General features: G+C 40.8%; 3 protein-coding genes across 7 annotated transcripts in view; all 3 read left to right on the top strand.

Moving 5' to 3' along the window:
- Window positions 1–1,244, top strand: part of LOC147301547 (uncharacterized) — a 7,816-nt gene extending 6,572 nt beyond the window's left edge. For all 3 annotated transcript variants that reach the window (XM_086284688.1, XM_086284690.1, XM_086284689.1), the window contains 2 exons: window positions 543–635; window positions 908–1,244. In XM_086284688.1, the coding sequence (XP_086140814.1) occupies window positions 543–635; window positions 908–1,219 (405 nt within the window). In that variant the 3' untranslated portion in view covers window positions 1,220–1,244. The remainder of the gene's footprint in view (window positions 1–542; window positions 636–907) is intronic.
- Window positions 1,245–14,738: 13,494 nt separating this feature from the next.
- LOC147301546 (pinopsin-like) lies at window positions 14,739–26,536 on the top strand. Of its 3 annotated transcripts, XM_086284673.1 has the most exons (6): window positions 14,739–14,818; window positions 16,619–17,151; window positions 17,567–17,686; window positions 23,088–23,413; window positions 23,820–24,053; window positions 25,905–26,536. In XM_086284673.1, the coding sequence occupies exons 2-6, from the start codon at window positions 16,776–16,778 to the stop codon at window positions 26,154–26,156; spliced, it is 1,308 nt and encodes a 435-aa protein (XP_086140799.1). In that variant the 5' UTR covers window positions 14,739–14,818; window positions 16,619–16,775; the 3' UTR covers window positions 26,157–26,536. The 3 variants fall into 3 exon arrangements, with proteins under 3 accessions (XP_086140799.1, XP_086140798.1, XP_086140800.1); XM_086284672.1 differs by lacking the exon at window positions 14,739–14,818 and having other exon boundaries at window positions 16,602–17,151; XM_086284674.1 differs by lacking the exons at window positions 14,739–14,818; window positions 17,567–17,686 and having other exon boundaries at window positions 16,602–17,151.
- An 11,949-nt stretch (window positions 26,537–38,485) lies between these two features.
- On the top strand, window positions 38,486–52,284 carry LOC147301545 (NACHT, LRR and PYD domains-containing protein 3-like). Its single transcript, XM_086284695.1, has 12 exons — window positions 38,486–38,720; window positions 38,872–38,913; window positions 41,253–43,047; window positions 43,709–43,882; window positions 43,992–44,159; window positions 44,428–44,601; window positions 45,022–45,195; window positions 45,424–45,597; window positions 45,818–45,991; window positions 46,252–46,407; window positions 50,859–50,905; window positions 51,073–52,284. The coding sequence occupies exons 1-12, from the start codon at window positions 38,486–38,488 to the stop codon at window positions 51,600–51,602; spliced, it is 3,843 nt and encodes a 1,280-aa protein (XP_086140821.1). The 3' UTR covers window positions 51,603–52,284.
- The last annotated feature ends 19,805 nt before the right edge of the window (window positions 52,285–72,089 follow it).

The raw sequence follows: 72,089 nt of genomic DNA, 5'->3' as shown, positions 1-72,089 counted from the left end.
GTGGTAGAGCAGGTCAGCTACTAATCAGAAGCTTGGCGGGTTGGTCCCAAGCTCCTCCAGTGTGCATGCCAAATATCCTTGGGTAAGATACTAACCCCAAGTTGCTCACCGATGCATTCATCGGAGTGTGAATGTGTATGAATGTTAGACAGTAAGCACTAAACCCGGTGGCGCCAGTGTTCGACAGCCTCGACCTCTGTCAGTGCGCCCCAGGGTGGCTGTGGCTACAATGTAGCTTACCATCACCAGTGTGTGAATGTGTGTGTGAATGGGTGGATGACTGGATATGTAAAGCGCTTTGGGGTCCTTAGGGACTAGTAAAGTGCTATATAAATACAGGCCATTTAAACAGTTTAGAAAAAGTGATTGGGTGAATGAATTGTTGTATAAAGGCAGCTTTGAGTGCTCTGAGTAGAAAAACGCTATATAAGAACCAGTCTATTTACCATGTGGCCTTTTGGACTCTTCCAAACTAAGTATTCCTTTTTCAAACTGCTGCCTAAAAGTTAAATATTGTCATTATGGATTCCCTTTTTTCTTAGGATGACACAATACATACAAGACGAGCATGCATCCTGAAGTCCTTGTGTGTCTACCTGAATGAAGACCATGAGAAACTTGTGAAGGAATATACGGTCAGTTATATTCACAAGTTGTTCTGTGTTATGTAATTTGCTCCAGGAGTTATGGGTAATTTCGATATATGAAATGGTAAAATGTGACACCACGTGTGAATAAAAGATATTGCAATTGGTCCTTGTTTTGTTTCATGTCAAATTTCTGAGGTGTGAAACCAGAGACATAGAATTTAGTAAATATATCAGCATATTCACGCTGATTGCTGAATTCCTTTTTTTTTTTTCATATGTAGACTCAAACAAATGTATTATTATATTTTACGTCACAGAACACTGAGGCCAACACTGAAGCCATGGAACAAACTGTGATGGGAGTGTATGTCATACATCAGGAGGGTGCGGAGCCTGGAGATGACCCAGAGAACATCGGTGTCCTGATTGAAGGCGTGGAGGTTCTCACTGGTTTGAGGAGCATTGCAATTGCTTGTGCTCTGTTATTTGGACTGATATACTGTCTGAACCTAAGCTACCCACCGGAGCTCAAATGCACTTTTGAAGTCTTGCAAAAGATTATCATGAAGCTGGATGGACAGAGGTTGTCATCCAAGGCACAGTTCCTAAAAAACAAGCTAATGGGGTGAATGAGCTTGAAACGGACTCATGCAAGCCAGATATTTTTTTTTTCAAGGTTTCTGCAATGCAAATATGTGTTTACTGTTTTAAAGTTTAAAATTGTGAGTTATAAAATGTTCATATAAACTATGTGGTTTGCTCTGTGGCTATTACACAAAGATTGTTCGTCCATAACTTAAAGTCTTATACACTTGAAGTGTAAACACTGATTTTTGCCAGATGGCAATTGTTACAAAGGCAAATGCACACTGGTTTTCACAAATTGTTTGAGTGGAGCAGTTATGCTCAAAATTGAATGTTTTCTCCACACGTTAAATAGCATAAAGTCACTATTAATGGATACAGCCTGATTAAATGGAGGACTAATGTATGCAAGCAACATAGTAATGTTGTAATATTATAGTAATGTTGAATGTTATGTCTGAGCTTTAAATTGTGTTAAAATTCATATTGTTGTTTGCAATGCATATTTTACTACATTTTACGAAAGTTGCTTTGGGGATAATATTTTTTGTCTGCAAACTATTCAACAGACTTATTTCATTTTTATTATTAGGGTTAGGGTTATTTTATTGTATTTTTTCTTTCAGTCAGCATGTCTTGATCTGGAAGTTCTGTGGTCTTGGTATGAGATCGTTAAAGGGGAGAAAGCTAGGCTGAACTGGGATCCTGCCAACTGTTTTAAGAATGTTCAAGCAAAATAAAAGATGGTTTTGCAAGTTATCATTTATGTATGTTTCATTAATTTAATTAAAAGTAATGTTTACATAAGCAATACAAACACTAACTGAAACATGATTGGTGTAAGTACTACAGACATAAATTACATTTGTTCATTCAACAAGATTAACATTGGTGTAACAAACAAATATTTTACTAGTTCATGTAACAAGACTGACTTTTGATGTGCCAAGGTGTTTAAACAATATAGCATGAATTTAAATTAATTTAATTAGACTAACTTGGTACAAACATGTTAACTGAATAAAAATCAAATTAACTGAATGTTAATGTTTAAATTATGTTACACTTACAAACATATTTAGTGTTGAAACAACACAATCAAGATGGATTGATTTAACATGATTTGTTTAGATGGAATATAGGTGGCAAGATGAAATTAAGTTCATCCAATGAATTATTTTTTTGAGTGCAACTGTGGTTTAAACAGTTCACTACTTACTCATTTGCATTTTCACACTCACACACACCGTCTAAAAATAGCAGCAGGCAGTCAGTGCATTGCTGACTCGACACACAGCCTCCTATTTTATATTACAAAGACGTCTTATATTTACAACTACTGCCAGATCTGTCAGCTTTAGCGCCTACACAATTTCGACAAATTTAAGTTAACGGTCCCACCGAAAAAGTCCAACTTTTTTGTAATCAATTAACCAGTATCTGTCCAACAGTTTCTGGCCTCATCTCTAAAGTCCCTAACTCAATTTAAAAGCGTCAACCAACCCAAACTTTGCCTGAAGCTCTATTTTTTGGCGTTTCACAGCCAAGGCTTACCCCGAAGTGTTAAGTTAAAGTTATACGCCCGAAGTCCAACTTCTTCTGTCCAAAAAAGCGCAGACTACCATTCCAAACGGTAGAGTGGTCCAACCACTAGCTTATTCCAGGATGCCCTGTACCCCACAGTTACGCCAAACTGAACTAACCCTGTTCGCCGACAGGTCAATGTCGCGCGTCCACGACAAGGAGGGAGCGTAACCTCCGGGCTCTGCGCTTCTTACCAGTCCAACTGGCGTTCTTGAGTAATTTATAATACTTTGGAACAACAGTAAAACACCCAACAAAGTGTAAGACTGAAGCAGGTCCAACCTTATAACCAAAAAATAACCAAATTCCCTAACATACTAAAATCATTGAGCAGTCCAACTGCTTTCCACGGTCCAACCGTATTAAATCCTTTTAGCGGTCCAACCGCATTCAATCATTACCAGCAGTCCAACTGCTTTTTACGGTCCACCCGTATTAAATCATTTCCAGCAGTCCAACTGCTTTTAAATCCTCAGTACTGTCATGAGATTCTCATCAAAATCAAAGCAGACATTTACCGGCAACTTTTACTGAATAGACATTTAATTTTATCATCCAATTCAGCACACTTCGGATAAAATCAACAGGCCTGTGCCTACCTCTTTTTAAAGGCGCCTGTCCCCTCAGTTTGGTTGCCGGGTCACGCCTGCCTGTCTGACCACAACGGACCACCAAATTTCACCATCTACACCTCCAATCCTCCCTCCTCAATTACCGGACGAAGCCCCCAAATGTTAAGGTTCAAAAATTGAGGAAGGAGATTACAAACCACCCATTGGTCCAGAAGATCTTGGTCAAACAATGATTCTAATGACTACACACGTGTGGGAAGAACACTCTGTACGCAGACAGCAAGTGATCTCCGACTTCCTCAAAGCATACACAGATTTTTATAGCATCAGGGTTTGATTTAATGACGCCCCTTCATGCGTCACAGACAGGATATATACATACGTCAATATCAAAACCACAACGACTTTTGACACAATTTGAAAGAACAATTGTCTTCTATCTTCATAACAGGTGCTTCCTGTCACTGCCGGATGCTCGCTTGTCATCTTGACACCTCAGCAGCAGTTCTGCGACAAACTGCTCTTTTTTGCAACCCCAAGCAAAACATAATTAAACTTTTACCTATAAATGATTCTCTCTAACTGAGTGTGTGTGTGTCTGTGTGCTAACCACAATTGCACCCTGTTTCACCTCGCTGACTAGCTCCTGACCTCTAGACAGAGAGACAGAAGCCACTCTGTAATAACCGAACTGAAACTATAGATATGTGTCATCTACTAAATAAATGTTTTAATCAAGAACCCCTACTAAAAGCTTAATACAAGAATATGAACATATAAAAGATATTAAAATGAACTGTTGTGTAAGCATGTATTGCAATTCCTTCTATGTTCTAGTTTTCCCTCAGCATGGATCATCTAGACACTCTCACTAGTGAAGCTTTAGACCATTAATGAACCTGAACATCAACTCAAATAAGCACAGATATGCATTGTGTATAAAATAGTTATAACTGCACCTGGAATACAAAGTTAATTTAATACCTGTATGCATAAAACCTTAAAGCCTTCTTAAAGCTATCTGTTACATTGTTAAAGCAATGATCAATTTGAATAACCTAGTAATTCAAATGGCCTCGTCTGGCCTGCTGCTCAAAATAACCTAAGACTGGTTTCACTTCTGCAAACTTTCTGCAAGCCTGTTTCCTGTCAGCCTGTGACTTTTAGCCTTTTCTGAAAGACACACTGTTCAACCTCTGAATGCAATATAAACTACAGATTATATTATTAATGCAATGGTAATAATGATGATTATTTAACAATAGCAGTAAAATAATTTCCCTGCTCCACAGAGATATATAGATATCTTCTTCCTCTACCCCCCCCCCCCACAATTTTTGCACACGTCAAGGAGCGTGTCAGGCTACATTTCACTGTGTGTTATACTTGTATAACTATGCACGTGACAAATAAAGAACCTTGAATTTAGTGTTTGTGTTATTACGAGTGCTAAACAAGAAGAGTTCCCAGATGGCACAGTGGACACATGTGTGACTGCTGTGATTAAAGCATCTTTCTTTCAGCTTAATGAGTGAACCGTCAGCTCGTTCATACACACGTTAAAGTCCGTTTGGCTCAACACCACTGAACAGAGGCAGCAATATAACATAGCTAACATTAACAGTGCTTTGAATCCTGCTTTTGCCGTGATATTCAGGACTGCCAACCGAGCAGAATCACTGACTTTCAGCTTGTTGTGTTTGTGGATATATGACTGACTTTACTTATCCATAAAATTATCACATTCTCTGTAGGATTAAGGTCGACTATTGAACGGCGTATATTTTAAAGTAAAGGCTTTAAAACAAGGTTACCGCTGAAAGTACAAACATCACTAATGTCACATAACTCTGCCGACATGTGGCCAACAGTAATGTTTTAATGTTCTTCATTATTAAACATTTGCACATAAATAAGTGACATAATATTCAGTACTTACTTTTAAATGTTTACCTTTCGGCTGCCCTGCTTCAGCCATCTGCCGTTTTTTTTTTTTTTTTTTTTTGAAAAAAATATCCACACCCACCGCCGCACTATGAATTCTGGGATATGTTGGGCCACGAATGATATAGCTGACCCATCCTTAAAATTCGGGGAAATGAAGGACGGTTTTTCGGCCGCATTTGAAGCAGCCTTTGAATTTGGACAGCCTTCGTCATGTTGCTGTGACGTATTCGGCCTTCAAATGCAGCTTTGAAGGATGCAGACCCTGAATTTGGACACGCCATATATCAGGGGTGTCAAACTCCAGCCCTGGAGGGCTGGTGTCCTGAAACTTTAACTTTTACCCTGCCGCAACACACCTGAATAAAATTAGTAGGTCATTAGCAAGAGTACAGAACTTGACTGCATGCTGAGGTGACAACCCCCAACTCTACTCAAGCAAATTTAAGTAAATGAAAGTGTTTGGAAAAATATACTCCTAAAAGTATTTTATTCTATGATGTTCATTAAATCATGAGCTGCTGTAACACAAATCAAATGGCTGAATTGCCACCTCAGCGTGCACTCAAGTCTTGCTAATGACCTACTAATTGTATTCAGGTGTGCTGCAACAGGGACCCATTTAAAAGTTTCAGGACACCGGCCCTCCAGGATAGGAGGTTGCACACCTTTATATAGAGCAGGGGTGCCATTCTTTTTATGCAGCGTCTCTTCCTCAGGCAAAATGGGACAAAAAAAGAGATTTAAAGGACTCTGAAAAGTCAAAAATTGTAAAAAGTCTTTCAGAGGGATGCAGCACTCTTGAAATTGCTAAGATATTTGGGTGTGACCACAAAACCATCAAACGTTTTGTTGCAAATAGTGAACAGGGTCACAAGAAACGTATTGAGAAAAAAAGACGCAAATTAACTGAGAAGAATCAAATGTGAAGCTACCAGGAACCGATTATCCTCCAGTGCTGCCATATTCCAGAACTGCAACCTACTCGGAGTGTCCAGAAGTACAAGGTTTTCAGTGCTTAGAGACATGGCCAAGGTAAGGTAGGCTGAAACCCGGCCACCTCTGAACAAAACGCACAAGTTGAATTGTCAAGACTGGGACAAGAAATATCTGAAGACAGATTTTTCAAAGGTTTTATGGACTGATGAGATGAGAGTGACTCTTGATGGACCAGATGGATGGGCCTGTGGCTGTATCAGTAACGGACATAGAGCTCCACTTGGACTCAGACGCCAGCAAGGTAGAGGTGGAGTACTGGTATGGGCTGGTGTTAGTAAAGATGAACTAGTTGGACCTTTTGGGGTTGAAGATGGCCACAAAATCAACTCTGAAACCTGCTGCCAGTTTTTAGAAGACACTTTCTTCAAGCAGTGGTACAGGAAAATCTTTCAAGAAGAAGAACATTCAAGATCATGATTTTTATGCAGGATAATTCTCCATCACATGCATCAAAGTACTCCACTGCATGGCTAGCCAGTAAAGGCCTTAAGGATGAAAAAAAATAACGACATGGCCCCCTTCCTCACCTGATCTAAATCCTATTGAGAACCTGTGGACCCTGCTTAAATGGGATATTTACAGTGAAGGAAAACGGTACACCACTCTGAACAGTGTTTGGGAGGCTGTGTTTGCTGCTGCACAAAAAGTTGATCATCAACAGATCAAGACACTGACAGATGAATGGAAGGCTTGTGACAGTTATTGAAAAGAAGGGTGGCTATATTGGTCACTGATTTTTTTTTTTTTTTTTTTTTTTTTGACATGCCAGAAATGTTTATGACTTTCTTAAACATTCAGGTTTAGGTTCATTAACATTTTGGATTGACTGAGAGCACTGTAGTTGTTCAATAATAAAATTAATCCTCAAAAATACAACTTGCCTAATAATTGTGCACACAGTGTACAGCTGAGGATGGAGGACTTCCCCAGAGCGAACACTCACTCAAACCAATGGCACAGAGACAATAATAACCACCATTGATGCTATCAGCAAAGTGCCAGTCCAATTTATTTTGAGAGGTATATGTCTATCTTCTCATGTTTTCATATTTTTTTAATATTTCAATCTTTTACAATATCAACCATATGCTCTGAATTTAAATTATAGTTTATATTCGGGGTGATCTTCACAGTGAGTGAAAATATTGTCTGTCCAAAGTTGCATCACTAGTTTGAACTGTGTCATGGCTCACCTCCAACATAGACACTGAAAAAAGGAATTCAAGCCTCAACAGATTTATTAAAAACACAAAGCTGGGAGTTGACGGTAAGGGGATGGTTTAGGTTACCTGATATGGCAAGCTGGTGAATGTTTCTGTACTGCCTCTGCTATGATTGGGCAGTCAGCTAAAATCTGCCTACAGTTTAGGCTCCATGAAGACTCTGATGGCAGGATTTTTGGTTCACAGGTTTAATGACCCTGGGAAAGGTGAAACTGCAACATACAGTACAAGGAATAATCACTTCTACTGGTTCACCATGTATAGTTATAACAATTGAAAAACCTACATCAATTCCCTTTCTAACTCAAATATAAATATGAAATTTTGATTCTAACATCTCTTGCTGTGATGAATTGCTTGCACATTTAATATGTGTGACTCAGTGATTGAGTGCTAGCATAAATCATAGGATATTGTTTTTATCATTAATTTTGCAGAAAATCTTTCTTCAAAATAAATGATCCATATGCACAAAAAAATAAAACAAATCTGTACAAAATCACAGTGCTAACTAGCTTAGATCACCATTGCACAAGCCTTGTCCTCAATTCTTTAACTGACTTCCTGTTTACTGATGACATCTTTCCTGTTACATACTACACTGATTTTAAGGTGGTTGTGAGTTAAAAATAACATATTTAACATCTAAGAAATCTAAAACAACATTCTACCTTAAACTGATGTTACTTTTGATATCAGAAAACTCCCCGCCTGGCATGATTACAGCCACCACACTTACAGTTCAACACCTGACATCTGGAGGGAGAACAAGAACTATTCCTGTAAGAGGTTTCACAAACATTGTTTCTCCTCTGGGCTTGAAGTTTCTTCGTTGTGGTCGCGTTGGAACATTGGGCAATATGTTTCAGGATCCAGGGTCCTTCACTCATATCCACGGTGGAGATCCTGGATGTAGAGCTGTGTTGTGTCTCTCACTTTTGCACTCAGAACGCTGCCCTTGACCTTGAAATTCTTCTTCTAAGTGTGTTGATGCTAAACAGATTTTATTAATAATAATAATGAATTGGATTTATATAGCACTTTTCAAGGCACCCAAAGCGCTTTACAATGTCACTATTCATTCACTCTCACATTCACAAACTGGTGGAGGCAAGCTACAGTTGTAGCCACAGCTGCCCTAGGGCAGACTGACAGAAGCGAGGCTGCCATATCGCGCCATCGGCCCCTCTGGCCAACACCAGTAGGCGGTAGGGTAAAATGTCTTGCCCAAGGACACAACGACCAGGACAGAGAGCCCAGGAATCGAACCTTCCGGTTACAGATGCGCTTCCCAACCCCCTGAGCCACGGTCGCCCATTTTAGTTAATTATTCATTTGTTTAGGGGTTTGTTTGTTTTTTTTTCTGGCACAAAATATCTTCAACAGAAACAGATGTTAGACTTTGACTGTTAGACACTGAAATTTTAGAATATTTTCAGTCTATTCATGGATTTTAAAAAAAGTTATTTTAGCCTAAAAAAAAAAAAAAAACAAAAGAAAAAAGTTGGAAGTTAGAAGTTATGGAAGCTTGTTTCAGGAACTGAAGACTTTTTTTTCTTCTTTTATTGTCCATAAGTCAGTTTTGGGTATCTCAAAATTTGGACTGAGAAAAAAATGGAAATTTCTAAATAGTTTGTAAGTTAAAATAATGATATAACTTGAAATTCCAACTTGGTTTTCCTTGACAATTTTTCTTTAAATTCTTATTATAAATTTTAAAGGTGGAAATGAGCTTTCCTTCAACAACAGTGCTGTATGTAAGAAATATGTATGTAATCTGGAGGAAGAGCAACAGAGGTAAAGGGTGAAGGAGACTTGATTGTCTGCAGGGAAACTTTTCACACCAGAGAGGAATAAAAATGTCCTGCTGACAAACAGCTGATGTCCAGCTGATTATTAATAAAACAGCAGCTGACCTCCATACACGACCCCTTTTTCAGGACATGCAGTGGTTTTACAAACTCAGTCTGTTTTTAGTTGTCTGTACTGAAGATCCGAGGAAAAATATTACATTTGTAAAAGCATTTAAAAAACAGCATTCATTAAAAAAAATAACGTCAATAAATGATACCAAATAAAAACATGAATGGAAATAATGTATAAGCAGCACAACTTAAACATCAAAAAAGAGAAATGCCTTTAATTTTGCGAAAAACATAAAATGAAATTAAAAAAGCCTGACCAATTTATTTTCATACAATAAATTAGAAAACTATTAATACAATATACCTGAAATGTTTATTTATAGAATACAAATAAAACATATTAAAAAAATAAATTAATAATATTCAAATTGGTTAAAGGATTTTGCTAAATGTGCTTTAGAAACAACCCAATAATGTTTTTTAATGCTCTGTAAATATTTGAATATTAATATTAAATATATAATATTCTTTTAATTTTTTTTTGAAGTGCTATGAAACTGATGTAAAAAAATAATTTTAAAAAAAGTTGTGAAAATATTGATAAGTCATCCAAATTATTTTAGAATAAACAAAATAAATTCTTGACAATTGTTAAAAAAATTCTTAATAAAATATATTTAAAAGAATCTGTTAAACAAATGTTGATTTAAGTCAAAGTTCTAAATAATAAAATGTATTCTATGGGTATCACTAAAATCTAAAATATGAAATAACTGTCAGAGAATATGTGAAATACAACTCTATACAAACGTAATGTAAAAAATAAGAAGCTCTCTGTGTTGTTTAAATATTTGGTCATGTTTCTTCTGCAGCAGGATTTTCTTATTTTTTCAAACTGAAGAAACAAAGTCGAGTGAAAGTCGACACGTCTGCAGCCCGCAGGAACATCATGCCGCTGTGGACGTTTTCACACTTCCTGTTTGGGAGTGACGGTGACGAGCAGTGCCTCAGCTGCCGGACAAACAAAACATCTGTATTTAGATCCACAGCTGCTGCTGCTGCTGATGATGATGATGATGATGAAGCCCTTGCGGAAGCTGCTGTCCTCCTGACCTTCACACCAACTCTTACTGCGACTCTTATTGTGTAAAGCAGACAAAAATAATTTATCTGTTTATAATTCAGACTTATTCATTTATTCATTTGTACCTTTTCTGTACCTTTTTAATTAGATCAGAGTGTTTTCATGGCTGAACGTCATCCTCCTCTGAGACACTGAGTTTTAATGAAGAGTTAGATTTATTATTTACATCTTTAATTTTAAATGGGTCACCAAAATAAATCGGTATCACAGGTATTCTTCTGAGAACATGCCAACATCAGCCACCAATATTATTCATCAGTTACAAGCATTACTGCTGAAATAGGCTATTTCATTAGGGCATGTTATGTTCACTAACAGATGGTTCATCTGAACCTGATGGAAAAACCTAATAACTCTGATGAGAACATGTTTACCTTGACCTGAGTAGCATCGAAAGGAGATGACAGAACACACATCTGTGAATTTATCACTAGTCCTACCCGACCCAGCTCTTTAGAACAATACTATTAAGTAAATGATCAATTTGTGTTTGAGAAAACAGTAAATAAGCACATTTCACATGCTAAGAAAAAGAACAACCACCAGTCTTCACTAAAACTTCAAAACCATGCACTTCCTCTAATGTCCACTTGAGCCTCCCAAAATGAGTCAGTCCCCATAGTCTCACATGTTAAAACCACTAGTTTCCCCCTCATCTTAACAACAGAAGGGGGAGTGAGTTTCTAGCACATCAGGCTGAAGAACCAATCAGCTTATACGACGATGAGGTGTCCGCCATTTGGGAGTCCTGATATTGCTGTGATTATTATTTCTTATATTGAGATGATGAATGTTATTCTCTCACTGACAACTTAAAAAAACTTAGCCTGAAATCCACAGGAGGAATCAGTGGTGCTGAACAGACCAATCAGAGAAGTTGCGGGCTATTTTACAATCAGGACATGTCTTTGATTTCAATTCCATTTTATGTATATAGTGCTAAATCAAAACAACAGTTGCCTCAAGGTGATTTATATTCTAAGGTAAAGACACTACAGTAATACAAAGAAAACAGAAAACCCCATCATATGACCCTTTATGCGCAAGCACTCTGGCGACATTGGGAAGGAAAAACTCCCTTTTTAACAGGAAGAAACCTCCAGCAGAACCAGGCTCAGGGAGGGGTGACTGGTTAGGGGCTTCAAACACATCAAGCAGTACAGTAAACTTAACAAGCATTAAAATGCACACTAACACCAAAGTAATAACAATAATCAAGTCATCCTGATAATTTTAGAAACTTTTTTGTGGATAACAAGGTTAAAATAGATGTTGTATTGTTCTTAATTTCTCAGAGTCATGCAGCTGAGAATCTTTTACACCCTCTGATTTGAGGGACTGTACAGCGCAACACTCCCAAGTGTTTATTTAAGCCTGACAGTTGTGGATCGGTTATTGACTGAATCCTAGGAAGATTTTAAGAAAACAGCCTTGAGCCTGGAAAATAATTCTGCAACGTTAGAAACCTACTTTATTATCCAAACATTTTACGAGGTCAGGATTAGAAACTTCTGCATGGCTGCTCTCTGTGACTCTTTGCTTCTTAAATGTCATTAACAGTAGCCCTGCAGCGCTCTAGTGGCTCTGGATGTCTGAATCTCCCAAGGCACAAACATTTGTGTCCTTTCCAACATCTGGATCAAATCACAGCTGCAAACGTTATGTTCTCAGTTTGTCTTCAGGGAAAAAAGATGAAAAATTAAGAATTCAGCTGACAGCTTCCTGAAGGAAATGCCGCTGTGGATCACATGACCCTGTGGTTTGACCTTCAGGAGGCGATATCAAAGGAAAGCTGATCTTCAGGATGTTTTTCTGTCATTGTGATATCACAGAGAGATTCAGTAGCCTCCTGAAACCCAACACTCTGCTATTATCATGCAGGAAGAAGAATACTCCCACTCAAGAAGGACATTTGTGTTGGAAGGACAATTCTCCATAACCCTTAGCACTAAAACTAAAGAGCATCTCTTTAAAACAAGCAGGTGGACACGTTGGATCCACAGGTCCATATCAGACCTTTAGAGTGATTTTGACTGTTAAAACAGTGTTAACAATTGTAGAGTTCAGGGTGAAACCAGCCCCACCAGATCCAGTCTTTTTGCAGCCTTGCCTAGTGGACTCTGTAAAGTCTTTCCAATTCCTGGTAATCATCATCTCCAGAGACCTAAAGCAGCAACTAAACATGAGCTCCTTCATGAAGAAGCAACTGCAGAGCATGTACTTTCTGCAGCAGCTGAAGAAATTCAACCCGCTGAAGTCAATGATGCTGCACTTCTACACTTCTACTCGTTCATCACAGAATCTCTACCCACCTCCTTCATCACCATCTCGGATATTTAGATTACTTAGCCTATACATCTCTGTGCACCACCAGAGACTGAGTCTAACATTCCTCAACTTGACTTCAGGATTTTAATGTTCCCTGCAAACATGAAAATGGGTTCAATATGTGCCCACTGGTTTGGTTCTGCTTTGGACTTGGCCTGCTACCAGTACTTGTGTCCTGCTTTTCGTGTTTCATAAAGGATCAGAACAATGGTCTTCTCAGGGTAAGTCCACCTCAGTGGAAACATGGAACTGTTTAAACTGTGTTGATTGGCAGGTTGAATCGATTTCTTCTCTCTTCATATTGATCAGAAAACCTTACATTTCGCCCAGCTACTTCATAGTTAATATCAGCATTTAGAGATGGAAAAAGACTTCAAGCTTCTTTACAGTTGGTCAGTTTGCAGGAGGATCTGGTTCAAAAATCTAATTCTTCCTCAGCCTCTGGTCAATTTTTAAAAGAACCAAATAAAAAGTCAGTAGTAGTAAATGAGGGGTTGTAGGAGTTGTGTTTGCACACATGAAAAAGACATTTGATGCAGTCAGCCTGACTGCAAAGAAAATACTGTTCAAGACTTAAAGGAGAACCATTAATTCTTGAGAGTTCAAGTGGTGTCCCGCAAGGTTCAATATAAGGCCGTTTTTTTTTTAAAGCTCTTTTGTTTTTAATTATTGATGGTGTTTTCATGTTGTTTGATACTGCTTGTTGCTTCACCGGACATTTTCTCATGTCGCCATCAGACAGCTTCATCAGGAGCCACACAGAAGAAGCAGCAGCAGCTCGATTTCAGGTGAGAATGAAGACAAACGAGAGTTCCTGTCCTTTTTCCTCCAGCTGATCTGACTTGCAGGCACAACATAAAAATAACCTGATTAGTCGAGTTGGTGTGAAAATAAATGTCAGTGTTTGATGGCTGGCAGCTGTGGACTCTTCCCTTCCCGCCTCGTCTTTCTCCTTCTCTACTTGTTTGAATCATGATTTAGGAGAGATGAATATAATGGAGTCTACAGTGACCGTCATCTATTTCTGCTCTTTCACTCTCTGCGTGATTCAGCTAAGAGTTTGATGCCTTGCTCTGCAGCTCCTCAGCGGACCGCCTCTTTCTATCAGCGTTTCCAATCCGAATGTCTTCCAGCTATCAGCCTTCATCAGGTTAGAAGATTGGATGCTGGAGGTGCTGACAGCTGTGCTCCCCAGATGGAACTGCTTGGGGAGCTCGGCCATGTTGTTTTCTCCTTCATTGAATTCTCAGAAACGGGATGGATACTTCAGGGAAATGAGGCTCAGTTGGGCATTTGAGTTACTTCTCTGCAGTTCTGGATTCCTCAGACCTGACAAAAACATCCTCTGCCAAGGCCAACATCCTTGGTTATATTTTTAAAGAAAATGATGGGTATTTGGACTTCCTGCTTTTGTGATCCACCTCATCTGAGTAAAATTAGACTGACAGTCACTAAAAACCAAGTTCAATGCATTACAGTGTTTAAAGACCGAGTCAGTCTGGAGGTGGTTTTTTTAAGCTTTTTTTTTGGGGGGGGGCAACTGCATGTTTATCTCAAGCTTCACAAGTTTATCTCAGTTTATATCTTTTGAAATGCTTATTAAAAGACAAGCAGTTTTTTTAACACGATTTTACAGTTTGTGTTGTTATTTTACTTTTATTGTGAAAGATTCCAATGTCATAGTTTTTACACAGTCAGTTGTATTTCTAAATAAGCAGCTTTTACATAGTGACTCATGTCTGCCAATCTTTAAAAATGAACAAGAGTTCAGTTTTGCTTTTGGATACAGAGGTCAGGCACACACTGACGTCAGGTCTGCTCCTGCCCATGTTATGTGACCAATATAGGTTACCATGGTGATTTATCCAGGTAAAAAGAGAGCCAGTTTGGTGACACAGAAACTTAACTTTAAGCCTGACATGGCTCGCTACTCCACGAACCTGGCTTCATAGTACACTCCTCTGGACCCTCTATCAATTTTCAGGTGAGTTAAACATCGGCTCATACCTACGCATCACACAAAGTGGACGAGTTCTGATTTCAGAAATCTGAACTGAACCATTTTAAAAACATGGAAAATAAGATTTTAGGATAAAACCTGAAGAAGGAGATTTCCCCTTCATCATCAGCTTGTCTTCTTCAGAGACCACGTGAGTTCTGAGGGACCTGACACGCTTTCCTTTTCATCCTGGGTGATGGCAGAGGACAGAAGAATGTCATCAATCACATGTTTCTCCAGTTTATTGCAATACCAAAACTAGCACATACACCCTTAGTATTATTATTTATTTATTTTTATAAAGCCACATAAGACATTTGAAAATTCAAAATGGCTGTTTATTCTGAAGAAAAGAAAGACGTCCTGAAAACCAACCAGAAGATTCCTTTTTAAATGACTGAAGCGTCAACTTTTATACCTGACAGTAGAGAAGTTGATTGAAAAGGGTTTTCACATGATTTATTTTTTAACTGCAAGTCTGCATGTCAAAGAGCACAAGAACCTCAAAGGGAACTGCCGCTGATGCACCTGTCAGAGTGTGAGAGTTAAAAAGTGTTTAATGTACAGCAAGTTTAACTGTTGTTCTATGAAAACTAACACATTTTACAAGAGAAGTGTTTTAGAGACAGCACACTGCTGAACTCCAGAGCGAGAGAGGAGAGATCTGTTTACAGTCTTAACTTTTATTTCTCAGGACAAAAAAGGAGGGATTTACAGCTAAATAAAAACTGACACGTAACACCAAAAAACAAACTTTAGTTTTAATTTAAGCTGAAAGAAGTTGGGAAGCCAAACCTTCCGAACATCAGGGTGAATACTAATGTCAAACTGGTTACTTACAAACATCAAAGTCATTTAAATCATGCAGCAGATTATGAAATGCTGCTGTCTTCGCTAGTCGGACCATAAAATCTTCATCAGTAAAACTAAGTATTGTTTTTATTTTCATGTATGACACTGGGACTGGGACTCAGTCTGACACTCTCAGTGAGCTTTGGCCCTGCCATACTTGCAGGCAAACACTGCTGCATCTTTATATCTGCGAACACTTTATAGTTTATTTTAGTCCATTTTTAATTCTGTGCTTTAATATTTTTTTCCTTTTGTCAATTTTGTGTTCTGGTTGATATTTTTAGACCCTGTAACACGGCACATACACCGAGCATAAAGTTTTATTTGGTATTCATTACTGCACTGTCATGACATCCTTACATGTTTGACCTGGTAGTTGAACTGTGCGGTGAATCTAAAAAATTAAAGTCATTCAAACCTATTTTGTACCTACATTATAATCAGTCCAGTCCTTTTTGGTTACTTAAATGATCCTGTTAGAGCTGTGATGTCACATGTGTTTCCTGTTGGTCAGCTCTCTCTTGATAAAGACATTTTTACTTTTCTTACATTTTGTTTTTGTTGCTTTTTCCTTTTTATCCTTCATAAATGAAGGATATTCAACAGTCACTCTGCCAAAAACAGATCGCAGTTTCTACCCTGACATGTCCTCTCTCAAAATGAGCTGATATCACTCATGAGAGAAATGTTTGACATGTGTTTAATAGATTATAGACCAACGAGTCATTTACAATGTTTAAATAAGGGCAAAAATGAATTTTTGGCACAACGCCTGCTCTGAGGCAGCTGTTCTCAGGTGTTCTGCCTCCTGTCATTTGAAACACAGTTTCCTCACTCTCTCTCTGTGTGTCGTCACTCCTCTCTCTCCCCTCTGTATTTAAAGTGTGTTTCGCTGTGCTCGGAGCTGTGAGGAGTATTTCTGCTCTTCCTCAGCGGGTCCTCGGACTCCTCCCTGCCCGGGGATTATCAAACAGCCTGATCCGAGCGGGGGTCTTCAGCAGGAGGATGGCGCAGAGCGCAGCGCGGAGGCGCCATGAGAAGCTGAGCTGACTTGGATCCACTCAGAGGAGAGCAGGAGGAGCACAAGGACATGTTCTCGGAGCTGAGCGGCTTCAACCTGACCTCTAACCTCAGCGAGCCTTCCACCGCTCCGGGTCAGGAAGGGGACGAGGAGTGGAGAGACGCACCGCTGGAGCGGCTGTCACGCGGAGGTCACGTGGTGGTGTCGGTGTGCCTCGGCTCCATCATGGTGTTCGGCTTCCTCAACAACCTGCTGGTGCTGGTGCTGTTCTGCCGCTTCAAGAGCCTGCGGACGCCCGTCAACATGATGCTGCTCAACATCAGCGTCAGCGACATGCTGGTGTGCGCGTGCGGCACCACCCTCAGCTTCGCCTCCAGCCTGCAGCGCCGCTGGCTGTACGGCCGCCGCGGCTGCATGTGGTACGGCTTCGTCAACTCGTGCTTCGGTAAGTGTATGTACCCCTGGAGCCTCAGAGCCCGAGAGGCTCTGTCAGGTTACCGGTCTGAGCTGACCAATCACTGGCTTCATTTAAGAGCAACTTAAAAAAAAGTTTTTCTGTTGAAACAAACAGTTAAACTTAATTTTAAACTTTATTTATAAACAGCAAAAGTGAAAAGATTATGTCAACGTTTCTGCGCTTTATTTTGAAAAGTCTCCAACCAGACTCCCTGCAGCTTTCAGAGGTTTAAGAAGCGGTCCTCTATTTTTTCATGCTGCCGATTTTATTCAGTGTTTACTTACTTTACAGCTTTATTTATTCCATATTTTCTGTGGATCCAGCTGCACTTTATTCGCTTTACATTTGAGCAGTGCACAGGTTTGATCCTGATGTTTTCTTCTCCCACCTGTTGAGTTCTCAGGGGTCACGTGGGCCATGTTTCGTGAAGTGGGTGGAGATGCAGATAAAGTGCAGCTGCCTGCTGCAGATAACAAACCTCTGTCCGAACACGGGACCTCAGGGGACCCACACATGAGCTCTGGTAATGTGATCAGAATCAGCTCTGGGTGGTTTTATTAAATGTAGCACACAACAGAAAATAATCAGACCACAGGAAGTGGACTGTTACCTGCTCTGTTCTCACCTGGGCTCAGTTTGAGCTACATGGAGCTGCAGCTTCAAGACTTGTATAGGCTCAGTTTCACAGACATGGATCAAGGCCAGTCTGGCTGGTTAGTAACTAGGGCTGGGCAAGGCTGGACTGGGACAAAAAATCGGCCCGGGCATTTTGACTAGAGACCGGCCCACCAGGATAAAGATTGAAAATGTGACGTCATTCAGGGGTAAAACCGCAAAGGATTCTGGGAACTTGTGGCAAGAGGTACTAGCGCACGCAGGCTTTCAATTGAACTCAGTTACACAGCGATAAAAAGAAACCCAAAAAATGTCAAGAAGCTGTTGTATTATTAACTGCAATAGCCGGTCGCATGACAGCCACGGAAAGCCGACGGGTAAACAGATCGTTTTTTTTTTTTATCGGATTACGTCGTTGAAGAGAAATTTTTTAAGCCATGTTTCCGAAGTAAGAGCCGACGGATGGTCTGGATATACCAAATATAACGTCTCAGAACACTCCAGCTCACAGGTTAGTCTGCTCCAAGCATTCCCACAAAGGTCAGAGTTTTGTAGTAGTTAATACGTCGTTTTTCTTAACATAATTGGTGATATAGGTTACAAGCAAGTCTGGCGCTGAACAGAAATTGTCGCGCTATGCTCCTTTATTTATTGTGCATTAATAGTGAATTGTCCTGACACAATATTGCGTTTCGCTTCTGTTATCACCATGGTACATTGACAAAAAACATATACTTTTATTCACAGGGTAAAACAGTTGTTTTGTATCACTAATTGTCCATTGCGATTACAACATACAATATTATTGTCACTGCTACATTTCTGTAATGCTACCAGAAATTATTTCCACTACTAATTAATTACCGTTGAGCTCAAAGGTTATATTAATAAACGGTTAACGAATGTGTATTTATGACGATGATTTGTGAGACTGGTAAACTTACCTCTGTTCGTACGATGGTCTTTCGTTCTACACGGTGCGTTTCAAGGTCCTGCACCCATCCGTCGGTAAACTGTACCTGGGCTTGTTGCAGTGACCTGAAGTTACTAAAAACTTCATGAGTGTATGCACTCACTCCCAGAAACGTATAATTATAAATCTGAGCGTGGTGAAAGTTGGGCAGCACGCTAACGTCTTTTGTCCACTCTGTGTGCTCGTAAAGGTCTGACCCTTTCACTCCGTTGATTTTTTCCTCGTATCTTTTCTTTGTCTTTTCATCGAGTCTGTCTTTGTACGGACCGGCATTGTCCTCCTTTTGTTTTGTACATTCCTTTTTTGTGCGGCAAAGAAAAAACAAGAAGGTATTGGAACCGGAGATTGAACGTTTTGCGGTGCTGCAAATGCTTGCATTTGATGCGGTACTTTGATTGTTTTGCCACTAGTTCCCGGCATGCAATGCGCGAAAATCACGTGATTGCTAAACAAGGGGGCGGGTGCATCCGGCCTCCTCGGCTGTAATTGGTCCAGCCCAGAGTCGATCATGACCAACTGGCCAATCCAACACCTTTCATTATATATACCCTTCCTAAAAAAAAAAAAAAAAATACATCGGCCCATAAAAACAAAAAATCACCAGCGGCCCACCGGGCAAATGCCCGGTATGCCCGATGGCCAGTCCAGCTATGGGGCTGGGTATCGTCACTGATTTCTAGAATCGATTCGATTCCGATTCACAAGGTCCGATTTGATCCACGATTCGATTCGATTTAAATCTGAGAAATTTTGCCTCAGACAGTCAGAAATATTATAATTCAGATCAGTACATTTACATATTTTTGTATCTATAAAAAGGAAGCTGACACTCGCAAGACTCTATCAAAAGTGTGAGCATCACAGTAGATGCCTTTGTGTCAAAGTAGCTGAAGATAAAACACAGAAAAACATGAAGGTGATTTTCCTGGCCTGGGATTTTATAAAAATATTCTGCAGTACATCAAAAACGAAAGAAAACCATTAATCAACATATGAACATTACCTCTGAAGTTACAGCGGTTTTATTACAGACACAGCTAAGCGTTTTGCATTTTGTATAATTTTAAAAAGTTTACATTTGTTCAGAAGCCTATTGAACAGCAGAAATGAGTCTTTCTTTTCAGAAGTAAGTAAAAGGGCAAAAAAAACAGCGGCCGACAGCGCTGTAAACAACAGTAGACTTGTGCGTAACAAGCAAGTGAATAATGCAGAAAACAGATTTTTAGACGGGAAACTGTTCTTGAAGTATATAGAGAAAGCGAGAGAGAGCGAGAGAGAGCTGTGAATGAAGTGTGATTTTATCATGGTGCAAGCAAAACAGCAAAAGTCAGAGGGAATTCATGACGATGTTTATGTGAAGTGTAGTTTGGATCTTCTTTTGCTGCTGGTTCGGTCAATAATGTTTGGAGAGAGATAAAACCAACAGCTTTAGAATCAGTGTAAAAAGGGCGTAAACACAAAGCGCGGACCCGCCGAAACATTGGAATCAGCGAGCTGTCGGCTTTCAACCCCGACCGTGTCCGTGCCGTCGGGTGAGAAAGGCGACATCTCACTGATTCTGATCCGTCGGCGGGTCCGAGCTTTGCGTTTACATCTTTGTGCAGAATCTGTGTACCTGCTCTCATTTACTGTTTTAGCTTTTCGGTGGTTCTTGAAATTTTGTGAGGTTTAACCTGAGATTCTGGCGTTTCAGGCATTTTAAAAAAATCAATTCAGGATTTTAATGAATCGATATCACGTTATCCAAGCCAGAATCGATTTTAATCGATAAATCGATTATCAAAACCCACCCCTATTAGTAACCTTGGTTGTTGTTAACAAGTACAACAAATTTAGATTGGCATCTAAACCACGCCCATCAGAAAAAAAGAAATAGTTAAAAACAGCAAACAGACAATAACAACAATAATAAATACACACCTGAGGGAATGATTGTGCAGAGTGCAATGACAGTCCTGAAAGTTGTTATCAGTGCAATGCGGGAAGTGGGGGGGGGGTCAGTTTAAGCAGTACTGGATTTGTCTGTGCCTTTTGCCTGATGGCAATTTTGCAGCTCAATCCAATTCATTTTTTTTATATGGCACCAAATCACAACAGCAGCCACTTTTTCTTTTAAATAAATTATTAATTACTGATAAACTGTTGAGGTATTAAAGACTTCTTGGGTATAGTGAGAAAAAGATTATGATTATTTCCAACTTTTCTTTTGATGAAGCGCCAATTTACCTGTCGCCATGGTGACATCCCCTCTAAAGAGCCTGGACAATATAGCAGCTGGAGGCTCAGTTTATACTTCCAGTTGATCGATATAGTTTCAAATGATGCTGAGGGTTACAGTAAAAAAAAAAGTGACAGGTTGTTTACCAAACAGCAGATCAGGTGCATCAAGTCAAGTAAGGACATAAAACGTGGATGGAGAGGACCCTAACCTACAAGCAGCCACAGAAAAGCTTCATTCAGACAGATATGAAGAAAACCATTTCAAAACAGATCCTGATCCACCCACCCAGCTTCTTAGGTTTTTGTGCATAATGTGATGTGATAGGTTTGTAGCATAAACCCTATTCGCTGGAACGTTGAAGACAATATAATTACACTGCAAAGCAAGACACAAGGTTCTGGTTTACTCATGCATGAGGGAGGTGTCTGGCTGGAGCCAAGTGTCGTCCCACCACTTGACCTCCGTCAGAGACTCTCAGCCAGGCTCCCCATAGCACTCCTTTTATTGTGGTTACATGAATATGCATAGGTTCATTAACATATGACGTCTTACATAGGTATACATGTGAACAAAGAATACTGTGTGTGTGTGTGTGTGTGTGTGTGTGTGTGTATGTAGGTGTGTGTGTGTGTATGTAGGTCAAGATGTGACCCTGTGAAGCCTCCCTAAAGCTAGTGCCAGGATGTCTGAGTCCATCTAACAAAAGGCTCTTATACTTAAACAGATATACATGTGCTTGCTATACCATAAATCAACAAGAAAAGATAAACTCTCCTAGGGAGTATGTGATTTATACCAAGGACACTCTAGAAGAACGGATGCACTCCCTAACACACAGAGCTGTTACTTTAGGATGAAACATCCTTTCAATCCACCAATGATTATATACACTTCTAAGCATATATGAGTAAATATTTCTAAGCATAAATGACAATCAACAATACAAATCTAACATGATGTCAACAGTATAACAGGCAGAGGTCACGTCCAAAATCAACAGACCAGAACATTCTCATGCATCGCAGCACACTCTATGAAAACATGTTGCAGTGGAATGAGCTCTTCAACAGCTGGATTGAAAACTATCCAGAATGCTGTATTTGTCCAGAACAGCTGTAAGCTGCTCAGCCTGAACCTTTTCCAAAATCTTAGCAGTAAACAGTAATTTAGAGAAGAGTATGTAGCTGCTAAGAAAAGAAGGGTCAGCTTATTTTTTAAGTGGGTGGATAAGAACATTCTTAAAATAAACAGGAACTTGACCAAAGACCAGTGACGTGTTGATTTTAGTGACCACAGTGGCTGTTAGGCTGAAAGACATTTTTTGAACAAGTATGCTTTTATAATGTTAAGAGAGCAGGAGCCTACTTTCACTGAGACAACTAATTTTACCAGCTCAGGTAAAGGAGGTAAAAAATAACAGGCTGACCTGGGGTAGGAACAGGCACCAAACAGGAAGATGCCAAATATTATGTCTCACATTACAGATTTTTACTACAAAGAAAGAAAGAAAAATAAATATCAAATTTTATGACTGTTTTTTTTAACATTGACCATTGTTCACTGTAAATAGTCTCAGCAGAATTAAGGCAAATCTATTCAAATTACAATTTTTGATGCTAAACATGATTTAGTTACTGCACAGAGCTCAAATGGAGTCAGTACTGAAGATGTGAAAGCTGAAGTAGTGGTGACCCCTCCACACTATCATGATTTGCACTTATCTGCCCCTCTAGACTGAGCGGCAGGTACAGTAAGTGGACTTCCAGGGTAATTCCTTTATTTATGTTGCCTTTAAATTTCTGTCAAGAGTCGGTCATTCCCAGTTCCAAGGCAACATACCAATCTGCTTACTGCTGAAGATCACAGTTTTTATGCAGTATATGTTTTTGAAATGCTGCTCTCTGTGGAATTATCATTCTTATTCTTTGTTTTTACTAAGGTTACTGTAGCCCTGTAGTTATTCTGTTTTTTAATCTGCTCATGGCTGCTGGATTAAACTTGAGCTGGAGTCCATTCATTTTTCTGCATGTTAACGGATGTATTTTCTTTATTTCCAAATTGTAGATGAGTCCTTTTTTTTAAGTTAACCTGATCACATCCTGTCTTTGTTCTTAGGCATCGTCTCCCTGATCTCTTTGTCCATCCTGTCCTACGACCGCTACAGCACTCTGATGGTGTACAACAAGCGGTCGGCGGACTACAGAAAACCCCTGCTGGCAGTGGGGGGGTCGTGGCTGTATTCGGTGATATGGACAGTGCCCCCCTTATTGGGCTGGAGTAGTTATGGCCTGGAGGGGGCGGGGATGAGCTGCTCGGTGTCGTGGACTGAGGAGTCATCTCGCTCACATTCATACATTATCTGTCTGTTTGTGTTCTGCCTTGGGCTCCCCGTCCTGATCATGGTGTATTGCTACAGCCGCCTGTTCTATGCCGTCAAACAGGTGGTTCACGTTCACAGATGCTGAACATCTGGCAACTTAATTTATAATTTATATTTTCAATACAATAACGTCAACTAAAAGAGTTTTTAGTAGACATGTGTGTATATATTATATATTTTATATATGTTACATATATTTTTTTCCTTTAATTAAATTTGCATATTTATTTACATTATTCAGTTTATTAATTTATAATTTGCTATTTTAGGTATTTACACTTTTAAAGATATTTTTACTACCTAAATATTACAATATTTGTGCTTTGTTGCTTCTGACAGGGGTTTTTCTGTCTTTATCTTTTATTATTTCTGTATACTTATTTATGTTCTATTTTCGTGTCATGAGATTTTGATGGGACAATTTTGAAAATGTTTTAATGATAAAGTCCCTTCGTCTTGTCTGTCAGGTGGGTCGTATCAGGCGGACAGCAGCTCGTCGGCGAGAGTTTCACATTCTGTTCATGGTCATCACCACGGTGGTGTGTTACCTGATCTGCTGGATGCCATACGGCATTGTTGCCATGATGGCCACCTTTGGCCAGCCAGGACTCATCAGCCCCGTTGCCAGCGTCATCCCTTCAATCCTTGCCAAGACCAGCACCGTCATCAACCCTGTGATCTACATCCTCATGAACAAACAGGTGAGTGCTGGACTGAGCTGTTATCAGGTAGAAACAGGGCTTAAAATACGATTTGTCAGTACGGTAGGTAGGAGCACTGACACACTGATGAGGAAGAAAATAAAAATGCTAATAAATTAAAACATGCACCAAAAAAGTAAGATGAATAAATAATATTTTCTAATTTTTAATGTAGATTTTGTGATTTTTTTTCCAACTTTCATTATATACATATTAAAAAAATGTGTAGGAAAAACTAAACATATATATAAATATAATGAGTAAATGAACATTTTTATGTTCATGTTTTTTTTCTTTTTGAATATTTAATTTAAGTGAGACAGAGAGGTGTGGCAGGATTGTTTTTTAATTTAATCTCAGTGCAAACTACATCAGTATGATGCCTACACACAGACAGAAACACACATGATGTCATTAACAAAGTACATCACAATGTTTTCTTTTTTTTTTCAAAATCGTATATTTATTTAAAACTGTATTTAAAAAATGAACTTTAAATAGCAAATAAATATTCCATACTTTGAACAACCTAGCTCTCTAAAGCAGGGGTGTCAAACTCCAGCCCTGGAGGGCCGGTGTCCTGAAACTTTTACATGTGTCTCTGCTGCAACACACCTGAATAAAATTAGTAGGTCTTTAGCCAGACTATAGAACTTGGCTGCATGCTGAAGTGGCAACCCCTAACTCTACTCTACTCAACTCTACTGAATCAAATGGCTGAATTGCCACCTCAGCATGCAGTCAAGTTCTATAGAATCTTGCTAATGACCTACTATTTGTATTCAGGTGTGTTGCAGGTGGGACACATGGAAAAATTTCCTCGAGGACTGGAGTTTGGCATCCCTGCTCTAAAGGAATAAGAAGGAAAAATAGAAAATAAATTCTTAACATATCTAAAAAACTGAAAAAAAATATATTGGTTGTAAATATTTTAAATATTTTAATTGATTCTACATGTACAAAGATATACAGTTACACCTTAAAGTTTTAATGGAAGATCAAAAAGTAAGACAATTGAAATAAAAAAAAAAACGATGTTGCTTTTTTTGCTTGTTTTTTAATTAAGAACATCTATTCAACTCTTTGTTAACATAAGTATCAGCGAGTCACATGGCAGCAACTCAGTGCATTAAGGCATGTAAACATGGTGAAGACGGCCTGCTGAAATTTAAACTAAGCATTAGAATGAAGGAGAAAGACATTGTGGGAGCCAGATCCAGATACTGCTGCGACTTTCCCACATAATCATCTCTACAGTTTACAGAGAGTAGTCTTTAAAAAAAATTTTTAAAAATCCAGTGAGTGGCAGTTCTCTGGGAGAAAATCCCTTGTTGATGCCAGAGTTCAGAGGAGAATGTCCAGACTGCTTAGAGCAATTAGAAAGGAAACAGGAGCTCAAATTACCGCTTGTTACTACTAAGGTATGCAGAAGAGCATCTTTGAATGCATTCAGCCATGTCTCAGCGGTTGAGGCTGGTGATGGTGCTACAAGTTGTTTTAGAAAACAAATTAAATTTAATTACACTGATAAGCAAAGAAACATTTGGTTTATTTTGTGAATAGCATGTTTGCTCAGTAAGAGACTATCTGCCTGGAGATAACATCAACATCTGTCTGTTAATGAAGCAGGTGTTATCATACAGAGCGAGTTTGGACTGGAGAGCTCACAAACTCCCATTTACATCGTAAAAAATATACTTTCATGGCATATCATTTGGCTAATCAACAAACTTCAGATGAGGTTATTGGGTAAGTGAGGATGGAGCTTAAGACAGAATAGCTGCCAACACTGGCATTGACATATATTATATTAAAACCACTAACAAAAACAAAAACAAATCTCTTTGTCAGTTCTACCGCTGCTTCCTGATCCTGTTCCACTGTAAACACCCACTGACGGAGGATGTACAGTCCTCCATGCCCTCCAAGACCACCATGGTCCAGCTGAACCGGCGCGTGTTGGATGGCAGCCCCGCCGGGCCATCTGGTACCAAACCCATTGTGCAGGAGGTGGAAGGAATCAGCGCTGCAGAATCTGACAAAACCGACCCCGTAGAGCTGCCGCTGCCACCCCTGCCACTGCCTGAAATCTCCTCCTCCTGACAGCCCTAAGCACTGACTGTTCACTGAAAAGTGGGGCCAGCAAATGTCTGTTTTTTGAACCCTTCAACCACCAACATCTCAGCTCATACTCACACCCATACTCATCACTTCTCAGTTTGTATGTGTTTCATTTTTTTTGGGAAACGATGAGGTCATACCCTAGATGCCAACCGTATTCAGCTGCTGTAATTATTGATTTAATAATGTGAGCTAAACTAATCTAACAGAAGAGTTAAATCCTGTTGTCGGATTCAACCGTTGAAATCAGAGGCTCGGTAGAAATCAGATTTTGCTTGTTTGTTTGCAGCCCTCAGACTTTAATGACTAATTTGTGGGTATTTTTCTATGGTCTGTGTCCTGTTGGTGTGTTGGGAATAAAGTGCTGTGCTCTGCTTTGACTCTCTGACTTTAATTTTAGCAGGCTCAATATGAGCAATGATTAGTAGTTCTGATGCATGCATGTCCTTTGATTTATTTATTTATTTTTTGGAAAACTACACAATTTCACTGTCCATAAAGAAGGCAACTAATACAAGATACAGTACGAGCTATTGCAAAGAAATGGAAGTTAAGGCCACTGTACAGGCCTGATTTTACAAACTTATGCTTGGTCTTAATGGCCAGGTCTCTTTTTTGCTGCTGCAAGTGCAACTAAAACAAGTTGTTGGGTCTGTGTTTCCACAAGCCCCGCTGGTTTAGAGACATATTCATCATGAAGAAAACAAGACAGTCAGCGATCGATCGATTTACTTGCAAGGGAGGCTCGTCGGTGTCTACCACGACATCGGGGTCATTTACCACGAAATGACCCCGACGGCCTCCGCTTGCTGCCTTTTATTGGGAAAACAGTTCACACAATACACAGTAGTTTACACGTACCTCCCCTCGTAACCCCCCTTGGCACTGTATGTAGATGTGTGTGGGTGTGTAAGAATGTGTGTGTATGACCTCCTGCTGACCAAGGGTCATAAAAGCAGGAAGCAACATCACAAGAAACAGATCTTCCAGATAGGATGTGCCTGTGATAAAACACTACAGCCCCTACCCAGAACCTCGAGAATCTGGGGAGATGGACAAAGAATTCCTTTCATCACAGAGTTAAAACAATGTAGAGATGGTAAGCATAAAAATGACAACATTTAACAATTCACTTTAACAAAGTCACATTAGAAAATTCATCACTTACATTAAATGATTTTGACTCAGTCAGATTAGTAATTGAGCGCTGGTTAATAGAGCTACGTTGTACCTGCGGAGTGTTACTGAGCGGACCTAAAGCATCTTGAGCTGGAGCGGGGCACAGATTAAGTACACTATTCAGAAGTCATTCGTCATGTCAAATGACAGGCGGATAAACTCTCAGGTTGGTAATAAATGTATTACCTGTATAAGAAAAAGCATCATGTAAACAAACGAGAGCCTAACAGTAACTGTTATGCTGGTAGCTAAAAATGCTAATTTAGCTTAGTTTGCCCTGGGTTCATCTTTGACAAACAAATATGATTGAATGTTTCCAGTAGAATTCCACAGTTGCCATCTTGTACCCTCTCAGAGCCCCGTATGCTTGCAGAGACCCCTACAGTAGGGAAATGTGTAAAAAGACTGTAGAAACCATTGTATTTTAGGTTTATTTATGTCTTACACAGCATCCCAGCTCTTTAGCTAACTTAATAACTTTAGCTAAAGTGAATAGTTAGTCTAATTAATTAGTGCAGCATTACTGGATCGCCCCTGTTTGACATGATATGATATATGACTCACACTGTGTTTAACTACCATAATAATTATTAATAATTCTTGGGTTACTGAGTGTATGATTAATTAAAGTTTTTTTTAAGACATACATACATTGTTATGTTTGACATGCAGATGTTTTCAGATCACCAAAACACCTCCTAGATCTACTCTACAATCAACTTTTACAGGTTTTTATGTGCCAGAAATTGGAATGTCCACTGAAGACTGAAGATGGTGAATTTCTGAATCTCTACGCCTTGCCATTGATCTCCTTGTGCCTTCATCTAGTTTTGGAAGAGACATTTACTTAACCACACTCTCACATGCTCTGTACCTACATCACCATCCCTGACAGTCATAGCTTGGCCCATCAGAATGTGAAATTATAAGCGTGCAAAACGTGTTATTTTGCAAAGTACTCTCTAGGGTTCTTAAATCACATATGACATTGAGATCATTTCTTTTGAATTCTTTTAAATAATCCCTTCTTCTGAAAAATAAGAACCTCTCCTGGTTTTAATGGTACTTTGGAGTTCCTTACTTTCTGTTGCACTCCCAATCCCAAATAGATGCTGACAAGCTGGCACAGTAACATGGAGGAGAGAAAGAAGTTGGCAAGGACTACTAAAAATGCCTAACAATGAAAAATGTAAAATAATAATAAAGATAACGCATGTCTTCTTTAGTTTTTTGTTTATTCTATATAATCATCCAGATGTCTGGCTGGCTGATCATCAGTGTTGGGTAAGTTACTTTAAAATAAAAACAAGAATCACTCAGAAGTGTTCGTCTATACTCTCGTGTCAGGCGCTTCAGTAGATTACTCCTGCTATTAACAGCAGCCGATAGTTTTTTCTCCCCAGGACATAGCTTACATATTACTGTAGTATTCTTGTCTGCTTGTTTCAGAAAAGTGAAAAGACGGGAATATGTCCATTTCAAAAAACAGCCACACGCTTCAGCATAGTCCGACATCTTCCGCTTTAGAATACGACTATGCAGCAAACTGGCGCGAAATGACGTGCACCTGCACTACGATGTTAAAGCGGCAGAGTTTACTTCTACGTTTAGAAGATAAATTATTGAAATGAAATAATGATATTCAGCGAGTTTAATTATTTTACAATGTAAAGCAAGTAAATTGTAAGTAACTGTAATTAAAATACCTAAAAATAAACAGTAATTAGTCAATTAGTGGAAAAGTAATTTAATTACAGTAACACATTACTTAGGGGGATCACGCTTTTCAAACCCTGGCTCCAATACTGTGGAATGGTTTACCCTCCTCACTACGCACCATCAACACGGTGGCCTCTTTTTAAAAACAGCTTAAAACTCATCTGTTTAGACAGGCATTTGGGTAATGTTAATGCGTAATATGTTGTTTTATTTTATATTTATATTGTACTATTGCTTGTTTGATATGCTTTTATATTTCCTCTATGTTGCTATATTGTTTGTTTGACATGTCTTCATGTGAAGCACTTTGTAACAGTGTTTTTGTCTTAAAAAGTGCTATATAAATAAATTTTACTTTTTTACTTACTAGTAACGCATTACACCCAACACTGCTGATCATGCTTCTAAACATGATCAGCCAGCCAGACTTGTGATGACAAAAACCACAATTGAAGGCCTTTATCATCACATGCTTGAACTCATCATATGTTTTTTGCATATGCTGAACAGGCAGTTGGACATGCTGTAACTGCTGGGTAGAAAACTGCATGAACACTATATGGACTATGACAGGTGTGGTTGAACTGCATGAAGACTCTCTTCTGGCAGGACAGGAATGTGGCCTTGTCCTGTGAGCCACTGTAAGGATGTACTTAGAGTAGAACTGGACCATCACTGGCCTCAGGCTCTTCACCTTTTCGAAGACAAAGCAGTCATTTAGATAAAATATTGGATATTATTTACCTGTAACTGCACAAAGAGAATTTAGAAATATAATTATTGACAAGAGTAAACAAGCACTGATAGTGTAATATACAGCTACAGATTTGTGTGTGTGTAAAAAAGATTTGTATGTGTAAAAAGAATTTGTATGTGCGTAAAAAAGATTTGTGTGTGGACTTAGCCAAAAAAAACCCTGCAAGTTACAAGTACGAATTTTGACCCTATTTTTCTTCCTTTCATCTGATTGGTCAATGTCATGTCAATCACAAATCTAACAATCCAATCAGAGAACAGATGGGTTTGGCTGTCGGAGGGGCACTTTTTTGAACTGCAGGTTCTTAAAGGACCGTGTGTCTATGTGAGTGCGCGTGAGTGACTGTGTGCCTGTGTGTAAGTGCATCTGTATATATGTGTTTGTACCTCTGCGTACGTGACTTCCTGGGGGGTCATAAAAGTCCATCCCCGTTCCAGACCACAGTTATCCAGTTACAAATGTTGAGACCCCCACCCAGGTATGCCCTGGGGAATTTCCACTCAGCATTAACTTCTCTTTGTCTTACTTTCACAGCTCAAGTGGGGGAAGGTCTCTTAGAAATCTACTCCTAAGTTTATGACACTCAGGCCTTTAATACATCGAGGGCAGTGTCAGTGTCTCTACAATAATTCTACATTTCTGAACTCTAAAATAGGCTAAACATATCTTCAAGACTTATTTCGGTAAAAGAAATCAAACATTTTCAATCCCAACAACACCCAACATCCCAACATCACTCCAAAAGCATAAATATTGAAAAATATTAAAAAATAAAAATGGAATCTCAAAGGATATCATCCTAAAAATGGCATTCAGGGTTTTGTTTTGTTTTTTTTACAATAAAATAAAAAAGCAGCCAAGTTTTCATTGAAAATGTTGAATTTTAGTAAAAACAATGCTCTGTAGCTTGATACTGTTGTTACAGACAAAGTGGATGTTTAAAGCCTTTGGATGTGCATTTAAAAGTCTTGCATTGCTGTAAGTCTCCTTATCAGCTGAAAATATTCAAGCCATGAAATTACTTTTTTTGAGCAGCTAAAAAAACATTAAACAACAGCAATGTTCATCCTGTTTCAAATTTTGAAAAAGCAGCTAAAATACACTGAGATTGCTCCACGGTTTTAGTGAGTTAACTCTGGATGTCTGTGGGTTTTGTCAAACTTGGAGTGAACAAAAGCAGAAAAACAGTAAAAGATGCAGACAGTGAAATTCTGGTTTATTTCATGAATACAATGAAACATTTTACAGTCCACAGAGCAAAGTAGCATACAGTACATGGTAAATAGATACACATAAAACGAACAGTGAGAAGTAAAAACCATCGTCTTACCAGATGTTTTATTCTGTAAACTTAAAATAAACCCCTGAAATTAGAGTTTAGTGTTTTAAGTCATCTATTAAAAACATGAGTCAACACTTCTTTCTCTCAGCAGCATTACTGAAGTGACACTTTAACAATCCTTCATATCACAGACTTTATGATGATAAAACATGTTCTCCCATTAGTAGATGTCTGCGCTGTCAGTTGTCATGAAAATGTCCAGAGCCAGGGTTCAAGCTTCCGCTTCAATCACCATTGATCATTAACCCTTTAAAACCGGTCAGAGCGGGCATGCTCCGTTTTGCGTAACTATTTTTAAATCCCGGTAGCACTGCAACCACGTGAGCTAGCGCAAAAATTTTTTTTGCATATGAAACCGGAGGAGTTGTACTTACATCTTATGCCATCAGCTTGTCCTAGGTCACAGTTTCCTTCCACATATAGCTTTGCAAAAACTGCATAAAAAGCACTTGCAGCAACAAAAACATACTATTCCAGAAACTCGCTTTGCCGATCCGATCAGCTGTTCATAACACTTCCTACGTCCATCAGCGTGAACTACCGCATGTCCGCCATGACCTGCCCGAAACCGGAAGTGACGTCATTTTCGCGGAAATGTAGTTTTTTACCATCAGGGCCTCATGAGCCTATACTGGTGTTTTTAAAAGTTATGTTTGACTTTATGACTTTCTGTGTCGTTTCTGGGATGCTGAGGACTCATATTGCACTGCTGGAAATAGTTTATTTTGATGCATATGCTGCTTTTTTGAAAATTTGCACTATAATATTTATTTTCCTGCAGTATATAAAAATTGGTGTATTTCAAAAATAAAACTATGAAGACACTCAAAATAAATTTCCTGTGGTGGGAAACTAGTTTGTGCAACTTTTTTGTATTTACAGTTTTGCGGGATAAGCCTCTTAAATTTCTCTAACTAGAAATATATGTTAAAAAACAAAAAAGATTTAAAATTTTTTGTAGTTTATTGCACTTTTTTGTAATTTATGTAATTACTATGCACTTAATGCATGCATATTATTAAAATTTAGGCTGTAATGGTTGTATTGATATATAGCAACTTGAAATGCTCCCAAAAATGGCACTACAGCATGTAAAAATATAATATAAGCTCTGGCGGACTTGGTTCTATGGTAGGTCTTAAAGGGTTAATAGGACCCACAAAAGATTTGTCACATTATCCCCGTAAACAACATGTTTTTATAGAAATCATTGTGACACAAATATTGAGATTCTTGTTTCACAATGTGCATGAACGCAAAACCTTTAGTTTCATATTTGTAAAGTATCGGAAAGACTACATTTATTCCACTGTATGAACTACACTTGTTGTAAAAAAGCTGATTGGAAATGCATTTAAAAAAAAAGCTCCTGCCATGACCTTCCTTCTGCGAGCACACATGCACAAACACACGCTCACATAGTAGCACACGCAGCATTGCACACACACACACACACGTGCGCGCACACACACACACAGAAAAAAGAGAGATGAGTGTTTATAAACCCAATTTCTGCTCCTCTGCATTAAGCAAAACACAAAATGAATGGATATAGTATCAGATGTTAACAGGGCCAGGATTAATGAGCAGAAAAATATTGGAGCTAAAAAAGAGCAACACAGGCAAAGCAACATAAAATGCTTAAGCAATGACAAAGGTCAGATGTGAGTTTGAATTTCAGGTTATGAATAACATAGAGTTGATCAAATTCCTGAGAGAGAGGGAGAGACAGAGAGACAGATAGAGAAAGGTACTCTTGGTGGATTATTTTGACACCAACTTCAGAGTATCAACAACATTAACTTAAATCGTAAGGCAGCTGTTAACATCTTGAAGTCACAGGCTGCAGGTGTGGTGTGATCACTCAGGTGTGTCTGCCTTGCTGCAGCTGTGAAACCAACCACACCCCGCCACATGGAAAAAAGCTGAACAAGAATCAAGATCACATAGTCTGTTAAGAAATTGAGAGCAACCTCACCGCCTGTGCTACCCTTTGGTACACCTGCTGCACAGCTGTGAGAGGAACAACATGCAATGCATGTTAAATGTGACTCAGTGGATTACTAGGTCAGCAATAATTTTAACCTCCTAGGACCTTGCGTCCATATATGTGGACATCACATTTTGGGTTATTTAGACCAAAATACAAAATTTTGCTCTACAAGGGCCTGATATCCACTTACGAGGACATTATACTGCCACTGTTCTATCAGAATTTTAAACGAATATCCTCGTAAGTGGCTCTCATTTTTCTTAGAAACAAAAATCAGGTTAAAAAAAACCCCGGTAATTCTTTGTTTTTACATTCATTGGGTCCCAATCAGCCTAAATAACAAAGAGAAATTAAAAATGCATGCCATGGCAGAGTTCGGTTCTTAGGAGGTGGATCATCATCAAAACTCACAGAAACAGTCTGAGAAACAGCTTTTTCTGCCATGTTCCCATGCCATGTTTTTTCAAGGTCCCATTAATACACTCATTTCACCAACCATAAACAGATATGCACATGTGACATGGTCTTCGTATCACTGACCACATTTCCTGTTAAACAGTGTTAAGAGTTTAAACAATATTTTTTAACTTATATATTTAAAAAAGACTTCTTAGTCATCTATAATTCTTATTTGAGTGTGTGATCATAACTCTTATTCACTTGGTACTTTTTGAATTTTCAAGTATATTTGGGAATAATAAGTGTCAGTGATTATTGACTTTTTCTTTATTGTTCGTGTTGTGACATGTTGTGACATAGCAGTATGCTTCGTCAATATGCTAGCGGAAGAGATTATCCCCACTGCGGAGGAGATTATCCCCACTGCGAGAGTCACCACATTCCCAAACCAGAAACCGTGGATGGACAGATCGATCCGCACTGCAGTAAACGCCAGGACCGCCTCCTACAACACGGGTCTCGCCACTGGCGATATGAGCGCCTACAAAGCGGCCTCATACGGCGTGCGGCGCGCAGTGAGAGATGCCAAACGCCGGTACCGGGAACGTGTGGAGTCCCACTTCCACCAGGGCGACACACGGAGTATGTGGCACGGACTACGCACCATTACGGACTACAAAGCCAGGGACACTGCGCTGATCAACGCTGACTCTGCATTCACCAACGAGCTGAATCAGTTCTACGCCCGTTTCGAGGTTAGCCAGGCGGCTAATGCTATCTACCGCCTGACTACCGAGGACAGTGACGTCATCAGCAAGAGACCGGTGACCAGCATCGCGGAGCATGACGTCCGAGCGGCACTGAGGAGAGTGAACACAAGGAAAGCGGCGGGGCCAGACGGCATCACCGGCCGTCTGCTGCGCTGCTGTGCTGACCAGCTAGCAGGTGTGTTCACTTACATCTTCAACGAGTCCCTGGCGAAGTCTGTGGTCCCCACATGCTTCAAAAGATCCACCATCATCCCTGTGCCCAAGAACAGCAAACCCTCATCCCTGAATGATTACCGGCCAGTTGCACTGACCTCGGTAGTAATGAAGGTGTTTGAGAGGCTCATCTCCTCCTCCATCCCAGACACCACAGATCCGCTGCAGTTCGCCTACAGATCCAACAGATCCACAGAGGATGCCATCGCCCACGTCCTACACACCACTCTCAGCCACGTGGACAAGAAACAGGGTAACTATGTGCGAATGCTGTTTGTTGATTACAGTTCAGCTTTTAACACAATAGTGCCCTGCAGACTGTTCACAAAGCTGAGGGATCTGGGACTTAACAGCCGTCTGTGTGCATGGGTGTTGGACTTCCTCACTGGCAGAACTCAGGTGGTGAGGGTGGGCAGGTGCTTCTCCAACAGCATCACCATCAACACAGGAGCACCTCAGGGATGTGTCCTCTCGCCACTGCTCTACTCCCTCTACACTTCAGACTGTGTGGCCACCCATGGCTCCAACACCATTGTGAAGTTTGCTGACGACACAGTGGTGTTGGGTGCCATCTCCAACAACGATGAGACGGCCTACATGGATGAAGTGAAGAATCTGGCATCGTGGTGCCAAGACAACCACCTCCAGCTGAACGTCAGCAAGACCAAGGAGCTGGTGATGGACTTCAGAAGGGGTCAGCACAGAGACTACAAGCCCATTATCATCAATGGAGCTCCAGTGGAGAGGGTGCAGTCCTTCAAGTATCTTGGTGTCCACATCTCCTCAGACCTGACATGGGCTGCCCACATTCAGGTCCAGACCAAAAAGGCTAGGCAGCGCCTGTATCACCTACGACAACTGAGGAAGTTCAGGGTCTCTCCAAAGATCCTCAGGATTTTCTATACAGGCGCTGTGGAGAGCATCCTCACACAGAACATGACATCGTGGTTTGGGAACAGCTGTGTGAAGGACCAAAAAGCTCTCCAGAGAGTGATCCGTACAGCAGAACGCTGCTGCAGGATTGCTCTCCCCCCGCTTCAGGACACCTACACCAGGAGATGCCAGACTAGAGCAGCGCAGATACTGAAGGACCCATCCCATCCTGGCAACAAACTGTTCCAACTTCTGCAATCTGGTAGAAGGTTCTGCATCATCCGGGCAAGGACAGAGAGACTCAAGAGGAGCTTCTATCCCCAAGCCATCCGTGCCCTAAACACACACACCCGCCCTCTCACATCATCTATAATTGATTGAGTCAGGACTCTTCCAGACACTAAACCAAGGCACAATGTACATTTCAATTCCTTTAATTTTAAATATGTTTATATTGTCTATCCTGTAAAATAGTCAGATGTCTATTCATATTAATGTACAGAATTCACCTGCTTGCTGCTACTACTGCACATTCACCCAGTGTATATACTACATATATATATATATATATATATATATATAATGTTCTTCCTCTACACCCCCCCCCCAATTTTTTTGCACATGTCGAGGAGCGTGTCAGGCTACATTTCACTGTGTGTTATACTTCTATAACTATGCATGTGACAAATAAAGAACCTTGAACTTGAACCTTGAACTTGAACTTGAACTTGAACATCTTGTGGAGAAAGACAGGATGCTTTCTTGGTTAGAATCAGATCATTCACATCTAAATAAGTAGACCAAATAACAGTGAGAACATTTCTCTCTATATATCTGCTTAATTTAGGAGAAGAAACAGTTTCATCAAACTAGTGCACTTCCTGTTGTCACAGTCACATGTCTATTAGTGGTTCAGTGTTTGTCCCATATATGTGGTGAAAACAGGAAAGGTGGTTGCTAAGCTGTTGCTATGTGCTCTGATGTCACACAGACTATTGAGGAGTAGGGTATAAAACAAGTGGTCACAGAGATAACTTGAGTTTCTTCTGATCTCCTGAAAATACAGAGTGTCTTCATCCTTTCATATCTTGATATTATTTTGGCCATGACACGTCTTAAGAGAAAAGGTAAGTGACCTCTTTCTAACATGCCCTTAAGTGTTACCAGTAAGGTAACTACGTCCCCCAGGAGGGAACATAGCTCATATTACTGATTATTATTACTGAGATGTAATCGAAAATGCTATCCACTTAGCCTTTATTTTTTAGTATAACAAATAAATTCAATTCAGTTTTCAAAAGTGTTATATTTCCTAATGCCACTTTAGTATAAATGACAAAATTTGCAAGACAGATTTTTTTTTTTACTTGTGACATAGCAAATAGATAACAAATAGGAAATGAGCTAAAACTGCACCATAGTTCCCCAGCTTCACTGCTCACTTAATGCAGGATAAGTGAATCTATTATTATATATTTGTTAACTTATAGGTTATCCTTATTACTGCAAAGGCCAGTCATTCTGCAGCCAGCTTTTTGACTAATCCATAACAAATATCTCATTCTATAGATTTGAAACTACATAGGCATTCTAGTAATTACATTATTATAGTTATGATTTATTAACAATAGGTTTGGAATACCTCCAGTTTAAAATCTTAAATTAAAATGATACTCAGTATATTAATAATCTACCTAATATTTGCCCACTTAATGCAACTTGAGAGATATTTTTTTGGTTTGACAGTGTATATTGAAATCTATCTAGAAAAAAAAGTATTAACTAACTTAATTAAGGTGTCGCAGATGAATACAACAAAATAAAAGCAGTACCGATACCAAAAAAAAAAGATTTAATCATAACACACCCAGACCCAGGGAGACCGAGTTAACGATAAAAACAATCAAAAAAATAACGAGAAAAAATGAGAAAAACCATGAAAACCATGAATTTCACACCCTTGTGGTCCGGTACCAAACGACTCATGGACCGGTACCGGTCCATGGTTGGGGACCACTGATGTAACAGAACTAGAATGATTTTTGGAACTGTGTACATAAATATCTTATGCTTAGCCTGTCCCACTCTTGTCTCACTTCAGAGATTTATCCATGTGACTGTACAGCTGTTGTCCAGCTTTGATTGCCGTGTAATCAGCAGTGGTGACACAGGGTAACCCTTCTTTAGGTGCAGGGATAGCTCAGTAGGTAGAGTGGTCGCCCCATGATTGGAAGTTCGGGGGTTCGAATCCACTGAACGGCTACCCTGCGGTAACTCTAAGCAAGGTACCGTCCCTGCACACTGCTACACACATGTTGTAAGGTTTCACTGAATTTACAAGTTATTTGAGTAATAATTGCAAAATACTTCTTGCAATGTCTCTGTCAGTTAACAGCTAACAATTTCCTTTAACATTTTTTTATACAAATCGTTTAGAAGACCAACTGTTCCTTTCCTAAAATTCATGCTATCACTTGCATTTCTAGTTTATTACTTGGTAATTTTTTTTTTCCACATATTTGATTTTCATCTGAAAAAGATGGTGTACTTAACTCAAGAATGGATATATTAAATGAAAGTTCTCTAATGGCTACGTTAAATTCAACAGGTTTTTCAAGATTGGTCTTATTGGGGGCGATTGTGGCTCAAGAGTTAGCAGTTCGTCTTGTAATTGGAAGGTTACAAGACGAACTGTCGTTGTGTCCTTGGGCAAGACACGTTGTGTCCTTGGGCAAGACACTTCCCCCGGTGCCTACTGGTGGTGGTCAGAGGGCCCGGTGGCGCCAATGTCCGGCAGCCTCGCCTCTGTCAGTGCGCCCCAGGGCGGCTGTGGCTACAATGTAGCTTGCCATCACCAGTGTGTGAATGTGTGTGTGAATGGGTGGATGACTGAATGTGTAAAGCGCTTTGGAGTCCTTAGGGACTAGTAAAGCACTATACAAATGCAGGCCATTTATGATTAATGTAACTGACCATACATCATATTTAAGTCAAAAGACACTTGCAGCTGCTTTGTAATATCAACAATTCTGTGTATTTCTCTTTTTGTATTCTTATATCTCAAAGATGGAAATACCTGTTAAGGAGCAGCTACTGCACATTCTGGAGAATCTGGGAGAGGTGGAGCTAAAGCATTTCCACTGGTACCTTCAGAATGCAACAAAAGGTGATTTTCCATCCATCAAAAAGTGCCATCTGGAGAACGCAGACAGACTGAAAACTGTAGATTTAATGGTGCAGACATATACTACTGACCATGTCATTGAAGTAGCAAGGACAACTTTAAAGAACATGAATAAAGGTAAGTTTAAAAAGAGATGTGAAAACTCCTTAGTTCACACTGTTAGTGTGACTTTATATCTTTCCTCTGCAAATTATGTTTGAGGAAAAATAACCTGTTTATATTGTCTTAAAGTATAGATTTCCTCTCAATGTATACTATCCTCCAACAGGAAATTCCTCAGCCCAGGCATATTTATCACTTTCATCACAAGGTAAGCATTCAGTGGTTTGTGTAAGGGATCAGTGGTAAGCGAGGGGACGTTGTAGCCTCAGTGTGCATTAATTTAGAAGGTCAACATCAGCTATAGTTAAGCTGCGCCTACAACTCCAAAACATCATCAAAGGTTAGATACACCTTCTCGTTCAATGTTTGTCTTTTTTTTTTTTTTTACTATTTTCTACATTGTACATACATACTGAAGACATCAAATACATGAAACAAGATATCTGGAATTATATAGAAAAGAAAAAATTGATAAAGAATTCTATGTCTTATGTTTTAGATTCCTCAAAGTAGCCACCCCTTGCTTTGTTGACAGCGCTACAAACTCTTGGCCTCAGTTTTATGATGTAGTCAGTATTTCTTGCCTTCTTAATGGGGTTGGGACTGTCAATTGTGGTGTTGCAGAGGTCAGGTTGGTACACAGCTGACAGCCTTTTTTGACAACTGTTAGAATTCATACTTTGGCAAGAACCAATCAGCTAAGTGAAGAGAAATGACAGTCCATCATTACATTAAGAAGTGAAGGTCAGTCAGTTCAGAGAATTGATATAACATTGAATGTGTCCTGAGTACAGTCGCAAAAACTGTCAAGGGCTACGACAAGACTGGCTCAAATGAGGACCGCTCCAGGAAAGGGAGACCAAGAGTCACCTGTGCTGCTGAGGATAAATTCATCTGAGTCACCAGCCTCAGAAATAGATCCCACACAGAGTTTCAGTAGCAGACACAACTCTAAATCTGTGCTTTTGATCTGATGGGTCCAAGTTTCAGATCGTTGGTTGAAGGTCAGGACTTCAACTAGGCCACTTCAAAGTCTTCATTTTGTTTTTCTTAAGCCATTCAGAGGTAGACTTGGTGGTATGTTTTGGACCATTGTCCTGCTGCAGAACCCAAGTGTGCATCAACTTGAGGTCAAGAACAGATGAAAATCATTCATGGTTCCATTTATGACAGCAAACCTTCCAGTTCCTGAGCCAGCAAAACTGCTCCAGAGAGTCACACTATCACCACCATATTTTACTGTTGGTATGATGTTCCTTTTCTGATATTCTGTGTTACTTTTATACCAGATTTTGATGACATTCCTTCCAAAAATTAAACTTTTGTCTTGTCAGTCCCCCAGAGTATTTACCCAAAAGTCTTCTGGAAAAAATGAGAAAAAACAAAGTTTTTTCATCTTGCCATGCAGGCCATTTTTTAATGTTAAGAGAGGCTTGCATTCTTTGGATATTGTGTGACCTGTTGGATGAGTTATTGCTGCGCTCTTTGGGTTATTTTGGTCAGCCAGCCATTTGTGGATAATAGCTGTCACTGTCATTTGCTGGGGTCCTACAGCTGTAGAAATGATTTTATAACCATTTCTAGAATGAGAGATCTTAAGTACTTTGTTTCTTATTTGTTTCTGAATTTCCTTGGATGATGGCATAAAAAATTACAACAACATGATAATTAAACATAGACAAACTACAGTTGTGGTCAAAACTTTACGTGCGCTGATCATTGGTAATGGATAGCATGGAAATGTTGAGCTTTCAAATGAGTTATTTGAGGTGTTCTTTTCCAGGGTGGAATAATTGCATACTATACAATTTAATTAATTTATAAAACAAGAATTGAGTGGACAAGTTTGAATTTAATTTGGATTGCCTCTGATCCACACAAGCTGAAAGTATACATACAGGATCAAAATATCCAATAATTCCCACTGATATTTGGTTAAATATCCATAAGCATGTTGTACCTTAACCAGACACTTGTGGTTGGTATCAACACGCTTTTGGCTAGGTAAAGTTTAAATAAATTATTTGGTTTCCTGATACTGGCCTGACCATAACAGATTTTCAATTGTGTTAAGGCCAGGGTTTTGGAAAGATATTCCTCTGCAACACAAGTTGATCAGTTTCATGGTTTTCTGAGGAGAGGAGGAAACTCCTTATGTCATTTTTGTGGGATATTTGTTATAACCAAATGATATTGCTTACAAAAGTGTTAAGCCCCTTACCAAAACAAACAAACAAACAGGAAAAAAAGGAAAAAGTGATTCACTGAATTTTGTTATGAAACTACTGAGGCAAAAATTAGGCTGAGGATACAAACTATTTCTAAATCTCAGAATGTTTCAGCTACTCATCTGCAAATAACTGGCCAGTAATAATTCAGAAACAAGATGAAACCAGGAGCACTCACAGTCAGCAATCCAACTGACAATGTGTCCAGAAACTTATAGTGTCATAGTCTGGGGGGTTTTGTGTTGTTTTGAATTGTTGAATTATTTATGTAAAGTGCTCCATAACAGACAGTGTTGTTATCTGCTGTTTATTCATTTAGAAGTTCTTCAAAAATGTCAGCCCAAACTGAAGGCTAGGCTAAAGGAGAAATTCCAGTCTGTATTTGAGGGGATCGCTAAAGCAGGAAACCCAACCCTTCTGAGTCAGATCTACACAGAGCTCTACATCATAGAGGGGGGGACTGCAGAAGTCAATGATGAACATGAGGTCAGACAGATTGAAACGGCATCCAGGAAACCAGACAGACCAGAAACAACAATCAGACAAGAAAACATATTTAAAGCATCACCTGGAAGAGATAAACCAATCAGAACAGTGCTGACAATGGGAGTGTCTGGCATTGGAAAAACTGTTTTAACACAGAAATTCACTCTAGACTGGGCTGAAGACAAAGTCAACCAAGATATCCACTTCATGTTTCCTTTCACATTCAGAGAGCTGAATTTGCTGAAAAAGAAAAAGTTCAGCTTGGTGGAACTTGTTCATCACTTCTTTACTGAAACCAAAGAAGCAGGAATCTTTGATGACTTCCAGGTTGTGTTCATCTTTGATGGGCTGGATGAGTGTCGACTTCCTCTGAACTTTCAAAAAACTGAGACTGTGACTGATGTCACACAGTCCACCTCAGTGGATGTGCTCCTGACAAACCTCATCAGAGGGATCCTGCTTCCCTCTGCTCATGTCTGGATAACCACAAGACCTGCAGCAGCCTATCAGATCCCTTCTAATTGTGTTGAAAGGGTGACAGAGGTCCGAGGGTTCACTGACACACAGAAGGAGGAGTACTTCAGGAAGAGATTCACTGATGAGGAGCAGACCAGCAGGATCATTTCCCACATCAAGACATCACGAAGTCTCTACATCATGTGCCACATCCCAGTGTTCTGCTGGATCACTGCTACAGTTCTGGAGGACATGCTGAAAACCAGGGAGGGAGGACAGATTCCTGTGACCCTGACTGAGATGTACATCCACTTCCTGGTGGTCCAAGCAAAAGTGAAGAATGTCAAATATGATGGAGGAGCTGAGATGGATCCACACTGGAGTCCAGAGAGCAGGACGATGGTTGAGTTACTGGGAAAACTGGCTTTTGAGCAGCTACAGAAAAGTGACCTGATCTTCTATGAGTCAGACCTGGCAGAATGTGACACTGATATCAGAGCAGCCTCAGTGTGCTCAGGAGTGTTCACACAGATCTTTAAAGAGGAAAGAGGACTGTACCAGGACAAGGTGTTCTGCTTTGTCCATCTGAGCATTCAGGAGTTTCTGGCTGCTCTTCATGTCCATCTAACCTTTATCAGCTCTTGTGTCAACCTGCTGGAAGAACAAAAAGCAACCTCAAAATGGTCTAGATTGTCACTAGGGAAAAAGAATTTAAAATATCTCCACCAGAGTGCTGTGAACAAGGCCTTACAGAGTCCAAATGGACACCTGGACTTGTTCCTCCGTTTCCTCTTGGGTCTTTCACTGCAGACTAATCAGCGTCTGCTACAAGGCCTGTGGACACAGAAACGAAGTAGCTCACAGACCAATCAGGAAACAGTACAGTATATCAAGAAGAAAATTAGAAAGGATCTGTCTGCTGAGAAAAGCATCAATCTGTTCCACTGTCTGAATGAACTGAATGATTGTTCTCTAGTGGAGGAGATCCAACAGTCCCTGAGTTCAGGAAGTCTCTCTACAGATAAACTTTCTCCTGCTCAGTGGTCAGCTCTGGTCTTCATCTTACTGTCATCAGAAGAAGATGTGGATGTGTTTGACCTAAAGAAATATTCTGCTTCAGAAGAGGCTCTTTTGAGACTGCTGCCAGTGGTCAAAACCTCCAAAAAAGCTTTGTAAGTAAATATGTAATCAGCCCTCTGAAATAGATGGTAGAATTGCCCATCTTTCACTACTTTTGAATTTCTCCTTTAAAAACTGTTTACCTTGACTTATTTGGTATTCTTATTTTCGGCACAACCTCACATATCTTTTGTTGACTTACTGTATTAACACACAAAAACCCCCATAAAATGGCAGTAGAAGAAAAATTTCCTGTCTAGCAGAAGACAGAGGGGGAATGTACACAAGAGGTATATCACTCCTCGTGTTTCCAGCTGGAGACAGCATTTGCATTTAAATCTGCCTTTTGCGGCTTTTGGCAGCAACTGTGACATTCAGTAGTCCCCTTATTGTTTTGTCAAACAAAACAAAGGAAAGAACATGACTATAACACTTACCAACTACACTACAAACTAACTATGCACTCAAAATATGCTAAACGTGATCTCTCACATCCCAAAACTCACTGTTGTCACTCCCACAACTTCCCTCTCTTCCTAAGTAACCAAATGCCCAGGGTTGCCATATAAGGTTTTGTTTGGTCTATGTGATTTGTTTTTACACCAACAGGAAAGTGGTTATCATGGGTATTTTTGTTTGTTTGTTTTGTTTCTTGCTTGCAAGAACTGTCAGCTAGTGCGTACTATGCTTTTACTTGTTTTTTTTTATTTCCAGACTGAGTGGCTGTAACCTCTCAGAGAGAAGCTGTGAAGCTCTGTCCTCAGTTTTCAGTTCAAAGTCCTCCAATCTGAGAGAGTTGGATCTGAGTAACAATGACCTACAGGATTCAGGAGTAAAGCTTCTATCTGCTGGAGTGAATAGTCCAAACTTGAAACTGGAAACTCTCAGGTCACATTCTCGTTTTTTGTTTTTTTGTTTGTTTATTTTTTGTGTCTGTGTTTTTTAATCAGTTGACAAAGATAACCAGTAAGTTTTTCCTGTGTTTAAATTTTTTCAGACTAAGTGGATGTAACATCTCAGAAAGAAGCTGTGAAGCTGTGTCCTCATTTCTCAGTTCACAGCTGTCTAGTCTGAGAGAGATTGACTTGAGTAATAACAGCCTGCAAGATTCAGGAATGAAAATTCTGTGTGCTGAAAGTCAGTACTGGAAACTGGAAACTCTCAGGTCATATCAAGTGATAGTCTCTTATTCACCAGCTGACATAAATAATGAATTGAGTTAATTTCATCTATGTGTCATTTTAGCTTTGCATTTGTAGTATTTCAATCTAAATCATAGTGTGCTAACACATTTTTGTGTTGTTAACACAAATCAATAAGAATGCCAGTGTAAAATATTGTTAAATCTGTTAAATCTTACTGCAACATGAATACACTTGAACACCAATATTACTTTTTTTTTTCATCTTGTTTTCATCTTCATAATTTTTCAGACTAAGGGTCTGTAACATATCAGAAGGAAGCTGTGAAGTTCTGTCCTCAGTTCTCAGCTCGCAGTCCTCTAATCTGAGAGAGTTGGACGTGAGTTATAACAGCCTGCAAGATTCAGGAATGAGGGTGCTGTCTGTTGGAATGATTTCCCCACATTGTAAAGTGGTAACTCTCAGGTCAGAAAGACAATATTTTGATATTTAATAATAATAATAGTAATGGATTGGATTTATATAGCGCTTTTCAAGGCACCCAAAGCGCTTCACAATACTACTATTCATTCACTCTCACATTCATACACTGGTGGAGGCAAGCTACAGTTGTAGCCACAGCTGCCCTGGGGCAGACTGACAGAAGCGAGGCTGCCATATCGCGCCATCGGCCCCTCTGGCCAACACCAGTAGGCAAGTAGAGTAAAGTGTCTTGCCCAGGGACACAACGACCAGGACAGAGAGCCCAGAGATCAAACCGGCGACCTTCCGGTTACAGATGCGATTCCAGTTTATAAGTTTACAGAAATAATCAATAATCTGCTGTAAAATTAATAAAGTTTTGACTTTCTGTTCATATATTCCTTATTATGATTTTTTCCACAGACTAAGCGGCTGTAACCTTACAGAGAGAAGCTGTGAAACTGTGTCCTCAATTCTCAGCTCAGTACATTCTAGTCTGAGAGAGCTAGACCTGAGTAACAACAACTTGCAGGATTCAGGTGTAAAGCTTCTCTCTATTGGAATGAAATGCCCACAGTGTAAAGTGGAAACTTTCAGGTCAGATCAATCAACATTCTCATTTCCTTAACTGATAAATGTAATCAATAAGAACTGAAAAAAAAATTAAGTCAGCGTCATTTTCATGTTTTTGCATCTTTGTAGTTTCAGTATTTCACCTTAAGTCACAATAGTCTGCTACAACTTTAACTTTAACTTCTTGAACAGCATGTAAATACTGCCTAATGTTGTCTTTTATAAATGCAGCATGTATCTTTTTTTTTTTAGTCTGAGTGGCTGTAACCTCTCACTGAGGTGCTGTGAAGCTCTGTCTGAAGTTCTCAGCTCACAGTTCTCTAGTCTGACAGAGCTGGACCTGAGTAATAACAATCTGCGGGACTCCGGAGTAACGCTTATGTGTGCTGAAGTGGAGAGTCCACACTGGAAACTGGAAACTTTGAGGTCATAATAAGTAATAAGTAGCATTAGCATAGGTAACATGGAGAGTACATAACTCTGTGACAATATGTCCATGTGTTGTTTTATCTTTTCGTTATAGTCTAAATGATAGTGAACTGCCTTGCTTCTACATAAATTGCATAAATACTGCTAATTTGCTGATCACTTCACTGCACCATGTATGCCTTTTTAAAGCAGTGTGCTTTTGTACATTTTTTTCTAGACTGAGCATCTGCAACCTGTCAGAGAAAAGCTGTGAAGCTCTGTCTTCACTTCTCAGCTCAGAGGCCCCTCGCCTGAGAGAGCTTGACTTGAGTAACAATAACCTGCAGGATTCAGGAGTAAAGCTATTGTCTGTTGGATTGCAGAGTCCACATTGTACACTGGAAATTATTAGGCTAGTATTTAGAATTTTCTAACTTTATCTTCAGGTTTTTCCTGACACTAGAAAACAGAATAAATAGAAACAACAGAATTTCCATTTAAAGAGATTTTAGATTAGCCAGAAGTACAACCACTGCTGGGCCTTCTTCTTGAAAGAGTCTATAGATGAATGGCATTCTTTCAGGAAAAAAACAAACAAACAAAAGAAAACTACTAAATATATATGTGTGTGTGTGTGTGTGTGTGTTTGTGTGTGTGTGTGTTTGTCTGCAGTCTGTCAGGTTGTTTGATCACAGGGGAAGGCGGTAATTCTCTGGTTTCAGCTCTCAGCTCCAACTCCTCCACTCTGAGAGAAGTGGATGTGAGCCACAATCATCCAGGTGACTTGGGAATTCTTTCAGATGGACAAAAAGATCTGGACACTCTCAGGTATGGTGAGAATATCTGATAAAGAAGGAAGTGCTTAAAACTTTTTTTAGACAGACCTCTGTATGTATCTCCCTCTGACCCTAACTAATATTAGATTAATCTCTCTATAGAAGAGGACCTTTAATATATTATTCTAGATTAGCACAAAGTCTTGAGGCAGGTGAAATGATTTAAGAAGAAAAAGATCATTCTTCGTATCATAAAATCTGACTTGCTATAGCTAATGGATGATTATACAAATTTAGTGTCATCGTCCAGGTGAGTGCTGGGTTTTCCTGCGTGCCAGTAAATCCATCACTGGGCAGAGTCACCACACCCCTAGTTTATGGCACCTGTGTGTAATTAGCTGGCAGGCTCTTAAGACCAGCGTTCTCAAACATTCTTTGCCGGAATGTCAGCTAACCCACCTTCTCAGAGGATTGGATCTTGTTGTCAGCAAACTCTCTTCTTCCCGTCGCTGGCTTGTTTTCTATTCTCGGCGCTACTCACCTGCCTGCCTCCCTGCCCAACACTTCACAGTGAGAGTAGACGAACTGGTTTAGCCTCACCCGGACCTCTATACCCCTCCAAGCCTCACCTTCTACCCAGTATTGTGCCCAGGCTGTTTTTTCCCAGCCAGCTAAAGAGACTATTGCCTTTGGACTTTGCTGCGGCACACGCGGTGTGATTCTTGTTTTCTTGTTTCGACAATTATTGTGGAGATTGTTCTAGCCAAGCCTCGTGTTTCATAGCTTTGTTTAAATTCACAGCATCCCTAGTAATAGTTTGTCTTCTAGTTCTTGCCAGTCACAGTGTGTATTTCGTTATAGATTCTTAGTACCTTAACATGAAGCTTTGCATTAGTTTAGTAGGTAGTTTATATTCAGAGGTCACGTGTTTTCCCTCTCGCCCTTAGTTCACGTGTAGTGTTTTGTTTCATTCACCTCTTTCATTGCGTGCCAGTTTTGAGTGCCAAATAAATTGTTCGTTTGCACTATACCTCCGAGCCTCCGTGTGGTGTCTGCATTTTGGTCCACTTACCTGTGCTTGGCTGCCCAGTCATGACATTTAGTTCATTTTTAAACTTCTTTAAAATTAATTAATTTATTATTAATAGTCTCCCTATAGGAGATTTTTTTTTAAAAATTAACTGTTTAATAAAAACCATTTATGATGCATTCTGAACCCTACAACGCATTTTTACAGCATACCTCCTAGCATGGCTGACCAAAAATACAAAGTGGCAGCTTTACATGTGGCATACCTGCTGCTTCTATACAGGTTGGGCCATTTATATGGATACACCTTAATAAAATGGGAATGGTTGGTGATATTAAAATCCTGTTTGTGGCACGTTAGTATATGTGAGTGGGCAAACTCCTCAAGATGGGTGGTGGCCATGGTGGCCAATCAGAAGTCAGCCATCTTGGATACTACTTTTGTTTTTTCAATAGGAAGAGGGCCATGTGACACATCAAACGTATTGGTAATATCACAAGAAAAACAATGGTGTGCTCGGTTCAACGTAACTTTATTCTTTCATGAGTTATTTACAAGTTTCTGACCACTTATAAAATGTGTTCAATGTGCTGCCCATTGTGTTGGATTGTCAATGCAACCCTCTTCTCCCACTCTTCAAACACTGATAGCAACACCGCAGGAGAAATGGCAGTACAGGCATCCAGTATCCATAGTTTCAGGTGCTGCACATCTCGTATCGTCACACCATAGACAATTGCCTTCGGATGACCCCAAAGATAAAACTGGCCCACGACGACCAATCCACTTTCCAGGAAACTGTTCATCTAGGAATGCTCGGACCTGGCACCCATAATGTGGTGGTGCACCATCTTGCTGGAAAAACTCAGGGAATGTGCCACCTTCAGTGCATAAAGATCATCATCATGTAGCAATTTCAAATATCCAGTGGCCTTGAGGTTTCCATTGATGAAGAATGGACCCACTATCGTTGTACCCCATATACCACACCAAACCATCACTTTTGTTGTTCCAACAGTCTTGGAGGGATCCATCCAATGTGGGTTAGTGTCAGAGTAATAGCGGTGGTTTTGTTTGTTAACTTCACCATTCACATAAAAGTTTGCCTCATCACTGAACAAAATTTTCTGTGTGAACTGTTCCAAATTTTGTTTTGCCCATTCTGCAAATTCGGTGGGCCGATCTGGGTCATTCTTGTTGAGATGCTGCAGTAGCTGGAGTTTGTAAGGGTGCCATTTGTGAGTAGCTAATATCCGCCAAAGGGATGTTCGACTAATGCCACCCTCCAGTGACATGCAGTGAGTGCTACGCTGTGGGCTCTTGCTGAATGAAGCTAGGACAGCCACTGATGTTTTTTCATTAGTGACAGTTTTCTTGCGTTCGCATTTTGGCAAATCCAACACTGAACCAGTTTCACAAAACTTAGCAAGCAGTTTGCTAACTGTAGCATGGGAGATGGGTGGTCTCGTAGGGTGTCTTGCACTGAAATCTGCTGCAATGACCCGGTTACTGCGTTCACCAGATATCAACACAATTTCGATCCGCTCCTCACGTGTTAACCTCTTTAACATGTCAATGGCTTAGAACAAAGAGAAACTTGTAAGTAACTCACGAAAGAATAAAGTTTCATTGAAACCAAACACACCATTGTTTTTCCTTTGACATTAACACTAAGTTTGATGTGTCACATAGCCCTCTTCCTATTGAAAAAACAAAAGTTGTATCCAAGATGGCCGACTTCTAAATGGCCACCATGGTCACCACCCATCTTGAGGAGTTTGCCCCCTCACATATACTAATGTGCCACAAACAGGATTTTAATGTCACCAACCATTCCCATTTCATTACGGTGTATCCATATAAATGGCCCACCCTGTACATTCCACAGTGCCAGGATTCCCAGAACATATGGCCATAGAAGTACAACAACAAAACAACAAACTGGTTCAGATCCAAGAGGCTGTTCCTCCCACTCCAGGTCTCACTGTCATTGCCCACATGCGCATCGAAGTCTCCCAGAAGAGCAACAGGTGGAGCACCCTCAAGTACCCCGCCAAGGGACTCCAAGAAGGCTGGGTACTCTGAACCGTCATTGGGTGCATAAACTTAGATGACAGTCAGGACCCGTTCTCCCACCCGAAGTTGCAGGACACAAACCCTTTCATCCAATGCGAGAAATCTCAACATACAGGCAACAAGCTGACGGGATACTAAGATACCCACTCCAACACACTGCCTCTCACCAAGGGCATCTCCAGACCAGTCCAGCCCCTCTCTAGGAAACTTATTCCAGAGCCCAAGCCATGCCTTGAGGTGAGCCCAACTATATTTAGCCAGTACCTCTCAACCTCATGCACTAACTCAGGCTCTTTTCCAAACAGAGAAGTGAAATTCCATGACCCAATTGCTAGTCTTGGTAGCCAGGGATTGGTCTGTCAGGGCCTCCGTTCCTGGCTGCCGCCTGACACACATTGCACCTGACTAATACATGTGGCTGGTGAATGGCATGTCTGGATTATTCCCTCAAAATTGATGCAGCACTTCTCTAAATTTTATGAGTCAGGAGACCTAAAGGATCATGATGATCATACAATATCCTTCCCACTTGAAATGTTCTTATTATAAATGCATTGTTCATTAAAATGGTGGAGCCGTGCATTAAATTATATATAATAATAATAATAATAATAATAATAATAATAATAATAAACAATTCTCCTCTCGCCACTGCGGGCAGTCTATTCTTCAAGTTTGGGTCCTCTACCAGAGCTCTGGGAGCTTCAGGGTCCTGTGCAGTATCTTAGCTGTTCCTAGGACTCCGCTCTTCTGGACAGAGATCTCAGATCTTATTCCTGGGATCTGCTGGAGCCACTCGCCTAGCTTGGGAGTCACTGCACCTAGCACTCCGATTACCACTGGGACCACTGTATTCATGTAACTCCCTCTGCTGGGGTTACTTGTGTAGTAGTATTCCAACAGTGCCCTGTTTTCATCTGTTGCCCACCAATGCTGTCTTGTTCAAGTAGCCACCTTCACCAGGGGGTACTGGTTCCCCAACACCTGATGCAGACCTTGTTAATCCGGGCGATGCCCGAGCCGGTATGACTTCATATCTCTCATGTCTGCAGTAGGCTTGATTTAGCAATGGGGGGGGGGGGGGGGGGGGGGGTGTCTAGCCTAGGCATGCAGTCTTCCTACTATGCTATCCAGCTGCTATATATATATATATATATATATATATATATATATATATATATATATTTAGAATCTTGTGTGACGACAATCCCACAATGGAACAGAAAAGGTAGAAAAGGCCAAAGGGTACACTTTGACCCTATAGATTGAAGTGTATTGGTGAAAATGTTGGACTGTTCCTTTATCAGTGTCTAACAGTATGTGTATGAGAGCGATATAATGTCCATGTGTGCATGCTGATAGAGAGTCTTCTGGTCTGACCCCTCTGTTCCTTTCAGGGTGGAGCCTGCTGGAGTCCGTTGGTTGACACCAGGTCTGAAGAAGTGTAAGTGTGTTTTTAATGTGATTTATGAAAACAAAGCAGCACACATTCAACCATCTTCACATCACTTATTCACATCTGGGATGTCAGGTGTCATCATCAAAGTGTCAATCAATGAACAGATGATGGATCAATAACTGCAGCTGGATTGTGTTTGTTCTCTCCATCAGATTCCTGTCAACTCACAATCGACACGAACACCGTAAACAGAAAACTCCAACTGTCTGACAACAACAGGAAGGTGACACATGTCGAGGAGGTTCAGTCATATCCTGATCATCCAGACAGATTTGATGGTTGGCCTCAGCTGCTGTGCAAAGATGGTCTCACTGGTCGCTGTTACTGGGAAGTCGAGTGGAGAGGAAATGTTGAGATATCAGTGAGTTACAGAGGCATCAGGGAGAGAAGAGGTGGGATTGTCTCTGTTTTTGGATTTAATTATCAGTCATGGAGTCTGAGCTGCTCTGAGGATGGTTGTCAGTTTGTCAGGCACAACAAGATTAAAACACTCATCTCCTCCTCCTCTGTCTCTAACAGAGTAGCAGTATATGTGGACTGTCCTGTTGGCACTCTGTCCTTCTACAGAGTCTCCTCTGATACTCTGATCCACCTCCACACCTTCAAAACCACATTCACTGAAACTCTTTATCCTGGGTTTACAGTCTTTCCTGGTTCCTCAGTGAGTCTATGCCAAGTTTAGTTAGAACAACACTGTTGAACAGATAGTTCAGTCTTTACATGTCTGTCTCTTCCACTCAACATGTTTTCAGATTCATGCTGATTGATTCTTGTTGATCAACCAGATGATATTTTACATCATTAAAAATGGATGATACGTTTGTTCCAGAATCAATGTGTTGTTTTTCTGTCATTTCCCACATAAAGTTTCATAGTGAATATCAGTATGTTGTGTAGCTCAAGCTCAGCTCACTACGGCAAGCAAAAGAATTCGAAAGATACCAGCCTTTTAGGAAATCTGCTCCAACGAGACAGACTCTCACGCTGTCTATTAAATATCATGGGCTGTTCAAGTGTACCACACATATTAGTAGAGTAGCGCGTACTGTTGAATTGGTTATCATGCAGAGGTCAACTCTGTAATTCATGAGTTTGGTTACCTATTTAGTATACAATGAATTGATAACTTTTTTTTAAAAATAGATTTTTATTAATTCTTTAAATGTTATTATGAGCAATATTCTTAGCATGATGTTTTCCTCTTTAGGCACAAGGGATCCAGTCAAGCGTAAAAATATAGCTTAGCACATTTTCATTTGGCTTTCTGTGCCATTAAACATCAACAAAGTTACATTTTTGGAAATCAGACTTTCAAGTTTAATTGTTAATAAATGCATAAAAAAGTATAATTGTCTGCAATATGTTGGATCACAGTTGGATATATATGTTGGAATGTAGTCAGTGTAAAAATATTAAAGACATTCAGCATCTATCACGCTTCTGTCGTTGATGATGAACTCTTCATTGATGGTGATTTATCGCCCTCGGCTGGTCAGAAGTTGAACTGCATGATGTCAGTTTAATGAACACCGATGGCTTAAGTGTTTTTAAATCTGCTTTTTATTGTTTGGGGTTCTGCTCCACAAGTCTGAGTTTCACAATGAAATCAGTTGATGTGAGTTGGAGAAATGAGTCATTTGAATCAGTTTAACCACTCTGTCATCATCATAGACAGAATCAAGTTTGATATCAAATATATCATTTTGATCTTGAAGGAAATCAGTGTTCTTCTTTGGTGCTCTATAGATTCTAAAAAAAAGGATACTTGGTTTTGTTTGTAAATCAGCAGCTAAGTATTTCTAACTGGGGCACCATCTTCTGTGAGAAAGGTTTACACAAGGAACATTCAATTTGATTCATTTTCACTCATTAGATTATTATTATTTTTTTGTTTTGTTTTTTGCCTGTCCCGTTTGGCTCTTTTGCCATCAGAATTATTGTCTAAAGGCAAGGAAAGATGGCCAATGGATTTACTTTACCAAATTGACCATCCCAGCCTTGCCGTAATGGTCCATTTGATTCACCTTTTATTGTTTATTTTATTTTCACTTGCTGAATACGGGACAGACTTGACTGGGGGAAAGAAGGGGAGAAAGAAAGAGGGAAAGAAAAACAGCTGAGAAGAGGGACGGGGGAGAAGGGCAAAAAACAAAAACAAACAGAATGAGCAGAAAAAGAAAAAAAATGCATATATCGATCACCAGGATCACCTGTTGCAGGCACGTGCAGAGGGGGGGGGCTAGAGGGGCTTGAGCACCCGCCCCTTTCCTGATGGGTGCCCAAAGTGCCCTTTTGTTGAGGCAACTTTTTTAAAAAAAATATTCTTTTTTTTTTATGTGTGTGTGCGTGCGGAGTCCTGTCTGTGCCCCTCAACAATAATATTTAACTATTAATCACAGTTTTGCTAAATAAAAGGATCTGGCTTGCATCAGTCACATGATCACATTTAACCAATGATCACCCTTGACGGCAGAACGCGCTGGTTACGAGCCGGGAACGAGCTCACAAAGAGCACGCGCATTTTTAGCGGTCCGGAGCTGTAGGAGAAACACAAGTTAACTCAGAGACACAGACTGATGCGACAAAACCAGTAAGTAGGTGTACAGCGTAAACTGTAGTGTATAGCACCCAGGAGTATCAGCTTATTACGTACACGTTGGTAAGTTGTCTTGTGGCAACTGACGAACTGAAACAAACGAGTGTGCTGTGTGTGCAGCAGCGCGACAAACATTACCTGTCCTTTTATTAACTGCACAAGTAGTGCTGGTCATAGCTGCTGGCTACCTGTGTAAGGCTGTCATGGGTCTGTAGCTCTGTCACCGTTTTAGGGAACATATTTAGTTTTAAAGTATTTAGAAACATATTTAGTTTTAAAGTAAGTTTCCGGGCTTTTCCTGCCTTTCTGGAGGGATTATATTTCACTAAAAAACGATCTAATATGCATGTCCACATAATAATTATTATAATTATAATATATTAAAAAACACAAGCTGTATTTTAAAGAACATACATTAAGAAGCAGATTATATTAGATTTATATTTTAAATAAGACAAAATTTGGATTTTACAGCAGTAAAATTATTGTATCTCTACAGTCAAAAAATGTAATAAGCTTTGCCCCTGCACAGAGTGGATAGTGAAACAAATGGAATCATCATAAATACATTATTTCATATTTATTACTTCCCCCTCCTCATTGCTTTATTATTGTAGCTCTAGTAATAAATAATAATGTAAGGATTCTGGATCAGCACCATGATGCCCATAGTATATACAGTATTCTGAAGAAGGTCTAAAATGTCACTGTGTGTGCGTGCATGTGTGTGTTTTATTTAGATGGATTTTTAAAAAAAATATTACTCATGATATAACATTGTCCAGACATGCCTGGTAAGGACATGAGGAGGAAACAGCAGGAGCTGTGTGAGGCTACTAAAGGCAGGGCTATAACATTTTTCTGTCATCATTTTATTATAGATTAAGTGCAAGAGTTGTTAGGTGTGGATAATTAGATTATAGTTTATTGCAATAGAAAGTTGTACCTTGTTCTCACATAGCAAGTGGAGAGTGACATATGAAATGATGGGATGGAAGGAAGAAGAGAAGCAAAGAGTGATTCACAGGCAGAGCCTAAATTATTTCTCACAGTTTTTTGTTGCCTTATGGTTCCAAGCGCTGTCACCAATCTTTGCATTTTGTTATTATCTCATGACACTTGTTTAATCAGCTACCATCTCTCCTATGGACTTTTTAATGTCTACAGTCTCAGATCAACACAGCCCTTCCCTTCCCATATTAGATTCTTGATGAATGTGTGTTGTTGTTATTCAGCCTGGTTCAATGTGCCCCTTTTTAACTTTGAGCACCCGCCCCTTTAAACCTCTCTGCACGGCCCTGACCTGTTGAGAAAGAAAAAAAAAAACAAGCAGAGGAAAACAAGAGTAATAGAATAAACAACATCACAATGATATATGGGAATATGACAGTAAATACTAAATATTAAACATTATTGTGCAGCACATAAGATCAACAGAACACAGTGGGCTTTGAGGTAGGAGCCAAAAAGGGTGTAGTTTGTGGGTGTGATCACCCGTGTGTACACCTGTGAGCATGGACGCGCTTGTTTTTTTTAAACGGTTCCTTCATGTAATGATCTGCTAGAGGGTGTGGGGAGCCACTGCCCCGTCCTCCAGGGCATGAAGCAGGTATGGAGGAGATCAAAACTCCAGACCAAGACAAGAGACCAAGGAAGACCAACAGAGGGGCAGCCGTGCCACTGTCCCAGAAAGAGCTGAGGAGAGTCCCAGATGAGGGGTCACTCAGCAGCCGCGGAGCAGAAGCCAGGGGGGGTTGCAGTGATGCGCCCGTGAGCTCCGCCGGCTGCCAGCTGTGCCTGAGTGACCGAGCCCCAGGCCAAGAGGCCGGGGGCACCCCACCTCCGAAGTGGCCCGAGCGAGCCCCAGGCTCCAGGCCCCGATAAGCGGCCGCCAAGGAGTGAGCCGGTGTGTACCTGGACGCCCATCACCAGACACAAAGAACCACCAACGCACCGATGTCTGAGGGAGTCCGCCACCAGCAGGGGAAGTGGTGGTGGGGGGAGATAGGCCTCCAAACCTTGGAGGGCCTGAGATGTCCCCAGAGAGGTGGCATCTGATACCCAACCTGACATATAGACACAGACATACAGGCACACACAGATACAAACATCCATTCCCACCCTCATGCTCTCATATGCACTTACTCCACACTCAACCAACGTGGAGACAAACATAAAGAGATGCTGTACACACGATCACACTCCCCAAGCGTACTCTACGAACCGGGTCTAGGTACCCTTGCCCCTGGAGGGGGGAACTGCACCCAGACCCAGGTGGGTGGGGTGCCTCGCCCCACCGCTGCCTCTCCCCACTGCGGTGGGGAAAGGCAGACCGCCTACTGGGGCCAGCTCCCCCGCTCGCCCCAGTAGGCACCCCCATACTCCGCGACCCGCAAGGGAAAGGGGGCCCGGGCCCATCCAGACAGGGGCCCAGTGCAGCAGCACCGCCCGGCCCCACAGAGCCCGGGACAGTCCACCCAACCCCACCACAGAGAAAACTGCACCCACCCCATCATTCACTCATCTTCCAGACTACATAAGACAATAGATGCCCAGGCTGAGATCTTCCTCCACCTCTCCTGTATCTCCCCCTCCTGCAGAGAGAGTTCCTGAAGAGAGGAAAGCTCCTGCAAGATGTGGCAATCTCCCCCACCAGTTGAAGAGCCCCCCAGGTGGCTCGATGCACCGGCGGCACCCTGCGCCATGGCTGCCCCCCCATGCACGCACCCGCCAACAACCCCGGCAACACACCAACCAGGACCCAAGCCCCCGAGGCCAGGCCAGGGCCCCAGCCCAGAGACGGAGCGCCCCCAGAACCTCATGCCCATCCCGGACCCACCCAGGGGCAGCCAGGCTACCAGGTCAGTAACCCACGTCTGTCAGCCAGCACAGACCCTCTCCTAGCCCCGCTGCACGCAGCCACGAGGAAACCGTCACCTAAGAGCCAACAGAGCCCCTAATTGGCCATGATCGCTACCCCAGGTTGAGCCCCCCAAGGAAGATGCCTCCGAGGAACCCCCCGACGCCCTAAGCCTGTCCCTACCCCCACACCAATCACAACAGTGAAGGCGGGAGCAAACTATGAGCCCCCACCCCCACTAGGTGAGGGAGCTGATCAAAGGAGCCCAGAGCAATTGATCTGATGTGGTGGGAAGTGATATTTATTCATCTGTTTTAGAAAGGATTCTGTATATTTTGGATAGCAATTTGGGGGGTTTTAAGAGTAAGAAATTGAACCACACTTGGTGGTGTTTGTAGTTCAACTTGACCCGGTTTAAATTTCTTTTTTACTATGGATTTAATTTGTTGATATTCTAAAAATCTTTTCTTGTTGATCCCATATTGTGTAACTAGTCCGTCAAATGAAATAAATTCTGTTCCTTCTAGAATATGTTCTAAATATTTGATTCTTTTACCACTCCAATCTGAAAAGTTTATCATATTATTGTTTTGTAATATGTCAGGGTTGTTCCAGATAGGTGTACGTTTGCATGGGATTAATGAAGACTCCGTTAATTTTAGAAACTCCCACCATGCTGTCAGAGAAGAGCTGATGTTGATGCTTTTAAAGCATTCATGTCGTTGGATGTTTGAGCTGATAAATGGTAGATCTGAAATCTCTAGATTATTGCAAAGGGCTTGTTCTACATCTAGCCAAGGTTTATCTAAGAGGGTATGTTTTAGCCATCCTGAGATAAACTGAAGCCTGTTGGCTAAGAAGTAGTGCTGAAAGTTAGGTAGTTCTAATCCTCCTTTATCCTTGGTCTTTTGTAGTGTTTTTAAGCTGATACGTGGGGGTTTATTTTTCCAAAGGAATTTGGACATACATGAATCTAGAGATCTGAACCAATCTTGTGACGGTTTAGTTGGGATCATTGAGAATAAATAATTTATTTTTGGTAAGACCATCATTTTTATAGCGGCAACCCTTCCCATGAGTGATATGGGTAGACATTTCCACCTAGCCAGATCGCCTTCTACCTTCTTTAAAAGTGGGATATGGTTTAATTTAGTTAGATCTGCAAGCTTGGGAGAAACATTAATACCTAAATATTTTATATTTCCCGATTGCAGTGGTGTAGAAGAGAAATTATGGAGGGAGCAATTAATCGGTAGGACTGTAGATTTTGACCAGTTAATTGAGTAATCTGATATTTTTTCAAAAGAGTTTATCAATTCATTCACCCCAGAGATATTGGTTTGTGAATTTTGGAGAAAGAGTAACACATCATCCGCATAAAGGCTGATTTTATGTTCCACGTTCTTGCATTTTATGCCCTTAATTACTGAATTCTGTCTAATTGCTGCTGCTAGTGGTTCAATAAAAATTGCAAACAGTGAAGGGGAGAGTGGGCATCCCTGCCTGGTGCCCCTCAAGAGACAGAAGCTGGAGGATGTCTGGTCATTTGTTCTGACACAAGCTGTTGGGGAATTATATAATATTTTTAACCAGTTTATGAAACAGGATCCAAAACCAAATTTGTGTAAAGTTGCAAATAGAAATTTCCAGTTAACTCTGTCAAATGCTTTTTCTGTGTCTAAAGAGAATATTGTAGTTTCTAGGTTTTTACTGTATGAGTAGTCTATCAAATTAAGTAATCTGCGTGTATTTGTTGATGAGTGCCTACCTTTTATGAAACCAGTTTGGTCAGGATGAATTAAGAGGGGGGTTATTTTCTCCAGTCTCTTTGAGAGAGCTTTGCAGATTATTTTAAGGTCTACATTTATAAGGGATATTGGACAATAGCTTGGGGGATATACTGGGTCTTTGCCTGGTTTTAGGAGGAGATTAATGTTTGAGATTAGATTATTAATAATAATAAAAAGCTCTTATTTTTTGAGGAAGCTGACATTTAATACTTTAATACAGATAAATATAAATTACTCCCTGACAGTCAATATGGATTCAGATCAAAAAGATCAACATCAATGGCATTAATCGAATCAATTGAGGAGATTACAAATGCTATAGATCAGAAACAGCATGAAGCTGGACTATTTCTGGATCTCAAGAAAGCATTCGACACAATCAATCATGACATATTAATTTATAAACTGGAACGGTATGGGATAAGGGGGGGTTGTACTGCACTGCGTGAAAAATTATTTAAGTGACAGGAAACAATTTGTGAAGCTGGGTGTCCATTCCTCATCATGCTTGGACTTTGCTTGTGGTGTTCCACAAGGCTCTGCACTGGGTCCAAAATTATTTATTATTTATATAAATTATATTTGTAAGACATCTGATATATTAAAATTACTATTAGTTGCAGAAGACAGAAATATTTTTTGTTCTGGGTGAATCTAAAGGAGCTGCTGGATACAATTACTTCAGAAATGTGCAAAATTAAAAAATGGTCAGACACAGAATCTGAGCAGTGATAAGAATAAATTTACAGTGATGTAAATACAGTGCGCATGCGCCAACCAGCGTGCAGCCTGTTACAGTCGCTCCTGCTTTTCTCTTAGTTTAGCTCTTTTTTGTTACGTATTCTTTTTTTTCTGACTTGTATTTACATCCGTTTATTATCTCTTACTCAATCATGTGGATTGAGAGAGTTTTTGTTCTTCTGGTGGCCGTGGAACTGTTACTTTTATCAAGGAATGGGACCGCGGCACATCTCCTACACGCACGGACTGTTTACTCCAGAGATCAGCTGATCGCCCTGATGCCGGCCGGCTCGCTGGCCAGGCCCGCAGAAGTACCAGCTGAAATTTGGAGGAAAACACATGGGGGATGCAGAGGTCAAGGACAGAAGAGAAGAAAAAAGGAGATGGTGAGACAGCGGAGGCTCGAAGCGAGGAGGAGGTATAAACCGTGTCTGCCATCTATCGTGATGGGAAATGTGCGATCATTGGCAAATAAAATCGACGAGCTCTCAGCACTGGTACGGAGTCAGAGGGAATACCGAGAGTGTACCCTGATGTGTTTCACCGAATCATGGATGCACCAGGACATTCCCGATGAGAATGCTTCCGTGGAAGGTTTCCACACTGTTCGGGCGGACAAGGACAGCATCGCTAGCGGTAAGCGGAAAGGAGATGGGCTTGCTGTTTTAGTTAACAAGCGGTGGTGTAACCCTGCCAACATAACAATCAAAGAAAGGATTTGTTGCCCAGACATTGAACTGTGTGCTGTTGGACTCAGGCCGTATTATTTACCCAGGGAATTCTCTCACGTCATCTTGGTGGCTGTTTATGTTCCTCCCTCTGCTAACCCCACAGCTGCATGTGACACTATCCACTCTGCCATAGCTCGGTTACAGACTCAGCACCCGAGTGCCTTTATTGTGATATCGGGTGACTTCAACCATGTATCACTGGACAATACACTAACAACATTCAAACAATATGTGGACTGTTCCACCAGGGGAGAGAAAATTTTAGACTTACTTTTAGACTTTATGCTAACGTCAAGGATGCATACAGCTCCTCCTCCCTCCCCCCACTTGGTAGGTCAGATCATAACCTGATTCACCTCACCCCCCGCTATGTGCCAATTGTGAGGCGGGAACCTGTGACCACCAGGACTGTTAGGAGGTGGTCAGAGGAGGCAATAGCGGAAATACAAGGCTGTTTCGAGGTGACCAACTGGGAAACACTCTGTGAGCCTCACGCCGAGGACATCAATGGGCTTACTGAGTGTATCACAGACTACATAACTTTCTGCACCGACTCCATTGTTCCAGCTCAGACTGTTCATTGTTACCCAAATAACAAGCCCTGGGTGACTAAGGACATCAAAGCCCTCCTCAACAACAAGAAGAGGGCTTTCAGAGGGGGCAACAAAGAGGAGGTGAGGAAGGTCCAGGTGTTACTAAAGGACAAGATCAGAGAGGCTAAGGACAATTACAAGAGGAAGCTGGAGTGGAAACTCCAGCAGAACAGCATGAGAGAGGTGTGGAGGGGCATGAAGACCATCACTGGATTCAGGCCAACCAACAGCAGGGGACCTGAGGGAGGTGAGAATAGAGCCAACAAGTTGAATCTGTTTTTCAATAGATTCGACACCGCAGTGTCTGCTCCCACCCCCACAACCTCACCTGTAGTCAGCCTGGAATCCAGAGCCACACCACTTTGCCAGCCTCTCTCTTCACATGGCGCTGTTGCCTCCTGTGAGATTCCTGACACCCCTCCCCCACCTTCACTCAATACCAGGTTGAGATGCAAATGAGGAGACTTCACTCACGCAAGTCTGCTGGACCAGATGGAGTGAGTCCCCTCGTCCTCAAGACCTGTGCCCCCCAGCTGTGTGGAGTCTTTCATAAACTATTTATGCTGAGTCTGAGTCTGCAGAGGGTCCCAGTGATGTGGAAGACATCATGCCTTGTCCCTGTACTGAAGACGCCACGTCCCAGTGGCCCCCAGGATTACAGGCCCGTGGCACTGACCTCCCACATCATGAAGACCCTGGAAAGGCTCATCCTGGACCAGCTGCGACCCATAGTAAGACCACATCTGGATCCCCTTCAGTTCGCTTATCAGCCTCGTCTCGGAACTGAGGATGCCATCATCTACCTGCTCAATCGTGTCTACACCCATCTGGACCAGCCGGCGAGCACTGTGAGGGTCATGTTTTTTGACTTTTCTAGTGCTTTCAGTACCATCAGGCCGACCCTCCTGGGTGATAAGTTAGCAGCGATGCAGGTGGATGCTTCTCTGGTGTCCTGGATTGTTGATTACCTGACAGGAAGACCACAATATGTACGTCTCCCACAGTGTGTGTCTGACAAGGTGATCAGCAACACAGGGGCACCACAGGGGACTGTCCTCTCCCCCTTCCTCTTCACCCTCTACACCACAGACTTCAGCCACTGCACAGGGACCTGCCATCTTCAGAAGTTTTCTGATGACTCTGCGGTGGTTGGATGCATCAGCAGGAATGATGAGACAGAGTACCGGGCTGTGATCGACTCCTTTGTCACGTGGTGTGAGCAGAATCATCTGCAGCTCAACGTGGCAAAGACCAAGGAACTGATCGTGGACTTCAGGAAGTCTTGTCTTAATGTTGGTTTATAATGGAGCACTGTAACAAAAGATAATTTCCTCCAGGGATCAATAAAGTATTCTGATTCTGATGCCTCAAATGGCTGTCAATAGCAGCAGAAATGTTCAGCTCAAACGACTCTGGTTATTATGTCAGTGTCAAGGCCTCTTTGAACCCTTTTCCATGACTAAGCTGAGAATGGATGGTGTACAATTCATAACTGTTGTGATATTTTAGCACTACGGTTAGCATTTACAGGATATTGTTTTATAGTGATATTATACAGGAAAACTGTTACTCAATAAGGCCCATTTACTAGTTGTTTTTCTCTTTCTCTGTAACCTAAGAATTAATGTGTAAGAATCACAGGTTGGTACCTCAAGGTCGAAAATACCACAGAGACCACTTCCTTACTCCCATCCTCCCTTCCTTATCTCTTAGAAAGGAGCTTGTTAAAGGCCAGGTGGTTCGTTTCAGAATTCACTAATGAAAGAATTCTGTATTCTATGTCTAGGAGTGTATTTTGCTGGGATGATCATAAATTGTAGCTGAACTGATAAACTACACAAAGGATACTTCTTTGCTCACAAGGCAGGAAGACGTTCCCTTATTTGGTCTGTACCGGTTTGAACTGAGAATCTGTTGACACACGAACCTTTTTCCTCTATATATACTGTTGTAAGATGAATAAACCTTTGAGTTGATTTTGGGAAAGCAACCCGTACAGTTTCTGTGTCGTTTTGTTCTCCCAGCTGCTCCCGACGTCGTAACTAACACGCTGAATGGCATATTTGACTGTTACTTGAGAATATTTCTTTGAGTTCTATAGGTTATGGACAATCTCTGCTGATAGGTGCTCACGCCTCGAAGGAAACCCGATCCACAGACGGAGATTTCTTTCAATAACTTTATTGTACAATGCTCAGATTTCAAAACACAGGGAATTGGCACTGTGAGACTTCCAGAAGCAGTCTCACAGTGCAGCAGTCTCTTCCAGAAGCAATGGCCGTTTGTGAGAGTGGAAACTGAGCCCCAGGAGGGTGGTCCACTGAGAGAGAGAAAACATGAGTGAAACTGATTGTTGTGTTTCAGTTGTATCTCGGGCTTACTTGCCGTTGGAAGGTTATCTTGTCCATGTCAAGGTTCGAGTTTTTGAGGAGGAAACAAACGACTGCATGGTCCTCAGTAGATGTCAAAATAGTGGTTTTTATTATACACATATATATGTGGGGAAGATGAGCATCATAAACCTTTCAGAGCTGATCTCCCCCGAAAACCCATGTCACAAGGCTTTTATTGCAATGATGCCGTCAAGTCACATGATAAGTATCAGTCAGTTCTCAGAACTCAGGAAGTTCCCCTTATATGGCCTCCAGATGTTTCCACTCAGTCCAGCACTTAGAGAAAACCAGTGTGTGTGGTGTGTATATCTATTCGTGTCTATTGTGAGTGTGTGTATGTCAAACAGAGAGCATGTCCTGAGACGCCCTCACAGTTCTCCATAAGTGTGTGCGTGTTCTACATGACTATGTAGGTGCGTGTAGTGTGGACTTGAATGTGTGTACTCTGTGTAAGTGTATTCAATTGTTGTCCAAAACCAAATATGGGGTTGTCTTTAGTCGGCCTCAGCTTTGACAGCATTACAGTGGAATGTGTGGGGAGTGTGTAGTGCATGTATCTGCAGACCTCTTATTATTGCTCAGTTTAACATGAATATGATTAAGCCTGGAATGCAGGATTCTTCTGTAACCATAAATGATAAATGATAAACCATAAGTGATGCAAAAGCAATAATACTGAGTGTGAATAGTAACACAGAGACAGTAGAATAATATTCCACCTGATATCCAGAAGAGGTAAACTGGTTTGCTTCCTGCACATCATAGGAGGGAGACCAGGCAGTTGGTGGAGCGGAAGCAGTTTTGGGGGAAGATTTCCGAGAATGAACCAGCTTTGACAATAATAATGACAGTGATTTGTAACTGGGCAACAGACTGGAAGAAGAGGAGAAACAGCGTTTGGCACACAAGAAAACTCTACACTAGATAACTTGTGGAGAGATCTTTGCTAAGCAGAGATCTGACAAAGAATGCACTCCTGAGTTGGCTCTTAATTACTGGCAGGGTAAGTCAGAAGAATTAGCCACAGGTATGTAGGCCAATGGAGAAACGGTGAAGGTTTTTCCCAAAAGCAGAGCCCAGTTTTTACTTACCCAACCTAGACCTGTGAGAGGAACAAAACTGATGCTGAAAACACAATTATCCTGTGTCTACTGTGACAACGAGAATATCAATAACTATGACCAGCACATATTTTGGATAAATCCCTATAAAACAGGGAGAGAAAAATGTTAAATTTGAGCTTTATTCAGTGGTTTAGTAACAAGCTGCACATATCAAACGTATTGCCCCAGCAGAGAATTGCTAATCGATATCACACTGAAAACATCCTGGAAATCAAAGAATCAGTAAAAAGGTGGCACTTCAAGCTGATTTAAAACTGAAACTCTGAACATAACTTGCTCCTGATAGTTTGACTTTTTATTCTCTCAGCTGCAGACTCACTGCTGTTTAAGGATTTGAGAGTAAAGATCAAATATAAAAGCAGATTTCAAACATATAACAGATTTGATGTGTGGCCTGCAGTGATGGGAATAACAGCATTACAAGTAACGGCGTTACTAACAGCATTAGTAACGCCAGGTCTCTCTTGGAAATGAGCTTTTTTTACCTGGATAAATAAAGGATTAATAAAAAATTACTAATGGCGTTACTTTTTCAGTAACGAGTAATCTAACTAATTACTATTCCTATCGTTACAACGCCGTTACAGTTACTAACAAGAAAAAGCGGTCCATTACTCTTTTTCAACAAACAGATGCATACATCTTATATCAGTTGCATGGAAGTAGCTGACTACGTAAGTAATCTGGACGCTACAGCTTTAAGCAGCTGCGTGCGCTCCCGCGGACGGTAATCACGATCACTGTCGAGCACAACACCTGGAGCTAAGGGGGCAAAACAATCGCATGAGTGCTGCTGTTTGACTGAGGAACAATAAAGTAGTCGTGGTAAGCCAGTCACATGACCACTTCAAGACAAAGCAGCAAGGTGATATATACCAGTTTATAAATTGTGTTGATAGGCCACGTAAAACCAGAATCATGATAAACAATATATACGTGGCGTTTTTTCCTCAATAGTTTCCTTATGTTTACTGTCTAAGGACAGTGCTAGCAAGCACTCTCTGCTTATGAGCAACCCCCCCCCCCCCCCCCCCCCCAAAAAAAACAAAACAAAACAGAGGACGTTTTAGGAGTGACGGCGCGCGAGAGAGAGAGAGAGAGAGAGAGAGAGAGAGAAAGAAACACAGCAGAAAAAGAGAGAGAGCGAGTTTTGAGATGTGATAGATTTGTGACATTTAGCGTGTTTGGAGTGTGTAGTTAATGTTTTGTCTTGTGTAGTTAGTGTGTAGTGTTGTGGATAGTTTTGTGTTGTGTGTCAGAACAATGAGGCGTCTGCTGTCTCCAAGTAGAAAAAGGTAGAAAAAGGAGTGATACACCTGCTGCTGTCAGACCTGCAGGTATCAGGCTGTGATGCTCTCCTTTATAGTGGACAGAGATAATTTTTTTGGAGTGGCACAAATAATTTGTGTGGCATCTTATTGAATGCAGAACAGCTGATTGTTCTGTAAATAGTTTGAAATGGTTATTTAAAAAATCAAGATAAAAGGTAAATGAATGCAAATAACTTTGTTGTTTGCAAAACTTGTGCATAGGATTTTAAAATTGACAATTTATATTTGCATTTAAAGTTATGAAATATGTTTCATTAAACATGTTTGTGGTTGTTACAGTAAAAAAATATAACTTTTTCTACTCTGATTTTATGTTTTTTGTCTGATTTTAGATCAATTGTGTTAATACAGTATGTCAAAATGAAAACATAACTGTAAATTCAGACACGTGAGGTTGTGCTGAAAAGGATGATACCAAACAAGCAAAGTAAATAGTTTTTAAAGGTAAAATGTGGAGGGAAAATCAAAAGTAGTCTGCTGCGGGCCCCGGTCTGGATGGGCCTGGGCCCCCTGGTCCTGGAGGGTTCCAGAGTGTGGGGGATGTACTCCAACCCACCTCTGGCGCTGGTGCCCTACCCTCAATTTTAAATGCATTTAGACACTAAGGGTTTTCGGGAGGAGCCGTGCTGCTCTCTGAGAGGAAGCAAGTACCATGCTCTCCTGAGTTTTAAATGCACTTTAGAACAGCACACAGCAACACTACATATGAGCGGGCGTAGGGAGGTTTGAGGTCTTCACTCAACCTGGTTCTGTTAGCCGTCAGGGCTGGGGGGCTGGGAGGAGGTGCTCGCCGTCAGCCTGGGGTCTGGGATGCGGGGCCTCCCTGCTACTGCAGATAAGGAGGTGGTCCGCTTGCCTCCACCCCAGAGAGAAGGGTTACATCTCCTGGGTCTAGGTGCAGCTTGCCCCTCTGAGGGCAGGGGTACCTGGACCTGGGATATAGAGTATGGTTGGGGAGTATAACTGTCTGTGCAGTGTCTATTTGTGTCTGTCTACACGTTGGGTGAGTGCCGAGTATTTGGTTGTGCATATGGGCTGGGAATGCACGTTTGTGTCCGCGTGTGCCTGTTCGTCTGTGTCTATATGTCAGGTTGGGTCTTAGACTCAACCTCTCTGGGTACACCTCAGGCCCTCTAAAGTACGGAGGCCTATCTCCCCTCACCACACTCCCTGCCGGTGGTTGATGCCCTCAGACGTTGGTGTGTTGGTGGTCCTTGTCGTCTGGGGCTGGGCGCTCATGTATGTACCGGCTCACCCCTGGTGGCCGATTGGCGGGGCCAGGCGCCTGTAGCCCGGCTGGGCTCCTTCCAGGGGGTGGGATGCCCTCAGGCCTCTGGCCTCTGGGCCTGAAGCTCGGTCCTCTCTGGCACAACTGGCTGCCGGCAGAGCCCGCGGGCACGCCACTGCAACCCCCTCTGGTCTCTGCTCCGTAGCTGCAGGGTGACCTCTCCTTTGGGGCTCTACTCAGCTCTTCCCAGGAGGGTGGCACGGTTCCCCCCCCTTTGGTGGTCTTCCTCGGGTCCATGTACTCTGGGGCCTCTGGATATCTGGGGCCTGGATCTCCTCCATACCTGCTTCATGCCCTGGGGGACGAGGCTATGGCTCCCCACACTCCCTAGCAGATCGTTACATGGAGAAACCTTTGGAATACAAGCATGCTGATCCACACAGGTATGCACAAAGGCGTACACAGAGGTGTTCACAGACGCGGACTACACCTTTCTTGGCTGCTGGCTCAAAGCACATTGTGCGCTGTCTATCTTGCGTGCTGCACAATAGCATTTAATATTTAGTATCTACTGTTATCTACTGCTAGCTAGTTTATTGTGATGGTGCTGTTTTTTTTTATTATGTTGCTCATACCTTTCTCTTCTGTTTTTTTTCTCCAAACAGGTGGTCCAAGTGTTTTGTTTGTTTGTTTGTTTGTTTTTCTTCCCCCCTTTCTCACCGTCTCTTCTCCCCTTTGGTTTTCTTTCTCTCCCTCTCTTTCTTTCATTCTTTCTCCCTGTCCTATCCCCCAGTCATGTCTGTCCCGTTTGTAGCAACCGAAAATAAAATAAATTCATAATTATAATAAAGGTCAATCAAATGGACCAATATGGCAAGGCCATGATGATCCACTTGGTAAAATAAATCCGCTTGGCATCTTTCTTGGCCTTAAGACAACAATTCTGATGGCTAAAGATCCAAACGGGACACAAAATAAATAAATAAATAAATTTTAAAAAAAGGTCAATTATACCCTGGACCCCAGAGGGTTAAACATTTTTTTAAAGTAACGCAATAGTTACTTTTCAAGTAATTAGTTACTTTTAGAATATTGTAATTCAGTTACTAACTCAGTTACTTTTTTGAAGAAGTAACTAGTAACTCTAATTAATTACTTTTTCAAAGTAACTTGCCCAACACTGGTGGCCTAGGATTAAATAAGCTTATGCTTCTTCCTTCCTTTTTTCAACTGAATAACTTGCTGCTCAAACAAATCCTTTTCAGCTCTTGGTGCATCTTCTCCCTCCTTGTGACCTGCTGCCATTATATAACATGAAATTCTCAAATATTATCAGAGACGCACCTGAAGACAGGATAAACAATAATATTGTGTTACTAGTTGATAACAGTCTGAATGGAGTTTTAATACTATTCTAATGATTGTATTAAGACATCACAATGTATGTGATTTATCTAATAAATACAAGAGGCTGCATTAAAAAAATTAACTAGTCTTGTGTTTTTCACAGAGAGATATGGTATGGTCGTTGTGTCCTTGGGCAAGACACTTCACCTACCGCCTACTGGTGATGGCCAGAGGGGCCGATGGTGATATGGCAGACTAGACAGCAGTGACGTTTGTAGGGTTACTGAAGTTGGGCTGGCTGGTATATAATAGGGGTGGGGGAAAAAATCGATACTGTGTAGTATTGTGATATTTTGTTTGCTAATAATGTATCGATACAGGGACAGCAGAAATCGATATTTTGTTACAAAAAAAGTTTTTGTGCTCTGACTTCAGAGCATGTTGATCAGCTCCTTTTTCTGAGCAAGAATCCTGACATTGCTTCACTGTCCAAATGTGTTTAACTTTTTTTTTGGCCAGCAATAAACATGACAGTTTAATTATTTTAATTTAAGACATGTTTTATTTTAATTAAGTTTAAAACTTTTTTATTTAATGTAAAATTATATTTTGTTTTAATTTACTTTCAAGCTCTTCTGTTGCTGAAGGGGCTGCATAGTTTTTACAAATTGCATAGTTCAGAATAGCTATAATTGTACCAGATGGTTGCATTCAGTTAAGTTGGACTAGACTGTAATACAAACCGTTCAGTTTGTCAACAATAAAACTGACTGAAATGAGAGAAAGACTGAGTGCGAGACTTTGATATTAGATAAAATGAATATTGATAAAGTTTACCTTTATGTACAGAATCTGAATATCGCAAAATATTTTTAAAAATTGCAATAATATCGTATCGTGTGTTAAGTATTGTGATAATATCGTATCGTGGAATGTATGGTGATTCCCACCTCTAGTATATAATGATGTCAAAAAAATCAAATTTATTTATAAGCCCATTTAAAAACAACAAAGGTTGAACCAATGTGCTGTACATAATAAAAATAGTAAACATCCATAGGAAAAAAAACCCTACGTGGTGGCTAACTACACAGCTATGTTAGCATAATATCAACGCAGTGAAGCTGGAGGATGAACGCTAACTTTTTTCCACTTGTCAAGAAATTAATATATTGTTAGTGCTTATTTAGTGCTTATTGTTTCTACGCCAGAAGTACTGACAGGAAACTGCATGCTTTTGCAGAGAACGGGAAGTGTGCAGACAGAAAGTGAAACTAAGCAGAGTGTTTTGATTGAAACTGTGTGTGTGACATATATCAGAGATATATACGCATGTAGCTTGTAACACTCTCAGACCAGACCTGAGAGAGGCCGACAGTGATCACTGACTTTTTTAGGGGCTTGTTCAGATTAATTAGCACAAGATACAAAGCATTAAACCATGTTAAAAACACAACAGCCTTAATAAAAGCAGTTTTGACCCTGAAGCAGGGTCCGGGTCATCACTTAAAGGTCGGATATCCGGCCTAGTGAATGTTTTAATGCAGCACAGTTGTTATTATTATCACTTGGGGCGATCGTGGCTCAAGAGTTGGGCGTTCATCTTGCAATCGGAAGGTTGCCGGTTCGAGTCCCGGCTCCGACAGTCTCGGTCGTTGTGTCCTTGGGCACCTGTTGCTTACTGGTGGTGGTCACAGGCCTCTGTCAGTGCACTGTAGCTTGCCATCACCAGTGTGTGACTATGTGTGTGAATGGGTAAATGATTGTGTATAGTGTAAAGCGCTTTGGGGTCCTTAGGACCAAGTAAAGCGCTATACAAATACAGACTATTTACCACTATTATGACAGTTAAAATAAATAACATTCATATAAGAAATGAAATGGTCTTGTGTAAACTGAATATGGTGTTAAATAGGCGTATACTACTGTACTTAATAGTCGGTCATAAGGGTGATACTTCAAAAGCCACACATTTTATGAGGTGGTACTCACTGAAAATTTTGAGAGCCACTGTGCGAGGCAGTATAGAGTTGGTATAGGTTGAATCCGATGACTTAATCTAAATGCAAGACTCACAACACACGGGAATGAACTCAAAATGCAGCTTTATTTGCTGACTCAAGGAAATGATACATTACTAAACTAGACTGGGCAAATACAACATAGCGTTTTCAGTGGGAGAAACATTTTGTCACTCATCCAAGTGAGTTCTTCAGTCTCGGCTGACTGCAGGTTTCCCCAATCTTATAAACAGTATATTTTAATAATGACTGAAACTCGCACCAATGAAGGAACAATGGGCTGGGAGGTCAGTTCCTTGATCATTAATATACAAATTCTCATGACCATTGATCAACAACCACTAAACTTACACCTACAGGCCAGTGGACACTCTTTCAGTGATGAGTATATCATTGAGTACACATCCTGGGAGAAATGCTGGTTTGAGCGGGGAGTCAAAACGAAAGGAAGGGTAAGACCATCTCTGAATCGGGGAGGGGGCCTATGGGTACATGTTTCACCATCTTACAATGCTGTGATTGCAGCCATTCCCCAACTATCTGTCAATGGTACTCATAGCCATTGATTAGTGGTCTTTGATCAATGAGCTCTGATCAGTGGTTGACCAGGGAGGGAGGATAGGCAAGAATAGGAAGTAAAAAAGGAGAAGGGGGGGGGGGACAAAGGAGACAACAAAGGAGTAAAGGAAAGAGAAAAGTAAAGGTGTAAGGAGGTAGGAAGAAGATGCCTCTCTTGGAAAGAATATCGAGGGCATTTAGACTTTATTGTCCTGCATCTCACAGAAGATGAGAGACAATTGTTTCTGTCATCTATTTCTCTTTCCACAGAGAAATAGACTGATGCTGTGGCAGACTAATTACTGACTAGATTAATGTCATATTAGGGTGCAACAGCTGATTTTTGACCCGCTAATTTCGGAGAGATGATTGACCCAGAGCAACACATAGATGTGTGCCTGTAGTAAAATAGGATTATTTTATTATCTGCATATTTATTACTGGTGCACATTTTTACCTATAGCACACTTGTTGCCAAATGGAGTGATCTGGTTGGTCAAATGCCTTTTCACACATACATGATGATTAAAAATAATAAATGACTCTGTGGTGGGGCATGGCCTGCGGCGCCATGCAGGGAAGGCGGACACATAATAATAATAATAATAAACTTTATTTATAAAGCACACTTAAAAACCAAGGGTATGCCAAGGTGCTTAACAAGTAAAATAGAGTATAGGAGGAGGATAATAGAAATAGGACCAAAGCAAGTACTAAATATGCAAGCAGATAACTGTCACTAATACATAGGAAAGCAACAGGTACAGAGCAAACAAGAATTTAAATGAGCATAGAAGTGCATGATATAAAATCATAAAAGAAATATTAACTAGAGGGAAAGGCAAGATTGAATAAGTGGGTTTTTAATCGTGATTTGAACAGTGCAATGGAATCAGATGCGCGGAGGTCGAGAGGAAGGGTATTCCACAGTACCGGGGCAGCCAGAGCAAACGCACGGTCACCCCGGGACTTCAGTCGAGATCTGGGTTGGGTCAGAAGTAGTTGAGTGGCAGATCTGAGTGTTCTAGCAGGAGTATGTGGTTTGAGAAGTTCACTAAGATAACTTGGCGCTAATTTATTAATAGTTTTGAAAGTAAGGAGTAATATTTTAAATTGAATACGGTACTTTATGGGCAGCCAATGCAGGCTAGCTAGGACAGGGGTAATATGGCAAAATTTCCTGGTACCAGTCAAAAGGCGGGCTGCTGCATTTTGGACTGTTTGCAGTTTAAGAAGAAGAGAAGAGGGAAGACCATAGTACAAGGAGTTACAATAATCCAACCTGGAGGTCACAAAAGCGTGAATAAGCTTCTCCAGGTCCTCATGCGGAATATAATGCGGCATCCGCAGACATGCCCCACCGACTTAAGTTTTACACTGGGTCCTGTGATTGTTGTTGTTGGTTTTGTTGAGTTTGAGATCCGCAGCTCTCTGTGTGTATGCACATCAACCCTGAGTATTAATAAAGAATGCTGAAAAGCATAAATGTGTCACCGGGTCTGCCGTGGTCATTCACAGTGGTGCCGAAACCCAGGACGGGAGGCACAGCAGACCCCGGACTGGGCCACAAGAGAGAGGAGCTGGGGCAAATGATAGCTGAGGTGGCAACCATGCAGCGGGAGCAGGTGGCAGTGTGGCACCGCCAACAGAAAGAGCTGCAGGACCAGACAGAGCACCACCTGCAGAGAATGAAAGATCTGGCAGCGCTGATCCGGTCCTGCCCGACACCGCCGCTACCAATTCATTGAATTCAGTGAATAACAGTATGTTGTGTTTCTCTGAAGCTCAGTTCACAACCAGCTCCTCTGCATTTTAAGCAAGTCTGAGCTCATTAAAATGAATCTAAATGTTTGATT

This window comes from Aulonocara sp. 'chitande type north' Nkhata Bay, linkage group LG23, assembly GCF_057382095.1.
Source record: "Aulonocara sp. 'chitande type north' Nkhata Bay isolate Kocher_YH1m ecotype deep benthic linkage group LG23, A_spYH_male_GT1.1, whole genome shotgun sequence".
Taxonomy (NCBI): Eukaryota; Metazoa; Chordata; class Actinopteri; order Cichliformes; family Cichlidae; genus Aulonocara; species Aulonocara sp. 'chitande type north' Nkhata Bay.
Note: the sequence above shows the minus strand (reverse complement) of the source record. Positions and strands in the feature narration are given on the sequence as shown.

Excerpts from the sequence above, each read along its gene's own strand:
- LOC147301546 (XM_086284673.1), top strand. The coding sequence starts at position 16,776 with ATGTTCTCGGAGCTGAGCGGCTTCAACCTGACCTCTAACCTCAGCGAG. Across the intron at positions 17,687-23,087 it reads GGACCCACACATGAGCTCTG|GCATCGTCTCCCTGATCTCT; the intron begins GTAATGTGATCA and ends CTTTGTTCTTAG. Across the intron at positions 24,054-25,904 it reads ACATCCTCATGAACAAACAG|TTCTACCGCTGCTTCCTGAT; the intron begins GTGAGTGCTGGA and ends TCTCTTTGTCAG.
- LOC147301545 (XM_086284695.1), top strand. The coding sequence starts at position 38,486 with ATGGAAATACCTGTTAAGGAGCAGCTACTGCACATTCTGGAGAATCTG. Across the intron at positions 38,721-38,871 it reads TTTAAAGAACATGAATAAAG|GAAATTCCTCAGCCCAGGCA; the intron begins GTAAGTTTAAAA and ends ATCCTCCAACAG. Across the intron at positions 45,598-45,817 it reads TGGAAACTGGAAACTTTGAG|ACTGAGCATCTGCAACCTGT; the intron begins GTCATAATAAGT and ends ATTTTTTTCTAG.